This window comes from Gallinula chloropus (assembly GCF_964237585.1).
Source record: "Gallinula chloropus genome assembly, chromosome: 2".
Classification (NCBI taxonomy): domain Eukaryota; kingdom Metazoa; phylum Chordata; class Aves; order Gruiformes; family Rallidae; genus Gallinula; species Gallinula chloropus.
The window spans coordinates 147,573,341-147,645,429 of NC_140086.1; the positions used below are offsets into that span (position 1 = coordinate 147,573,341).

The following is a 72,089-nucleotide window of genomic DNA, read 5'->3' on the forward strand; positions in this document are numbered from 1 at the left end:
GGGGGTGATGAGGCACAGGACTCAACGTGCCTGGCTCTGCGCTTGGCAGAGCCGAGATGCGTGGCAGCCTTGGCCCCTCCTGCGTGAACCTCGCTCCTGAGACGCTGTAGCCTTTTGCGGTCTATGAAAATGTTTCCAATATATAATATTAATATTCCACTGTTAAAATATGGAGCAGCTCAAACTTCTCCCACACAATTACAGTTCTGGCCATTAGTACAGCAAGCTATTAAAACCAAGTTAAAGAAGGAAGGTGGCTGCATTTACCATGCTGCTTTATTTCTCAGAAGCTTGGCATTTAGAAGTAAACTAATCACTTCAATTTGACAGTGAGCAAAGCAGTATTTTCTGTGTTGTCTGAAAACCTTGAGAAGGATTTGGATACATTTAAAGGCTTATTAGAACAGTGACAGGGTTTGGCTGTACCCAGCACGGATGCTGGAGAGCTGTGCTGAATTGATAGTGATGTGCATTAAATCTAACACTGATATAATGAGGGGCAGGAAACTTCAAAGGTGAAAAGGTGAATGGCAAAGGACCTAAGGCTGCATTATAATGGCCTTTAAAAAAAAAACAAAACCAAACCCTGGAGACTTCAGTCACTGTAAACTGAAGATTCAATTGCTTTGCAGACTTACCAGTGATTAAAGTTCTCATGTCTGTTCTCCACAGCAAAGCACTACTATAGCATTACAACAAAGAAAAGACTATTGCAAACTAATGCTGCACAGAGAACAGAGCAACAACTCATAGTGACAAACTTTGTACCTGCAACTGTCCCCTCAGGAAGAAATTAAGACTTCCAGAGCGAGAAGATCTATCATTTTCTTCTCGTTCACAAGGTCTCCTTAATTATATTGCAGTTTCATCAGAACAATTTAACAAGAAGTCTGCTCGATCATGATTTTTATCTGGAAGAAGTTATGCACACTCAGATAGTCTGCATACGTCAGAGATTTCTGGTTGATTTTTTCCAAGGATTCATCACACTGTGTTTACAGTTCACTCTTTTCCTTTTTAATTTTTGTCAGCCTGGTGGTTTTCAAAATCATATTTTAGGTAGTCCAAAAAGATTTCAACTAAGAACAATGCCCTAAATTTTCTTTTAAGTGAGAATGAATCCAAACAACTTAATGAGCTAGAAAGCTTTAAACCTGAGAATGCTTCCCCATGCCTCACAGCAGCCCTATCTCCTAGAACAAAACCTTATTCAATGCTGAGTAAACAATAATGCACTTCCCCCCTCTTAAATCTAACTTGTGGATTTATCATCTTTCCTTGGACACAACTGCAAAAAGGGAATTATTTTTCACAGCTGACAGTGGGAATGTGGAGCCCAGGAGGCAGAGAGCCCCGGAGACCTGACAGTCTGCTTGAACTGTGCCTGAAAAAAGCGATTCATCTGAACATTGCAGAGGAAGGGGAGGAAAAAAGGGATGAGACTAATTGGTTCTGACTATAAAAGTCAGATCTCAGTTTTCTCTAGAGATGTGCCTTGCAGGAAACCCTATTAGTGAAGCTGGATCCTTTTTAAAAGGGCTAATTCAAAAGCACTATGATAATTTAAGAATATGACACTGCTAGGAGATTTACATATAATATTTGATAGTAAAAACTATGAAATGTTTGTCATTAAATGGCATCGAATTAATAATTTGGGACAAAGTGTGAGCAATAGCCAAAGGGAGTGGTCTGGCATACAATGAAGCTTCAGAACAGGTAATTTCTTGAGCCCGGATTCAAACCCAAGATCCTATTATGCACCACATGAAGACAGGAGACAAAGGCTCCGGGAGCAAAGGATGCCTGCCACGAAGATAGAGGAACCACTTACTATCAAGTGGCAGACCAAATGAGCTTGGTGTCAAAATGCCCCGTGTGCTGCACGCGATGCTGCATGTTACGAGACGTGAGCTCTTGGCTGCCATGAGGAGCTTTTGTTGAGCCGTGTCCCCAGGACGGCTGGCTGGGGCTGAGGGAGGGAAACACCACCAGATTTACCCCACGTTCCTCTGCCCCAAGCACAAAGCTTTCAGATGCATCCTCTAAGGGCTTCAGGCATCTAATTTTTTTCGATCTCTCACCTTACATAAGCACTTCATTTATCAGAAAGAAAGGGGGAAAATCCATTCTGCGTTGAAATAGACTGCCACCTGCATCGCTTCCTAATGTAAGCAAATCCCAGCGGAAAGGTTTAGCACCAGACGTTTCTGCTGGACCAATAAATCACTCTCAGAAATACCGTTTAAACCCTACATGTGCTGTTAACCGGCAAGAGTAGCACACATTTTAAAAGAAATTCCAACAATTCAACAATTAATCCAATTTCCTGGAAGAACTCGGGTGGCCTCTGTGTATTTCAGGATTCACAGGAGCCACAGATATATTCACAATACAGTAACGACACTGTTACTGAATTTAATAACAGAGAAATGACTGCTATACAGTGTGACACCAGCACACGAGTTAAAAATGTCCCACAGACTAAATCCTTTCGGACTGTGGTGCGTGATCACGTGTGCATACGTGAATAAAGACACTGGCAATGCTGCTCTTGCACGACACGAGTCTCTTAACCTGTGCCGACATCGCGGTCGTCTCCTGGCGTGCCGCTATCCCAGCTGACTCACAAGGTAAAAATAAAACGGTGCTTTGAGTTTAACAGGATGCCACCGGCTTGGGAAGCACGGCTGGGCTCTAAAAAGTGGATTAGGAGAACAGCACATAAAACAGCATGAAAAAACCCGAATTCTTCCCCGGAAAACTTCCTCTCTAATTCATCACAAGAGAGAATGAAAATAAGTGAGTTTTCAAACACTCTCTACCACGTCTCTGTTTTACAGTTCGCTGCAATTGCTTTTAATTAAGTCTAAAGATTTAAATGGCCCAAATTCTAGAGCTGGTCCCCTTTAAAACGTGTCTTGCAAACTTTGATTAGCTCCAGAGAAAGGACGGGAGAGGACTTTAAATGGCATGAAGGTGGATTTATTGGCAAGAGTGTCAGATTTGCACTTAGCAAGGAATTGGCAGATAGCAGAAAATGGCTGGACAGGATTCAAACTCCAAGGACTTGGAGCTGAAAGAGGATTTATTTGAACAGCAAAGTATGGCAATGTATTTACTTCAGTTAAAATTAATATAAGCTTTTAACTAAAAACACGAAGAAATTAAAACTTCCAGTGGAAATCAGTTCCATTGCTTCAAAGGTCTGGTCACTGGGATATTTATTGCTTTCCCCCCTCACTGGGTCATTTATTGCTTCAAGCTATAGGAAGGCATATCGATCTTCATCAGGTCTATGTTCAAAAGTCAGATTAAACCTGAAGCTGCACAGAATTACTTAGCATACAGGAAATAAAATGCTTAATTTTTGTCCTAAATCAACTGTAGGAAAAAAGTAGTATATTCATTGCGTACGAGAGGCAGAGAGCCTGGTGTCCTGGAACAAGCAGATCAGCCACAGGAGCACAAGCTGCTTTGCTGGGGTAGACAAGAGGCTTGACCACACTCTACAACAGCAGGGACGACAGGATTTTTGTGCAAAGAGCAGTTCTTCCAGCTGAATGGTAACTTTAGTTGGTTTGGGGGTGGTGGGGGGGTGGTGGTGGTGGGGAGGGGGTGTGGTTCTTGCCCCAAGTTTTGTGCTTCCTTTACAAATGTCAGAAAATTGCTTATGAGAGTGCTTAAAGTATCAGCCGCCGCGCTGAGGCCGTGTTCATGCTCGCAACTCCACTGCTGGAGATGGACCAGCGGCAGGAATGGTTTCCAAAAAGCCAAGTATGGCTGGTGCCAAGCCCCTCCTCGGGCGGGAGGCTGGCCTGGCCGACCCCTGGGCTCCCCCACAACCAAGGTTTTTTGTCAAACGTTCTGCAAAACGGTGTCCACAACTGCTCAACCCCAGGCTTCTGGCTAGTGGCAGAGGGGCCAGACTCAAACCCGACTGTGTTGAATCAGACATTTATTAATTGGGATCGGCCAGATCAGCTCACTGGGTGGCCAGGGAAAAAGAAAAGGCAAAAGCAAAAGGAAAATGGGGAAAAAGTAAAATCTCAGTCACAGTGCCTCTGAATTCAGCTTTACACCATCAGAGCTGCATGAGATGCTTCTAGAGAACTTCCCTGATTCTAGTCTATGATTCTAACTTGGTGATGGGACATCATAGTTTTTTCCAACAGCACACAAAGATCCCAAATTGTATTTAGCAGGTTATTTTTCTTGTAGCACCCGCTCACTTCCTTTTGTACTACTTACCAGCATAGTATCTACAAGAAGTTGAGCGAGCCATTTTCCTGTTCTGCAAAGTCCTGATGCAGCGGTTGATCTCACTTTCATGGACTAAAGCTAAAAGCAGCTTTCCTCAGAAAGCGTGAACAAGCACACGTCAGGTCTGGTGGCAGCTGGTCTCAGCAGCCAGCATGTGGCTCACCTAACTACAGGTGTGCAACCGAGTCATGAAAAGAAGAGAACTTCACACAGTCAGCTATGCCACTTGGAAGAGCTCGTGCCCAAGAAGGCCAGGATGCTGACGTACCTCAAGTGGGTACATCAAGTGTAGAATAGACTCTGGAACCATGAGTTGCAGGGGCTGGAGGGGATGAGCTCAAACCAGGGATGCAGGACACTTCCATCTATGCAGAACCCTGAAGGCTAGTCATGCTGAAGCTTGACCTTATATTCAATACGTTGTGCCAACATTCATCATCACTAGTTCCTTCACATACTCTTTTTCCTCCACTGAACTATGCTAGAAGTCCCCTAGACAGTGTTTGAGTATCTACATACCCAGGGCCATGGTCTGGACTGGCAAAACAGTGGAAATATTTCACAAAACTCCAGTCAAAGAGACAGTATGGGCCCTTTTTAGTTATCACTTCCCCTCGCCAATCTAAATGATTCTGGATAAGAACAAACTGTTCGTACCAACCAGCACAAGACCCATCATCTATAATTTTCATCTACAGCCGTGTAATTGTGCAGAGAAATCCACACATGAAGGACAGTTTGCTTACATTATCTCTTTCCAATATAATTTTCTTTTCACCGATTTTAATCTGCTATTCTAGATTACATTGAAAGTTTCTGCAAACAACCTCACAGTAACATTTCTGGATCTGCCAGCAGCAGCTATTGCCATTCATCCCATCATTCCTAAAGCTTGCACAGAAGAGTCAATAAAATATGGAGAAATGAAAGGGAGAAAGCTTCCTTTGTACTCAGCAGCACCAGACCTATCATATTTTAGAACACCACCAGTACATCAATGCAATTGTCACACAAAGCACACACAGAGAAGTATGCTATTGTCATTTTTTAGGATTTCTTGAGGGTTTGTCAATAACGTATTAGAAGTTTCCTCAAGTCTGAAAACCAAGTTATTTTTACCCTGCAATTTGCAGTTTCTATGTTGGAGCTGCACGACGGTCAGCCACACAAAGTCCTACATCAGAGTCCAAACACTACACGTTGCCCCACATTGCACATGTGTACATAAGGGCACCAAGGCTGTTTTGCCTCCAAGCGTGTCTCTGCCTGTGCAGAGAAAAGAAGTAAACACATCTTTCCCTGAAACCTGCTTGCAGGCTCAGGTCTTCTTCTGTATTCCAAACCAGGAAAAATGACGTCAATTTAATAAAAAGTGGAGAAAATCCTACAATGTGACAGATCAGCTGTAAAAGCACACACTGAAATGAGGACAACCTTTAAGCCATCAGAATTTTCTTCATGAAACCAGATTTTTTTTCTGTGTCATACTCAGCACACAGAGATTTTAATTTTCCAGGGCTCTAAGGGAATTTGACAAGTAAACCTACTATGGTTAATAGCATTTTAATCTTTATGCATAATGATCACAAACCTACATTGTACAGGTTTGATAATAGTAACTGACAGCTGAATTTGAAGTATACATTTCTTTCCAAAATAGATGCGCATGTAGGTGGATGTGTTGTAGAAATATAATACACTACACGGCTGAGCCGAGATAAGCTGGCGATTCTCAAACGTCAGCATCATCTGCACAGTTAGGGTTGAAAACTGCTCTGCTAAATACCTGTTCATCCTTCTTATGACACTTTCTCTAAAAAGCTCAGTGAATAGTAGATAAAATAAATATCTAATGAGGTATGACAGAAACTCCGATGGAGCTAAACAGCAGAGATCTGAATTCTAATAAATAAATGAAGTAAAAAATTTACTGCCAGCAACTATGTCAAGTTAGCCATAGGAAACTACAGGTCTGCAGCTGGAGAATGGCAATATTCTGCAAGCCAGAGAGAGATGGAACTCCTCCAGCTTTGATTATTTATGGTGTGATGATGAAGGAACAACTTTCCATGTGAGGAACAGCTTTATAGTTGAACAGCAAAGCTGAAACAGAGATTTAATGAAAAATCAGAGGAGAACAAAACTACAGCTACAAAACCAGTAACATTCATTTTAACAATTTAAAAACATAATTTATGTGCAAAACCAGATGTTAACTTGTCCGGCTTCAAGGTAAACAGCATAATAACCCTTCTGCTGACAGCAAACACACACCATGTAATGTTGCTGCAAATAAGGCTCACTTCGTATCTCCAAATGCTAGCAAAATGAACACAAATGCAAAACAAACACATTTTAAACAAAGGACACATCTGTATTTAATGCAAAGCAATTTTCAAAAAACCCCAACCTTTCATAATCTACCATATTCCTAACGGCCTGAAACATAAGAATGCTTTCAGGCTCAGAGAAAAAAAGGATTCTAATTTTAAACATTTACGAGGACACTGAGAACTCGCTGAGAACCACGCTTTAAAAAGTGTTTTCGGGCTTTAAAATGCTGAAAGCTGAGACCCCTTTACCCATTTGGCCTGGACTAGGGAAAGAAGCACAAAAATGTGATGAAAAGACTGTACATGACAATTTCCATTTGAAAAGAAATGCAACCCACTCTGGTGTCCCAAACCTCCTCCCTCCCATGGTCATTACAACTCCCCCCCACCCTGCCAGTGTTACACGAATGAAAGGGAGTGACTCTTCTTGCCTGATGGCCACTACCAAGCAACTCACCTGTATCACTGATGCACCATCATTCTCAACAAATAGTTTCTCAAAATATTTCTGCAGGACAACACTGCCAGCATTGGGGCTGTTCCTGAAGAGGAGGGACTCTGGGTCAGAGCCACAGCCGTTTCAGTTCATTTTAAACGCTACCAAGGAATGGGTGATACGGCAGCAAAGGTGATTTAATGTCCATTCTAAGTTATGAACATGATCAAACATTTTTAATGTGGTTTTGGTTTTTTTTTTCTTTTCTTCCTAAATCCTGCCACCCCCCAACTTTTAAAATGCTTGCTTTATGGTGCCCTTTGATATATTATAACCATGTGAAGGAGGGATTGTTCTCACATTTCTTTTTCAGAGAAAACACCGAGGTATTTGATTTTGAAAGTTAAAGGATTAAGATTGGGGCGGGGGGACACACACACACTTCTAAACGCAAACACACCCAACTAAGCTAAATATAGTCTTAGTTTGATATGAAACACTGACTTTAAAATCAGCTATTCCTTTCCAAATGTGCCATACATTCCCCTCCACCTACCCAGTGAAAATAAATATGAAGATATTGTAGGCATGAAAAGATGGGTGTGCCATACCCAAGAGTAAGACCAAGTAGTATTTTTATAGTAGTTCAGCACAAAAATAATATATGAAAGCAGAGCAGCAACCACAAATATGTATTTATACCAACAGATAGTGGGAAGTTAGTTTTGAAAATCCACAGGGATTCTTCTGCCTTACAAGGCACCTGTACAGTTCTGTGAGCATTTTCCTTTTGTCCTTTGATTTTTCTTGGCTCCAGTCTTACAGTTCAACTGCAGGGCAAAGCATCATACAACAAGAAATTACGTTCAAAACTATTAGCTCATCAAAACTGCCTTTACTGTTTTAAAACAGAACAAATACATAAGATATTGCAGCATCTTCTGGAATCCCACTCAGAAAACACAACATTTTTAGATCTCTTCCCATGTTATTATCACCACAATTTTTGTAAAGCAGTGAGAAGTCACCCAGGACATTTTAGGAATGACTCCTTCATCACTGCAATCCCTCGATTACCGTTTGACCACAGGAGAGATGGATACAGTAGTACTGTAGAGGCAGCATTGGTGCACTTTTCATTTTGCTCTCTGACGTGCTCTGACTTCTGTTGAACAGTGATATAGTGACTTCTTACATTGTGTCCATTATTGCTCCCAAAATAATTCAGAGGTACATAAGGCTTTAAGTAACAGCAGCTTAAACATCAATTTCAAACTAGATTAAATGGTTCAATGACCTTTTCATCAAAACTGAGCTCCAGAACTCCCATCTCCTTACAGCCTGAACTGACCTGCAGCTTTGGAGATGTGCTGAAATGGCCACTTAGTGTGCAGGCTCTGTGGCAGGGGCACAGCACCCACTATTCCTGCACTGCAGGCTGCTACAGCTTTGCATCCTGGCAAGGCAACTATTGCTGGCTTCTGGCACTGGCAGGTTATGGTGTTGCATGCAATTTCTCTAATACAGTAAATCTGGCAGCATGAGTGAAAAAACCTCATTACTTGTACTATAGACTTAGGAGTGAAGGAACAATTTCCCTTTAAAGCCACAGAATGGGTCAACTGCAGAGGTACAAAAGCTATATACCAAGAGTGTTAAAGGCAGAGTGCTAATGGTGTTGTCAGCAGTAGTGCTGCTGTCACAGGAGGTACAAGGAATACGTTAAAAGTTCACTGTGAATCATGCAGTTGATTGCAGAATGTCAAACTTCCCAGGAGTAACCATCTCAGATTACTATTTATAAAACAAACTTGGGTTTGTTTGGGGTTTTTGTCATAAAGCAATCAAGCTTGGAGGGTTCCATCTTGAGGGTGGCAACTAACTCATCTTCACCCAAAGAACTACAGCCCCCAAAAAACCATGTTGGTTTTTTTGCTTTTAAAAAATACAAAGAACCTTGCTGTTACCAGGGCAGAATACAACACCTAAAAGACCCGTCAATAACAAACCTGCAAGCAATGAACAAGGTCGAAGACAATGAAATCAAGAAAACAAGAATTAAAACCTTTTAAATTATAGATTATAAAGCTCATGAATGCTGGCTGCATGGATGCATGTTCCAATCATCCAGAGAACTGCAAGGTATTATATATATGTATTTATTTACCATAAAATCTGGAATCACAGTTGAGATTAAAATTAGACTCGGTCTCATTTATCATTTAATTCAGGATTGAGATTACTGCATATAAACTGATTTATTTTTGTGTGTATAGTATAATTTGAGAATCTTTTTCCTTGACATTAACCATTAGTACTGAGTTTTAGTTCCTGCTAAGTTCCTTATATATGAATTTTAAATACAGTGCTTCTAAATCAGCTTGCATGTACCCATCTGGACAGGTACTGGATGAATACATATTCTATTTAACAAAATAAAGATTAGCATAGCTTAAAAACTCCCAAACCAACAAATGCAGCAAACCTCTGAAGTGATACATCTCTTGAGTCAGTTTAGCAACATAGCAAAGATCCACAAACAATTTGGTAATGTAGTTGATGATTTTCATAGCAGTGTAAGATTGAGTTTCAACATTCAACATTGTTAGAAAGTTCAATAATTCCTTGGGTGGACAACAAACTGAAAATTGTCAATAAAGTGGAAGGGTCTTCGCAGTTGTGATGACTCTGCCAATGACTACAAAGATCCTCCTTTCTTCCAAACACCTGTTTGCATAAAATGCAGTTATAGCCTGCTTTAGACCAAACTTCAGCTTTTTTGCTTGGTGTACCAAAACCTACGTTTTGCATCTCCTTGGCTGCTTCACCACTTCCTGATTGAGTCAGTTCACTTTTAGGCAACAGGTCAACATTACTTTGATGGTGAAAGTGGACTTGTCTCTTCAGTTTTGGAAAAGTACAAAACTCCTCCTCAAGGGCACTGCATCTCGCTAAATGTCTTCTCTCACTGCGCTGCTTCCACAGGTAGGTCGCGTGCTTGATCAGTTCCCCCTTGGCTCCTCTATTTCCTTGCAGAACTCCTTCCTTTACTCTTCCCTGGATCTCTTCTCCATGGGAGTATAATAAATGAAACTTCATTTCACCAAAAGACTGTGCAATAAACTGGCATCGACCACATTTGATCTGTAATTTCACTTCTCCTGGGTTATGGAATAGGTCCTCAAAATTGCACTTATTTCCCCTGTTAAAAAAAAGGAAACACAAAATATTTCAGTATTAGCCATGCACAGAACAGAGATGGCAGTTTCTGTCTTTATAAGTTCCAAGAAGAGATGACATTCATGAAACATTCTTTTAATTAAAAACAGGGACTGTTGCTACACTATCTAATTTATTTGGAACAGGAACAAAAAAAGAGAAATAAAATAATAGTAAGGCTGATTAAGAAACAACTCAAACCAAATGTTATTCACCACTGCTGAGTTTAAGAATTGCTTCCAAAATTAGCCTTGGTAGAAATAATCATTTAACAACACTAATCTTTTAATAAAAGGTTAATAATGGTTCTTTAAGTTCCAGATTTAGTGATGTCAATCCAAACACTTCTAGCTCTGTGCTAGAATAGTGGAAATGAGTACTAGGTGCAGCATGCTACTAGGAGAAACTAACTTGTTTACACTGAGTAATCTAAGATCAATTTAAGGGAAAGCCACACATCCCACCTCCCAGTCCAATGTGGAAACTATGAAACTATGAAACTTCAAAGTTTGTAACATAGTTTTAAAAAGTTTTAAATACCTAATTTACAATTGGACAGCCCCTCTCAGTGATTTAGGACAGCTCTGAAGTGTAAAGGAAACATACACACAGAGCTAACAAGTCCCTGGTTTAAGTTAAACCAATCAAAAGAAGACCTCCACAGAAACCTTCTCATTATGTCTATGAAAAGGATCATGTATTACTGTGCAGTTATACATATAAGACATATCACCCAATAAAACAGAGAAATTGAGATTCATTGTACAAAGGCTTGTAAAAGAAAAGCTCCAGTGTTTCTTGGGTTCAATCATTATCTTCAAACTTTTGAACTGATGCCCCAGAGAATGGAGCTATGCAAAGTAACATGGGCAAAACTGAACTGTCATGTCATAGTGAGGTGTTAGGCTAAAGCCTTCAGCTTATTAAGGCATATTTTAGTGAAAGTAAATGCACAGTGGAAGAAACAAAAAAGCCAACATTGTATAACTGTGTCAGGAAATTTATTTCACCTCAGAATCCTAGTGCAGAGATAAAGGAATGTTCTATCCATCTTAATCTGGGAAACACTTAACTTTCCTACTTGTGTAAGTGATCGCATGAGCAGAAGTAACCAACACACACGATGGATTAGCTCACAGGACTCCAGAGAAGGAAACAGGATAATGATATTTAATAGGGTAAACAAACTACAAGCTAATACTGAAATGCAAATTGCTTTGCACTTTAATTAAAGTTAGTCCACTTATGTTCTGGGGAAAACCCCAAATGGGTAGAAAAGAGACGACAGTGCAGATTAACAGAAAATGCATTAGCCATGAGAAATCAACTGATCAAAACATCTCTGCTGGCAGTATATTGGGTGTTAGCAGAATATATGCAAAATTACTTTGGATATTCAAGTGTCAGTAATAATTTATATTTAATAAATCAGCTAAAATATAACAGATAGTCTAGTAGACTGACTAGATTCCGGAATAAAATATTTAAATCTCACTTCGGGAGAAAAAATGAGGAAAAAGCAGCAATTTTTCACAATAGTGATGCTTATGAACTTCCACTGACAACCTGAAATCCCATTTTCATTAGCATCCAATTAGTGAAAACACTCACCTCTCCGTTGCTTCTTCCGCTTCTTTTATATTCGTGTCTCTCTTCTTTAAAGCATCCTGCAGCTGTTGCTCACTAGTCGAGGGCTCTGTGCTGATAACAACCCTGTGCACCTCTCTTAGGTGACCAAAATACACTTTTGCATGGCCAAAAACTTTAGCACAGAATTCACAGCACACAAGCTTTTTGGGTTTGCCTTCGTTGTGATGAAGTTTCATATGCGTGCTCAGGCTGCCAGAGTGAATATAGGCCTTCCGGCAAACTCGACAGCTGTAAGGTCGTCTGTTTGTATGTGTGTTCATATGGTCCTGGAGATGGTGTTTGAACTGGAAGATATGGTTACAAACGTGACATTTATGCAACGGCTTAGGTACAGCTGAACACGCATTTCTACTTGAATCGCTCGATTTAGCTGATGCAGCATCACTGTGCTTGTAACTTAGATATTTATTGGTAAGTGAGCTATTTACAAAAATACCTTGGTCTAAATGGTCAGGAGATGGTGTGTCTATGACTGCTGCAGAGGTCAGTGGTGCAAAAGCCTGCACAACTACCACTGGCTTGGGTCTAATACTACGGTATTTTTTCACTGTCTCTGCTTTTTTGTTTTCAGGTGGCTGAAGATCAGCTTTCACCCTCTCTCTTCCTTCTCTAAACTTATTAATGATGCATTTCCTTCGCTTGGTCTGAAAAGCCAATAAATCATCTGAGGCTCTTCTTTTCCTGCCTCTTCTTTTAGAGGCTGCACTGTTCAATTTTTTAAGGCTCTCAACATCCACTTTTTCCCGAATGGTTTGTTTGGGAACTTGTGTGAACGATACAGCTGATCGCTTGTCAGATGCTTTAGTAGGAACATGGAAAGTTTTCACCAGAGCTGGTATCTTTTCACATTCAGATCTTAGTGAAGGACCAGATACATCCATAACGTTAGTATCCTCATTAGATCTACAGAGCATTGAATTTTTCATCCTCGAGTAAGGCAAAATAGGAAGTTTCCCTTTTGGCACTGGTGTCATCTGTATTGTACTGCCAAAAACTGCTGGTGACAGGACAGCAACAGAATTTGCAGTATTTGTGGATTTTTCCTTTAGTTTCTCAGAAATTATGAATGACTCTTTTACGGTTTCAGATGCTGTCTTCACAGAGCATAGACTTGGTTTCATGGGATTAATTGTACTTTCCGGCTTAGATGAAGAGTCTTTAACTACAGATGGTCCAGAAACATTACTGCTAGCCATTTCACTTTTGCTCACTACAGGAGATCCAGATTTCACACAACTGCCTTTATTTACTAATGTGGCAACTTTAATTTCAGCTGAGTCACGGTCTGTTAGCATCACTTGCTCAGTTGAATCAGAACTAGAATGAGTTTCAGGACAGTCTTCAGTGAAAGCAGTCATGGGGGAAGTCTTTGATGAGATTGATGCTTTGGTAGGAATCTTGCCATGTGAACCCAAACCAGAGATTTGTGCCATTTTTTTGTCACTCCAAAATTTATTTCTTACAGATTGGTACCTAGGAATAGGCAGCTTTAGGTTTTCAGAAGGGGCCACGTTCGACTGCTGGACTTGCTGTGTTAGGGCAGGGGCAACATACGGCAAGGCCAATAGAGAAAAAGTCCCCTCGTGACCAGCTACCTGCATGACAGCATAGTTCTGAGTTGGTACCACCAGTGGTTTAGAACCTGCAGCTGCCATTGGTGTATTTTGCTCAGGCAAAGATGACTGAAGACAAGAAACCACTCCAGATGTTAAAATTTTTGGTACCATTTTTGGAGCGATGGTCCTGAACTGACTTTTCTTCTGAAAACTCCGTATGATATCCGAAGGGGATTTGTGTTTGTCTGTAATAATAACATAGCAAAGTTGTAATATAACATATAGTATTTCTGTATATACATATATATATACATATATGTATATACATATATATATAGTATTACTGCATCAAAAATAAAACTGCTTACAAAAGACTCTATTACACACAAACTTATTAAAAATATTCAGGCATTCCAATGTTCTAGAATAAGTTTAGAATTGCAAAAGTTTCATGTACAAAAATATCCTCTGAAGCAATGTGCTTGAATACAGATATGCAAAACTCCCCTCCTAATCTAATCTTAAATGGATGTTTTACTCTAGGTTAGAAACTACATTTCAGAACAAATACTCATAAGCCTCCTCTGCCCTGGAAAAGCTGTGCTAGCATGCTGGCAATATTCAGCTGGAAGAACTAACAGGGACAGGATTTAAACTCCATGATGCAGAAATTTTTGAGCACCTGCTCGAATCATCTCTCTCAAGCAGAGATATGCTTTCTTTCAGAGTTTCTGTAACATTTAAAATTTGTGGGTTTTAGCAGATGCAGACCAAAGCTTACTTGATAAAGCCTTAAAAAAATACTGCTATAGACTATGCAAATTATGTGTAATAAAATCAAAGAGGACTTGAGAGAGTATACACCGTTGTTAAATACCCAATCACACACATTGCTTATGTGCTTTTAACGCACAACAGAACTACTGTAGTAATTCAAACGGTCTCTTGAAAGATGCAATTTATCAAGGTTATATAACAGTTCCTTCCTGTTTCTACCTGTGTTAGTAAATGTCACAAACATTTTCAGTACAGAAGAATGTGAAGATAATTAAGTAAAACAAATAAAAGGAAGAAGGGAAAATGTGTGAGAGAGAATCTGCATTGAGCAGCAGAGACATACGCTGACCTTTCAGACATTTATGTAAATAAAAATCTGCTATATAGTTAATTGAAATGCTACCATTTTGTATCACAGCTGTATTAGCCACTCTCCAATTCAACTACTGATGATTCCAGTGCTCAAAGACTGGGGTAAATAGAAAAAAAAAGTTTTTGTAAGTTACACAGGTACCACATTTCATGATCAGAATGCCTGGACAGATACATATGCGTACTCATGGCATGCACGTGTGCCGTAACTGTACTGCCTTCGGGACATGCTAGATTCACTCAGAAATCCCATACTGACTGAACAGTTCAGAGACAGTAGGTCTGACGCTTCTGAAAACTCTCTGACCTACAGCAGGTTCACAGAGTATCTAAGCAATAAAAAGATCAAAGTTTTATGTCCTGCAATCTACAGCATCAAAACCCAAGTCTGTTATGCACCTTCTTGATCCCCTAGTTAAGTGAAACAACTGGGCATCACTGTAATTTTTGTTCTGCTCAATATATGTACAGATGTCCAGAATTCCTACATGTTCTGTGCAGAGTGAACTACCATACATATGGAAATCATGTCTGAAAACAAGAGATCCCTATACGTAGGGATAAATGAGGCCCACAAAGTTTATGCAATCTGGAAAAAGCAGAAACATGTTAACTTTAAACTTCAGTTGCCCTACAGTCCTTTTTATTCTACAAAAGCTAGGAACATGTACTATTTCTCACTAAGAACTTCTATTTTTGCCAATCTAAACTAGTAAAGATATAGAACCATTTAACTTTTCAACTGCTAATATTGCTAATGATAGTCAGGTTATTTTTTGTTTCCTGTTGCTAGTTTTGAAGAAACACTTCTGAAAGTACAATAAAGTGATGTAAAATACTGTAATCATTAACCAAACTAGCCCTGAACTTCAATGCTAGTGACAGGTCAAACTGTACTGCTTAAACATGAGATGACAGAGCAAGTCTATTTTTCTTATAGAGGTCAGAATCTGCTCTTACTCTGCAGATTATGCTTGCCATAAGCTGATATTCCAAATCAGCAGTTACTCAGTTTGAATATTGTGTCAACATGAAGCAGTTTCCATCCCCTCTTTGCATTTGGCTTGCACCTCTCCCTTTTTATTTCAAAGTTGCACTCAGTTTGCATAAACTCTTTAGAAAAGCCAGCACTTCAGCAGACTGCTACTTGTGCTACTTTACACTCCAAGTTATAAGGCACCCACCTCCAAGCAATGGTAAAAATTATGTGAGTTCAGGAAAAGATGGCAGCTTTGCTGTCAACATGCCACCTCTAAAAGAGTGCAGAAATGGCAGCCAAAGCATCACATACTTAGGAAGAAGTATTTGTAGAAATAGTGCATTACACTAGCTTTAAAAATAAGCACATACTTCTCAAATACGTTGACTTGCCTACTGCAAGTTTAGGCAGTAAAATCACTTTTATTTAAATAAAGTCTCTCTCTATATTTCCTCAGTACAAAATGCTGTTTGAAACAACGTCCACTCGGATCAACGTTCTTCTTACGTACTTAATACAACCCTAAGCATTGGTATAACTGAGAAATGATTTTTTATACAAACGCTCTTTTTCCAACTAGTGTAATTTTATCATCAAAACATCTTCTGAGTGCCCCATGTTTGGTATCAGCCTTCAGTACTTTTTTTTGGTCAAGTTTACATTAGACAGTTTAGTGCAGAAATATTCACTGCAGTGCCTCTGGTATGCAAAAGATACTCCACTCCGTAGCTCCCTCTCGTCCAACACAGCTGCTGCAGTTAAGCAGCTTAGCTGGTGTCTAAATATAGAGATGGGCTAGATGCAGACAAGCTGCCTGATGATCTTTCAGACTCAGTTAAGGTTTTGCTTGTGCACTGGAAAGATTATTTAGCATCTAGGATGAGGAAAAAGCAGCAACCAGTTGATTCACAGACAGGAGGTGCTACTGACCCCACCCACAGTGTCCAGTATCGTCAGTGACCAAAACTGTTTTTTCTATTTATACTTGGTGACATTTTCAACCATTTCCTCCTCACACAATGACCACTACAGTAATTCATGTCTTTGCCGCCCTGCCATGGAAGGACTTGAGTATCAGGCTGCCACTGTGCCAATTTGAAACTTAATACACATCTTTCAGGGACATTCCACTTCTATTCCACACCACCTTCCAAATTATTTCTGTCTGTGATTCAGAAGAGTCATTTTGACTTGTCAGTTGTGACTTGAGGAAAAGCCTTTCCCATGCAAACCCATGAAGTCTTGCATATAGAAGGACTTTTCACTTAAGGAAGGCTCTGCAATGGCACTTTTGAGGATGGCCCTTGGTTTTACACAGTATCTTTCTACAAGCCAGTCTACAAGCTCTTCATTGGAAGGCAATGATTATTATACTTCCTCCAAAATTTTAATTACAAATAAAGGAAATTAATAAAACAGTAGATTTAATATCTGAAGTTCAATTTTGACTGCTGTGTTTTCTACCTTTCAAATAAGGATGGAGCTGTGACAACAGGTAGACACTTTTAAGTAATAAAACACAATGGTAAATCAAATGTAATTCAATCCATTTACTTTAAAAGTCTCTGCTAAAAGATTAATGGTTATCATGCTAGTACCTGCAAGTATCAAATCACTCAGAAACTTGCAGGATGCCATACGCTCTTATCCTTTCTAAATAATCTTAAAATTCTATACGACTGGACAGCAATAGACCAATAAAAATAATTTAAAAAATCAACCCTCCCCCCAAAGCAAAGAAAAATGCATCAAATTCTCTGATACATCCATACTGAGAAGAGTCCTCTGGAAGAATGAGTCATCTGCTGTTCATTCATGGTTCCCTTTCCTTCCTAAGTCCCCCAAGTCTGGTCAACTCCATTCTGCTCTGCCTTCTTTTTGTACCTCTTTCAGTTTGTTCTCTATGCAAAGTATGTAACATTGGTAAACACAGACATTGCAGGAAGCATCAGAAGAATTTCATTTTCCCAACTAATCTGGTCTAATCTGACCATTAAAATAAACCATCAAAATGCTAGAAACCACTGTGTGCTAGTGTTATTTTTTTTAAATAATTATTGTAAGGCCACCTCAATTGTATAAGTATGTATTTAATTTCTGTATGACTGGAAAAGTGACAGAAAATAACACAAAAAAGGATCATTTTTGAAGGGAAAGGCAGAATACAGATTAAAAAGATTAATGAAGTATTTTATTAAATGCATGTTTATGTTGCTGAGTCTTTTCCTGCATTTGAAAAGAAAAATACCTATTCTATGGGAAAGAAATGCACAACTTTCTAAAAGACAATACTAGATTTTCTTCTGTCAATGACAGTTAACCATTCATTTTGCCAAATCTCTATATACACTAAATACCTGTGGATATTTTCTTTCCAGCACAAGTTTCTTGTTTTTGCTGACCCAGCATACTTTGTTGGACACAATGTTTCTCTGCAGGATTAGCATGCAAAAAAACACCACCTGCAAAAGTGCTTCAGTCAGTTATAAATAGATCCTAGGACAGAAAAAAAAAAAAAAACAAAACAACAAAAAACCCCACCCCAAACCAAACAACAAAAAACGATCAGCCCCCAAACCAACAAAACCCAGAAAAAGACAATATAAAACAATAACTTCCATTTAATGCATTAAGAAAGCTACTGCTTCTTGCCCTTTGCCATTTTTCTCTCCTCAAAAGATGTTTTAAAATCTAATACATTACAAGCCAAATGCAAGGTGATAGCTAAATAATTGAATAAAGCTGGTTAATGTGGTAAACAGACGGGATGCTTTAGCTTCAGTGTCATGCAAGACAGTCAACACCACCAAAATGAAAAGCTCTGAAAAATGAAGGTTCAGTAGCTTTAGTCAGGCTTTTATATCCAGGGGCTAAATTCTGTGCTGGAGTAATCTTTCTGTAATCCCATGTAAATCAGTGGAACCTGCAGATATTTTAGAAAATAGAATTTGGCCACCTATGTTCAAAACACGTTTTGCCACACACCTTTATGAAGTAAGGTGGGTAATGGTGCCTAAAACCCGAAAAGCCCAACTCCACACATTGTAACAGTTACGCTGCAATTGTTCCTATCTTGCCTAATGACAACTATTTGGGCAGAATGTTCTGTTCTGGGTATTTGCCTCAGATAATTTTCTTCAATTAATTGCAACAGAAAATGCCAGCCACCCCCAGGGACACCTGCATTAAAAAAAAAAAAAAAAGAATAAAAGAATAATCTAGATACCCATCTGCATGTTAGACCAAGACCTTGCTGTCTGACACAGAAACATCTCCTTTGTCTGTGAAAAGCTGCCAAAATTTGGCAACTTGTAAGCTCTTGGCATGTGTTTAATAGATACTTCAGGGAGCTAATTTTCCCAATGATTACATTCCATTGAACTTGCTCCTGCTTCAGGTTGGGCTACATTTTCCCTAAAACTTTAGCTTTAGGTCCAAACACTTGAGTAGGAACAAGGGAATGGCCTCTTCTTATCTCTTAACAGCTGGGCTGAGTGTGGGAGAGAAACTAGAGTATGTATGGGGAAGGCAGGAAAAGGAGAGAAGAACTAAAAATGAGAGTTGGAAAGTGTCTAAGCCCAAGAGTCAGGGTGGGATATGGGAATTAAATGCAGAGTTAAGATGGGTAATGAGCCCATCACTAGTGCATGTGATTTGAAAGGAGAAGCATTTAAGACACAAGGATAACCTTGCATCTTGCATTTCTTACCTTATAAGTACTTGCTTTTTTTAAGAGCAATATAATTATGTCTACATAGGAGTCCTTATGTGCAATTTAAAAGAGATTAGAAAAATTAATTAAAAATATAACTAAGTGTTCTAATGTAAGATTGGAAAATCACAGTACAGCATCCACACTAATACACAGAATGTACAAACAGACTCAGAAAATGTATTCTGGTATACCATGGTGAGAAGAGGATCAAAATTGCTTGTTAAAATTCTAAAAGGGAAAAATTAGACCTCTTTAATGCTGTGTATAATTAATGCTGATTTGAGCATCAATGTGATTTGCTACTTGTACACAAAGCACTTCACCATTCAGAAAGGTCTTATTTGCTTTAAAATCTGTGCAAGTTTATTGTTTTACAGTATTAGGATGACAGTGTATTTCAAGAAATCCTGTGAGCAGTGGGATACTTCCTGGATTCCTTAAAGTCTCTAAAAGACTCTTCTTAACAGAGGAGAGCATTACAACAGCAAAACTACACAGCAAAGTTGGATTTTTTTATGTTAACTGGACTCATTAAAAGCAGAGGTTCCACATTAAAATGTCTATTGACATTTTTTCATTCTGGGAATAAGCTAAAACTATTTTTTGGCCTAAACAATAATTTCAGAGAGATAGTCATAAAGTAATCTGTGATTACATGCATACATACATAGGTCCTATTTAGGGAAGTTCTTCAGTTCAGTCTAGTTCAGTACTTGTTTTTCCCCCAAAAACATCCTTGTTGCACAATCAACCATATATTGATATATGCCAAAGCCTACACAGATCCTACTTCTCAAAAATTATCTAACATAATGTATCTAAAAATCCCACAGAAAGGATAGAGAAAAAACATTAATAATCTCTGTCCAGTAACTCCACTTTCTGTTTTCAAAATCACTTCCCTCTGTTGTTTGAAAGTAGACATTTGGTTTCTTATCATGCTGTCATCTATCTGACCTTTGACACAGTCCCCCACAACATCCTTCTCTCTAAACTGGAGAGTGAAAGATTTAATAGATGGACTATCTGGTGCATAAGGAATTGTCTGGATGGCAGTATCCAGAGAGTGGTGGTCAATGGCTCGATATCTGGATGAAGACTGAAGATGAGTGGTGTCTCTCAGGGGCCTGTACTGTGACCAGTACTGCTTAGTATCTTCATCAATGACACAGTGGGAGTGAGGGCACCCTCGGCAAATTTGCTGACCTCAAGCTGAGTAGTGCAGTTGACATGCCTGAGGGACAGTGTGCCATTCAGAGGGAACTGGACAAGCTCCAGAAGTGGGCCCATATGAACAGCATAAGGTTCAACAAGGCCAAGTACAAGATCCTACACATGGGTTGGGGCAACCCCTGGCATCAAAACAGGCTGGAGGATGAAAGGATTGAGAGCGGCCTTGAAGAAAAGGACTTGGGGGTAAGTGGTAGATGAAAAGCTGGAGATGACCCAGCAATATATGCCTGTGGCCCAGGAAGACAACCACATCCTGGGTGGCATCAAAAGGAGTGTAACCAGCAGGTCAAGGGGTGTGATTCTGCCCCTCTCCTCCACTCTGGTGGGACCCCACCTGGAGTACTGGGTCCAGCTCGGGTCCACAGTACAGGAAAGAGATGGAGCTGCTGGAGCAGGTCCACAAGAGGGCCACAAAACCACCACTCCTATGAGGAAATGCTGAGAGAGTTGGGGTTGTTCAGCCTGGAGAAGAGAAGGCTCTGAGGAAACTGTATTGCAGCCTTTCAATGCTTAAAAGGGGCTCATAAGAAAGATGGGGACAAATGTTTCAGCATGGCCTGTTGTGACAGTCAAAGGGCAATGATTTTCATCTAGAAGAGGGTAGAATCAAGCTAGACGTAAGGAAGAAAATTACGATGAGGATGGTGAAACACTGGAGCAGGTTGGCCAGAAAGCTGGTAGATGCTCCATACCCGGAAACATTTACGGTCAGGTCAGAACGGGCCCTGGGCAACCTGATCTAGTTGAAGATCTCCCTGTTCATTGCATGGGGGTTGGACTAGATGACCTTTAAAGGTCCACTGTAACCCAAACCATTCTATTTAAGGTTTATTTTTGTATTTTAGGCTTCTTCCTGCCAATACAATCTTGCCAGTATCTTTGATCCAGTATCTCAGTGCTCAAGAGAAGAGTATAACATAAAAATTAAATTACTCATACAAAGCCAGATCTGCTCATCAAAAGTTAACACATCAAGGAATCATTGCATCTAGATATATTATCAGCATTACAACAACAATAATATAAGACACTATTTTGGATTTCTCATAGATTTCTCATCATAGATTTCAAACTCTGCAGCAGTACTGAACATTTACCTCTTCATTTTGTATGAAATCCTATTTCTGTAAGGACTAACAAATGGCAACAGATTTGAGGTAACCTTTTTTGAGTTGTAATATCAAATGTATTAGCCACATGTAAATAAATCAATATTCAAAAGCAGCATCTAACATAATATGTGGGCAATGCAAGGCTTAACACAACCTCCTATAAAAAAAAAAGCTGTATCTCTGCTACTGTAGAAAGGAAGAAAGTCTTGGAAGCCTTTCCTAAAAGTCAGAACATATATACATAAAAGATTTTTAAACACTTTTGCAATGAATTTAAAATATACTTATTAGCAGATCCACATGTTCTCTTAACACCTCTCATGTAGTGTTTGTGAACTTGAAAAGCTTTCCACTTTTTTGAAGGCAGAGTCTTTCAAGTTATAAGCTACTCATTTCATATTAAGGTTAACGTAATTAATAGGTTTTAAGCAGATCAAAATATTTTCCTATCAAGAAATGGAAACTCACATAAAGAGAGCTAGACATAAAGCATCTGTAATTATTAATAACTTTTCCCACCTTTATAGCTGAAGAAATCACAGACATTTTTCTCATTATGGCAATAAGAGAACTTGGGAATAAGGTTTATGCAGATAAATCTATGGGCTCAAGATGGTGCCTAGCCTCTGCAACCACACAAATTGCTGTTAAAGATGAAAACACTGGATCTTTCATGTTTAAGCATGGGATTTCTGTCTGAGATACTGTTAGATACATCCTCAAAGACAGTGTGTTTCAGCTTCTACGTGCCTCCACTAGTTTCAGCAACCAACCATTTCCCTTCAAGTGGGCAATTATTTAAAAGCCCTGTTGCTCCAACAGTACTCAACTGCGTAGAAAGGAAATTTTGGTATCACTGCAAAGCCAGAGGTTTCTCTCGGCCTGTTTTGCTCAGTCATTCTATTCTGCAGAGGATGCCATGCCCAGGTATTTGCAAAGCAAGGCTTCAGTGACGCAGCCACTTGGGGGAACTAATTGTTCAGAAAATAGCTGAAGAGAGGTGATGTAAACACTGGTCATAAACTCCTATTCATAATCCTTCACATTGGGAATTAGGTACTTGAGAAGGTGGGGACAATCAGAAGATTCAAAAGACTGTAATTGGATTTAGAAAAATTATTTTCTGGGAGAACTGCCAGTTGAAATTTCTTTTAGTGAGCTTCAAGAAAGATATGGACCTAAACAGTAATTCAATCACTGTAAAGTCAATGTCAGTGAAAAGTCCTTCTTAAAAGGTCTATCAAGACCACATCAACCTAGACAAAATCTCGATACGCCTAACATAACTGGTAATTAATAGACTTACTTTTTCCTTAAGTGTGGGAAACAATAATGACCAGGTGTGCTACAGAAATGAAGGCAGAATTCTTCAGGAACTATGCAGCACAAAAAGGTCAAGTGGAACCATTTTATGAATAAATCATGAAACACTTTCTGAGCAGAATTTTGCTCCCCCTTCAAATAAGCTGAGAATCAAATCTACCTCCATCTTACTGGTAGTTCAACTTTCCTGCCTTCTCTCCATGGGACAGAAAACACAAATGTCTGATTGTAGTATGGGAATTATGTCTCTTACTCCCCAAACTTATTTTTTGCAAATACCAATCTGCCAAAAGAGAGCACAACAGAAGAGCAATATTGTTTTGCATATTATAGAGTATCGCTATTTTCATGAAGACCAGAGCACCTCTTTCTGAATAGATCCTGCATGCAAGAGAAAGCAATTAATTAATTCACCAGTTTGGGTCAGAGAAAATACTGTTTACTTGAGGCACTAAAATCATCTTTATGGTTACTTCTGAGCTACAAACCTCAGTAAATGCTCCTTCATTAAAGATGAACAGAGGATCAGAAGACTGTCAGACCTGACCTAGTCTATTTTGTGTCTTCCAGCATGAACTATAGGATTTATCATTCCCCAAAGAAAGGGCCAGAACACAGAACACACTGTTAAACAGAGATGGTTGTTGAAGCTTTTTTTTTTGTGGGATTTTGTAAATAGCTTGTTTCTTCTGAAAATTACCAAAGTAATCTAACTTTTGAGTGGGGAATCTCTATCCAGGGTTTTTGTTCGATCTAGACAGCCCCCCCTTTCTTTCTTCATGACCCAAATTTCTTCAGAAAAAGCCTACACAGCTCTGAGATTTATGCAAAACATTGGCAGCTGTCGTCAACTCCACTAAGGAGTGAGGCAAAGATTTGAGGATCTCCACAGTACTTCAAATAGACACGTATATTTTTTTTCAAAGACAGACACAGCACTGTGAAGTACAGGGGGCAACTAAAACATTTTGGAAAGACTATGGCCCTGGGCAGGAAGACATCAGTTTTCAGAACACACAAAATTATCCCTTGCTGCTGAACCTGAACACAGCTAGGCCTTTCTGGCAGTAGGATGTAGCAGAAAATAATTTAAATTACAGTATCTGAATGCTTTTACCCGCCCTGTGCGTAATTACAATTATTGGCAATGCTCGCTGCCATTGCTAAGCTTGCCCATGCTAGCCACGGTGGTGTTTAAAGGCAGGAAGGGTTCTCAAAAGCAGGTACTGGATGTTCTGTGAGGGAGCTGACAGCACACACAGCTGGTGAGTGATAACGTATCAGCTAAGACTTGCGATGGGGGCCCGCGTACCAGGGGATTAAACCAGGAATGCGGCCGACAGGAACGCCGGCCGAAGATGCGGTTGCACTTGCCGCGTGCAGCAGCATCACCAGGTCCCGCATTAAATTCACGCCGATCCGCGCGCTCCGGCAGACAAAGGAGCCCCGCGGCGCAGAGTCCAGCAGGGGGAGTCGGGCGCCCGTCACCGCCGCCTCCGGCCGCCCCCGGAGCGGGGCAAGCCTGGCTGCGGCGGGCAGGCCGCGCCGGGGCACTTGCTGTGCCTGCTCTGAAGCGCCAGCTCAGCTCAGCTCTGCGACTCGCCACCCCGCAGTCCTTTTCAAACAACAGAAAGGCAAACTACCTGCCCAGTGATTTCGCAACGCTAGACAGGACTTCTCCTGAAAATCCCCGCAGCCGTGAAATCCTGTGGCCCACACAACGTCTGACCAGCTTCATCAGTTATGTTATTATTTCAAAATATTCCACCTTTGTAAACTTTACTATCAGTTCAATGCTTTGTATAAACTTGAGAACATCTTGAGGCAAAGCGGCTGAGCCTTCCCGTTAAAATTGCTTGTATTAAGCTCTTTATTACCTTCCGTAACTGCAGTACACATTCTGTGCGAGAGATTTAAAAATAATAATTAAGAACCCATTACTGACTTTGTGTTAATCTAGTTAATGTCACAAATAACACATCCATGCCACTAAGAATATTAGTATTTACAACAGATGTCCTCCTTTTGGTAGGCGTCTGAAACCGAAGCGCTGTTCCACCAACATATTTTCCCGTCCCAAGCAATACCCTGAAATCTTCTGTCAAACTTCCTTGCTTTCATCATTGCTCAGCTCATCACACAAACCATCTGCATAAATAAAGATGTAAGCATCTGCTGTATGGCAAACGGTCTCAGGGGCAGATGTTTTTATCCTTGCATTCATGTCACTGGCTTGGATACATTATTTGAACAGATGTACACAATCTGAAAGTGTCGTGTCCCACAGTGAAATGTCTCCAACTGCTTTCTATCAAAGTACATAAATGCTATTTGCACCTGCATTTATGTTAATGATATAAAGGCAGCAGGGGTTCCAGCAAAGTGAGAGCTGATGCTAAGAAACACATTTACATGGCTAATTGAAGTTTGAGATCTCCCAGCACCAAATGACCATACTAACATGAGTACAAAATGTACTAAACTCTACACTGACTTTTTAAAAAGCTATGTTTTTTTAAAGAAAAGTAAAATAGAAACACCGAAGGAGCAAAAATATGATTTCAGCTTGTGATATACCTTTCCAATGTGTATTTTAAAAAAAGACAAAAAAGGCTTACATAAATCCCTAGGTGAACCAGGACAGCCTTAGAATTTGCACAATAATTGTATAAGATACCCTTTTTCCATGTTGAGACATTTAACAAAAATGTTTAATAAATCTGACAGTGCCACTCAACCAAAAGTATTTCAGTTTTCTAAGGCACACTTGTGGTTTATGTCATTATGGAGCACTACAGAAAAAGCACAGCACATGCTCAGCAGCAAATACTAACACGAGTGTGAATGAGAGAGCTTGATGATGATAATTTCAGAATTCCCAGGAAAAAAATAAAACCTTTGAAGTTAAATATTCATTATTATTATTATTTAGAAAAATGCATCTATTTCAACATGGAGTCGCAAAGCTCATTATATAAATGATAATCACCCTTCTTACAAAATATTTTAAATTGACAAAAATACAGATGCCCTGAAGGGGCACATATCAAATTACAGAACTTCTGCTGTTACATGACAAATGGTAGCAGTGAAGGTTTATGGTGTCACTCAAAGAACTTGCACTAACCATTACTTTATACTCAACTGAAAAATAACAAGCACTTTCAAAGTACAGAAAGACTGACAAGAATGCTACTCTGAATGTAGCTGATGGATAGGTTCTACTTCCAATACCATTTATTTTCAAACCTTTTATTATTAAGAAATGTACCAATGTTATAGTTGTACATAAATCATTATAAATTGCTAACAGCCTCAACATTTTCAAAGTGCCATAACAGATTTACGAAACAAGAGTGATCCTTTATACAAGGACAAAAAAGCATGACAGTGAAAGAATAAATACACACGCACACTGAGACTAGCATATTTGTTGAATATCATGGTTTCACACTGACAGTCAGGATCTGGTTATGATTTCTAACATGAGCCCTCACATTACAAAATGGTTCTTAACAATTCACTCAGGTACTAGCTTATAACAGGATACTGACTGGAGTGGATTTGTGTTTAGGAAATATAAAGTCTCAAAATAAATAATAATAAAGAAAATCTCCAGGCAAATGATTCATCAGTTTCAAGTTTGCAGACAACCTTAAAATCTGTATTCCCCTCCTGTTACTCAGAAATGGCTTTAACATACAGATAGCACATTAAATTTGACTACAACAGTGGTCAGATTTCTTTTATTTAAAAGAAAATTCTAATACTTAAAAGCCTTAATTCAGTTTAAGTATTTCAGTCATAAGCATGTAGACATAGAGCACACTGCAGGGCAGATAGCTTTACATAACAGTAAGTACTGTCTCCCTTGAACGAACAGTCCCATTAGACACAGAACTCATCAGCTAAGATCAATTTGTATGACATCCTCTTGGAATAGCTTCCTCAGAATTATTACAGTATCATAAAAATACTCAGTCTTGACAAAACAGGTAAAGCATAAACTTACATGACAGTAAAAGCTCAAGGCTTCAAGTTAAGTAATATATAGTGCTTTTCTTAATTAACATAAGTACTAACAATGGAAACGTAACTGACAACCTGCAATGGTTCTGAAAGGTCCATTAGAGCTTATGTCACATCCATCAAACACATTTAAGAAGTATCATTAAAAATTACATTCAAGTTAAAAATCATATTTAAACATCAGCATTGTGACACAGATCAAAAGGGAAAGGAAATTAAAGTTACGGCTGCACATTTAGAGGCTTGGGAATACACAGCTGCAGCACAAACACCAGGGAAAAATTCAATACACTAACACTACAGAAAACTACATCAGCAAAAGATGACTTCTGGAAAGATGAAACATAGAAGAAATACAGTTAACCACAAAAAATGTTAGTAAGGATAGGAATGCTGGAGAAAATGCACTTAAAATCTAAAAATCTAAGTTTGTATTTAGAAAATACTTTTTTGTTTGTTTTTTTGCTAGTCTTGTAGTGTAACTTGCAAACCCAATTTTATGGGGGTCAAATGTGACAATGAATTTCAGATATATGAGGATAAAAAAAGTAATAAACCCTGAACATTTAATTCTACTGAGTCAAACAAGAAAAGATTTATTAATGACGATACTTCTTCCTTATTCTAAATCACAAGCATCTAAATTCTAAAAAATGAAAAAAGAATATAGAAAGCATACTGTACCTGTAGAAAATGTTAAAGGATTCTGCATTATGCCCTTTGATAGTTCGGACAACGTTTCTGGAAAGAAAAAATACAATTACTTAGAAGTTCTGCTAATTTTTCATAAAGTAAAAAAAAAAAAAAAAAAGGATGCAGCAATAGTTTTCCAGAATTACATTTCAGAATGGGTCCTGATACATCCACACATCGTGCAAACCATCACCACAGTTTTAAGCTAAGTGTTTCTCTGGATCACACACACAACCCCATATGCACTCTCCATACTTTAATACTATGTACAACATAGACTCCTTGTAATTGAAAGCACTCATTAAAGCCAGAGAAGACAGTGTCATAATGCATTCTGAGGAATCACAGACAATGTAGCAACCATTTTCCTTCAAACATCTGACTGCATGGATCCCATATAACTGACTGACAAGTGGAATCTTCCCTGGGTGCTACAATGAAGACACCAGCTTGCATCTGTGGAGGAAACATTACCCTCCCGCCTTTCCCAAATTTTACATTGGTACTTACTGCAAACTTTGATGCATAATGTTTGACATAAAATAGCATTACATCAAGTAATGTTAAGAGTTGGCTATTTCTTTCCAGTGCAGTTAGTGCCTTCCTTAAGTTTTTGGTCAAGTGTAATTCAACAGTCAGGTAAGAAAGGCATAGTGTAATATAATGACAATATAAAACTTCCTTATTACCCATCTAGATTATCATCAAATGATCAAGCTTTTGGGATGGCTGCATAACAGTTAGGTGCAGATAAACATCGTTAATGTGCTAGAAATCACACAGGGTATAAAACTCTTGCTATCCTGGTTCAGTTGGAGGCTTTGGGAAGATAAGTTCATTGACTGACACAGATGGAACTCCAACAACTTGGGGGGTTTACTTGGATCTAGGCTTTCATACCAGTGCGTATCTAACATTTCCCATGAGCTGAGCCAGCTGTACAGATGTGGAGTTTCCTTATTTTCTTGGCCAACTTAACAGCTGGTAGAATCTTACATAAAGAACATTACAGAGGTGCGCTCAAGAGCCCCCTTCTGAGTACATGAAGTACCAAGACTGGTTTTGGATAAATACAAAAATAGTTAGGAAAAATTCTAACACAACAGCCAACCACAGTATGTCTTCACTATGTTTATTTACTATCTTTCCAATGACTCTCAAAAAGCAATGGAGGGGTTACAGGAAGAAGATGGTTCTGTGGGTAGGATTAAAGTATAAAAACCACAAAACTCATTCCAAAAAGTTCAATACAAAAGCATGAAAGAAAACAGAGTGTGGCTGCTGTGAGGAAATCTCTCACATTGCAAAGAGGTGAGGCTCTTTGGTACCTGTACCTCCTATGCTGAGCCATATATAATAACATATATGTCAACCAGCATCTCCTGACATGGCTTAGCCGATGCACACGGGCAGATCCCAGGCTGCCTCAAAGAGCCTCTGTCCGTGGTACTTAAGCAGTCAACCCCTGATCTGGCAGACCCAGCATATGAACGTATGTCAACTCATCTAAATGTAATTTTACATCATGGAAACACACAGACAACTCTCTCTCAACCTCCCAGAATGGAAGAGACCACAACAGCGTAATTTTGGAATGGCAAAACACCTCTAGGGACCAGCGTGGATTTTCATCCTGTCACCCACCGTGTAAGATACCCTTCCTTAAGACTGTGTTGCTCAACAAGATCTTTTTACAGAAACAAAATCAGAAGTTTTCTTCCACTTAAGCATTTTCAACACTTGAAAACATATTGAAATAGTTACAGCAATACATATTATTGTAAAAAAGATTATGTTGAAATGAAGGTTCTCGAAGTTACTATTCTGAAGTCACATATTTATATGTTTTCATGCTCCCTACCATCTGTAAGGAGCATTAAATCATTTAAAAGGATGCCCAACTTAGAATTATAGCAAACAAACCAGACTTCAGGATACAGATCAATAATTCTTAGAATGCTGTGTGGGAACACAATCTCCATCATCTTCCAATGATTCACAAACCCTAACAGTATGACAGAAAAACGGACCATAAAAATCTAAAAGTTTTGTACAGATATCTCTGACTTGAATTCAACACCAACTGCAGTAAGATAATTGTCTTGATCTAGAAACTCCAGTGCTTATTTGGCAGACTAGTACAGTAAGCAGCTACTGCCAATGAAATAAATGTAATTTCTCAAACTAACTTTTCATTCTTCAGCAATTCATTCTTTAAAAAAATGTTGTTTTAACAAAAAAACCTTTCATTGCCCTTAATTTTTGCAGATATTTAATCAAGTAACCTTCTTTTTTGGAAACACTGAACAGCTCAAGATTTTGAAGTCAGAGCAAACTACTTCTTATCATCCCTCCAATTTTTTCCTATCCATCATTATATTTATGGCTATATTAAAGCAGGTTTTCTTTGAATATAAAAACAGTTCACAAAGCAAAGCACACAGCTTTGTGTGACGTCCCTGTTCACATGTTATGTTATTTTCAAATTTATCAACAGTGACACTGTCTGATCACTGGTAGTGCCAGTCTTGGAACCAGCCCCACCACAACTTCACCACAGGAGTGATGATTCAGGTTCCTTTCTCACTGGCAGTTCCTGACAACTTTCAGCCAATTTGTAGCATGTTTAAGAGAGGGTTAATATGTAAATACATTTGATGCATGTCCTAAATATAAACTGCAGTCTTATCAAAAGCTTCTGAAATTATGAATCAATGCATAAGACAAGTTAAAAGATGTAATATCTATACAGCTACCTATATTCATGCCCCAGCAGAATTGCTTGCAGTTGATTTTTTCTTCCTTTGACTATAAATCTTGTTTGACATGGCTACTTCCCATCAAAAAAAAAAGAAGTTAATGCTCAAAAAAGAGCCTTAGAAATAAAATTTTCAACTAAATTTAGTTGGACACCACTAATAATTCAGTTGGTTTCTTTGAATACTAAGGGAAACATTCTTACAGTTGTCCTTGTTTGTATCTGAATCCACTACTGGTTCTTTTCAAATACAGGAGATGATATTATTTCTATCTGGCTTTATCATCAATTTTTCTCCACCTGAGAGCCTAACCCAGTGATAAAAGTTTTAAAATTCTCTATAATCTTAAAATCTGTTTTGCTCAGTTTGCCACTGGACAATAAGAAAAATCATTCACGTTGCAGTACTCAAGAAATCCAAATAGTTCTCTTGAAATCTGCTGCTGACTGGTCAGATGAAATGAAATCCATCACAAGAATTTCAAGTGAAGTAGAGCTGAAGAGAATTAAAAAATAAAATTTATCTTAATGCCACAAAATAAGCACCATCATGCCTATAGTGCCCCGAACGTTACCACAGAAAAAAAGGCTAAATGAATTTTCAACCAGAGGAAGCAAAAATATCAAACAGACTGGAAGAAACTACACTGTAAATTGATCTTTAATAATCAAAGGAAGCAGAGTATATACATGTAATAATGTAAAAGCAATTTTCACAGAAAGACGCCCACAGGTCCTTTGTATGAAATTATTGTCCTGATAGGCAGACTGGATCTGAGTATCAGGTGAACCCAATTAACCTAATTTGATGCTTGTCCATACCAAGACATTTATTTTGATGTTACACGAAATCTTTCAGGATACTACACAGGAAAGGATAAATAGCCTGTAAAGGTTACGACATTAATTTTACTGTCATTCTCATGCTTTAAGCAGGCATCAAAACTAAAAATCTCCTCCGCTGGGAAGGAAGAACTATCTGAAAGTAATTATAGTACTCATTATCATAACAGTATTAAACTAAACCACTATGACCCTAACTGGATTTATTTTTGGTACCTTTTGCTAAAAGAACAAAGCTTCTCAGTGACAACTGCACCTTCTAATGCTGTGTACGTTATTAGTTCAGGTACTGGAAGAAAGCATTAAATCAAATCTTATCATTTCATATTAAGCTTAATTATGAATTTTAATTTAAAACTAGGCATGTAAGCACGGTTAAATATTATTATGTAATTTCATTTCAGAAGGAAAACATTCAGCTAGAAAGAAAAATACTCAGTACAGTTTAGAAAAGACATTATCCTAACAGACGCCCATAAAACACCAATTTATCTTTCAAAAGCAATTCTGTTCACTTCATTTTTCACACCTGTTCTTTCACACACTGTGTCATCTTGTAAATGACAGTGCCATGCAACCATCCTTCCCCAAAATCCGGAAACCTTTCAACAGAAACCAAGTTCCTTCAAAAGCACGACTGAATCATATTAGCATGACTTCCAGGAAAGACAGCAACATCCGTTGGTATTTAAAGGCCAAGGTAGACTTGAAATAAGTGATTAAAATATTAAAGCTATGCAAAAATGCTGAGAAAGATAAAACTGACAGACATGAAGACTGACTAGTGTAAACATGCAAAAGCATTTGTTCAAGCCAGTGTATTTGCCAAAAGCCTGCAGTGCTTGGCTACTTTATAAAATCAAGAACAAGGCATTAGGCCAATTTGTATTAAAATATATATAAAAAAACCCAAACCTTCCCAAACCCCAAACTCCCAATAACCAAGCAATAGCTGTTTTGCATTTCTGAAAAGCTGCAAAAATATTCTGCATTTCACTATCCAAATCTTCAGTCACAGGAGCCTGATTTATTCTTAGTCAAAGTTTTTTATTTAAAATTGTATGTTCACACTAGTATTTTATCCTACATCAGTAGATCCCAATCCTCCTAATTTATATTGAAAAAGATACACACATGGCCACAAAAAACCAGATTTCTTAGGAAAGAAATGACACACTGCTTATGCTTCGATACTTAGGTAATTAATCAGTGAGAAATGTGTGTCCATGGCAGAACTCTTTTTGGCTGAGCCCATCAGGTAATTTCAGCAGACAGCCAAAAAGAAACAGAAGCCTTATTGGAAGTGGTCACTTTTCCCAGCACAAACCCAGCAGAACCAAAAGCCTTGGCTATTTTTAAATTTTTGGTCATCCTATGAGATGGCCCAGTCTAAGCACATTTCCTGAACTTCAGGCCTTACACTGAATGCCACGGTGCTAATCCTGGACAAGATTTCGTCCCTTCACACTCTGTTGGGTGATGTATAGAATGGTTGGCTGGCATGCCTACGCTATGCCCATCTGTCAGAGTGGAACTGTGCCTACATGACAGGTTCTAGGCTACTTTTAATAACATGGTGCTGATAATAAAAGCTTGGTTATGAAACAACATAGGGTGTTTGGCTTAAAATAACTAGCAAATGAAAAGTGATTGTTTTTCTTGAGGAGGTAAATCTTTTGAAACCAGCCTCTAAGGGGTTTTAATTGTATGAAGAGAGATCAGTACATCCACTGCACGAAACAAGGATGTTGCACACATTTTCTACTATTGCAGACAGTCCAGCGTAAAGTCTCTGTAATTTATCACTATTACTCTCTCTAATAAAGCAAATTCAAGGACCTGAGAAAAAAAAAATTGTAAAAGCTGACACTGTCAAGAGGATGTCTGAGAGAAGAGAAGGCTAAAGAAGGAGCAATAGTGATTCTCCATTTTTTTAAAGTATGAATACTAAATAAATTCTAAGTTATTACAACTGTAAATAACCCAAACTACTTTTCATTTGAGAAAAGAACTCTATTCTGAAAAACTAAAAAAGAACAAAGATTATTATGCCTCGTAGTAGACAATTCATGGAATGCCAAAAAATAACATATTTTTTCCCAAAAAATTTCCAATTTCAAATGACAAAGTGTCATTTTAAATTTTGCTTTAGTAAACACCTTCTTGGTAGTACTGCTTTGAATGCCACGAACTGAAGTCCTGTAAAGTTCCACATCTGTTTTACACATCCTTGCCATTATTCTGCATTGCAAGGTCAAAGTTTCTGATTTTAGAATACAGTTACTGTTATGAAAGTAACTCTGAAACAAGGAATCAGTATAAATTGCTACATTTTGTTACTGATTCTGAGGGCAGCTGGAAACAATAGTTCTGGAAAATACAAACTATTCATTTCCTTTTTGTAAGATTCTGCATGAATTCTATGCTGTCAATAGTCCTTACAGTTTAATTTCAAATTACTTTTAGTATTTTGCAAAAATCAAGAAACAGAAGCACTCTTTCTTGGCCATCACTATTGTAGAACTTACTTTAAAATTCGAACTGTGCAATTCCTTCGACTCCCGTTCCTCTCCACGCACACAGAGATCATTCTAGGCAAAACTGAGCCCTAGCTTATTGCTTGGGTCCAAACTGCTAAGGAGTTTTGCCACAATTCTCAACAATGTAGTTTCACAAGACAGAAACTATGTATCTCACAACTCTGTTAGCAGTATGTATTGTCATTCATAGCAGAGTCATAGTGCACCAGTTTGGTTTTAAGATTTAGCTGAAGAAGTACTCAGAAACACATTCCTGTATTTCAAACTATGCTGAAAGACTGAAGAGAATTTGAATAGAGAGTGAAGATAAGTTACAATGAACTGCCATATCTACTGTGTATTAAATTGCTCTTACACTACAGATCAACAGGTTGTTCTAAAGTGTAGAATGAGGTTAATGCACAACAAAGGTACCAACCAAAATCATTAAAGATGGTGAAAGGCTGAAAAAACATTACTTGTGTATTACTTGCTTTTTTCCATCTACTTCAACTTTGAAATTTGAGGAATAAGCTATTACTGGTAACATAACAACAGTTTTCCAGTGAAAATGAAGTTTTAGGACTCTGTTAATTATCAATTTAGACTACAGAAATAATCAGCCAGGACTGCAATGCTGAAAGGAGAGCAAGTGTTCTGTTTTCTTAATTTGGTGTTCCTAACATATTTTAGAGATATTTGATACCTCAGAACTTACACAGAGTCAAAATGTATTAGAATGTCTCAGATAACACAGCCCTTAAAATTCCATTAGTAATTTAAGGATTAAGTTGAGAATATGATACATTCACCTGCACAATCTTACTGACTTGAGTTTGAAATGTGGCACTAAAGTGTTCATGGAATCACAGCTGACCCTTAAATTATATAAAGCCTAAATAAGAAACAATCAATCCCTAATCACTACTTCTATTTTGACTATGGCATTTTGGGTTCTTTGGACACTAACCCACATCCCTCAGGGGATGGAAATAAGATAAAACTTACTGTGTTATTCAGGAAGGATTTTATACAGGGTTTTTATTATTTGAATAAATCTGGGCATGTTGTTAATGCTCTAATTAGAAGAAAGGTAACCAACAGCTAACAAAAAGCAAAAAAACTACACCAAACTGCCAATTCTGACTCAAATCATGGAATTATTTCTGACTTTATAGTTGCAAACTTGAGTGTAGTACTAATTTTTGCCATGGTACTGAATAAGTAAAGTGAGCATCACCTATAGTTGTTCCTGTAAGAATTTCCATTACAGAGTTTCTTAAACAGTCAACTAGACAGCTTTCAGTCAGAAAGCTACATTCTGATATTTGTAATCTCTGTGCAACAATACCCTCTCTACAAAAAATAAACTGCCTTTTAAAAAGCCACTTCAATGTCCCTTCAAGCTGAAGCAAAACAAGCTCTGAACTGGAAAAAAAGTAAAAATAATTTTAAAAATTATAAATATAAATAAAAGGAGCTTACTATTACATGGTGTAAAAGACAAAGTGAGAAGATAAACCTATGACTGCCTGATCAAAAAATAAATAGGCTGAGATGGTATGTACTTCCAAGAGATGGTATGTACTTCCAACATGTTGAAATTCCAATCTACTACAATTAGTGGCTTTTAAGAGAAAGTCCCCAATCTCACCTGTAACACACCCATTTCTAAGGCAGAGTTAAAGAAATAAAAAAGAGGATTTTAGTGCCAAAGGGAAGAAGAAAAAAAAAAAAAATCAAACCAAAAGAAACACTGACCACTGCTTGAGACCAAAGCATACTTGGTTCTAAGGTCTAATTTCTCTCAACCAAAAAAAAAAAAGCTTTTAATAAGAATTATACACTGAAATACTTAGTTTGTTATGTTGAAGGAAAAGGCCTAATTTCTTCAGCTGAACTCATATATAACCTCCAAATTCTAGAAAAAAATGATTCACTTAAGAATGTGTAACTGTTGTGAGGCACAGCTGGTCCTTGCAGATTGCCCAGTACTGAAAAATATATATACCAGACAACTAATCAGATGGTTTACTTAGAACTGTTTTGACTAGTTTTGTGCTACACTGATTCTACCCCCAAACTCTGGCTCTACCATCGCTAATAGACTGTGTTTCAGGGCTAAGGACCTTTTTTCTGGATAGCTGAGTGCCCAGCAAACTTTAAAAACAAATATACTTTCAAAAACAGTGACATAAATACAGTAGTTGGGTTTTCTTAACAATTCTGAACATTAAAATTCCAACTGTGAATTATATCCTATGTTTCCCAAACATGATCCTCCTCCCCCCTTGCTGCTGCTGTGCCCAAACTATTTAATACAGACCCTGGCAGAGAAGTTCAGCTGTTTGCCCACCTTCTTTGCTCAAACCACCATATCCCTCTCATTTTCTGGGAAAGGTCTGTCACTGCTTCAATGGTTTCTCCTGCATAGAATGGCCCAGTTCCTTGGTTGGGAGCTCCTGGAGGTCTGACGTAACTGGCTAAAGTGACTGATAGATGTAGTTTAAGAACAATCAGAACAGAACAGAGTATGTTTTCCAGTCAATCTGGTGTACACACATTTCTTAAAGCAATTGTAAAATTTAAATAGACAAAAATATTCCAAGTTGTATCTAGATTTGGTGACACTGCTTGATTGATTAGCATCCAGAAGCAACATAAAACAGGAGCTGTTGTTCAGACTGCCAAGCCATGCATTCACTATCCTGTATATAGGACAATGTTTGCAAGACTACATGTATATCCATATTCCATGACTAACTTAAATTATACTTTTCTCTGCAGGATTTATTTCTGTCCCATCAGCACAATGTTACTGATTAAACATACTTTCCTATAACCAAACCTTCACACAGATAAACATACAAACCAGAATAAATCAAAGTCTAATCTGTCCCACTTCACTACCTTCACTCACTTATTCTGTGTTGCCTTCATGTGCAAACAGTCCTTGCCAATATAGTTTTCATTTTTGTATCCACCACATTGTTTGAAAAAAAACGTTAAAGGCACACAACTTCAAAGACTATCAGACTTACTTAATGAAGTGTCCTCAAAACATGTTCATGGAGAAAAAATGTGAAATAAACATGTCAAAGTTATTCCTGGACACTGTCCAGCAACCAGCTGTGGCGTGCAGACTATGCTAACCCTGGGAACATTCTTCTTTCTCTATGGGCCTCCAGCTTTGCCTTCTGTTCCTCAGGATATTTGTATTCCTAATTCATTCAGTTAAATCTCAAACTAAGCAAGACCAAACTGAATTAGTACTTCAAGAGAAAAACAGTTAAGCATGACCAAGCTTTTAAAGCAACTAGGCTTTTGTGGTTTGACACACAATACCTCTTCATTAATTTCCCATAAAAATCATGCTGCAGGACACCTATACTGCTCAATTCATGTCATGTCTTTCAATTTTAACATTGAAGTTCTGCTAACTTACAGTTATTAAATAGACAAGCATCTATTTTATTTTATTTTTTTAATAGTGGCACTAGAAACACCGAACCACAGAATGGTTTAGGTTGGAAAGAACCTTAAAGCTCATCTAGCCCCAACCTCCTGCCATAGGCAGGGACACCCTCCACTAGACCAGGTTGTCCAAAGCCCCATCCAGCCTGGCCTTGAACACTGCCAGGGAGGGGGCAGCCACAGCTGCCCTGGACAGCCTGTGCCAGGGCCTCACCACCCTCACAGGGAAGAATTTCTTCCTTATATCTTGTCTGAAGATTACCTTCAGCCTAATGTCATTACTCGTTGTCCTACCACTACATGTTCTCATTCCACAAGTATACTGGCAACAAAAGAAAGGCACAGGAAAAGTGAGAGAGGGCATGGAAAAGCCTGAGGTACTAACATAATGCTACCAACAGTAGATGAAGATGTGATTCAGTAAAAGGACACTTAAGATAAGGAGGAAGAGTCCTGAGAAAGCTGGTCAGTGGCACTGCAAGGATGCACTCTTTCATCTGTTAAAAGTCATGGCATCAAGTAAGATTCCCAAAGACTGGAAAATGGCACACAGCACACCCATCTTCAAGATAGGCAAGAAAGATGATCTGGGGAACTACAGGTCAGTGAGGCTAATCTCAATCTACAGAATGGCTATGAAGCAAAGTCAATCAGAAGGCATTTTCAGCCACATCAATGACAGAGAAGGACAGGGAGGAAGCTAGGAACAGCCAGCACAGATTTACTAAGGGTAAATGATACCAAACTAACCTAATTACTTTCTGTGATGACTAGTCCTATAGATAAAATGAGGGCAGCAGGTGTTGTTCATCTTGACTTTATGATGGTCTTTGACATGGTCTCCCACAGTACCCTCACAGTCAAGTTGCTGAGGTATATATTGTAAAGGGGATGTTAAGGTGCATGGAAAAACACCTGGATAGGCAGCCTTAAGGTCAATGGTGATCAGTGGTAAAGGTCCAACTGACAACCAGTTACCAGTGGTATGCCTCTGGAATCAAACCTCGGGGCAGGTCGTTATGAATGACTCGGGTGACACAGCAGAGTGCACTCTAGAACGTGTGCAACTGGCATGAAATCGGGAGCCGGACAGCGGGGCCTCTCTTCAGAAGGGCCTAGACAGGCTGGAAGAAAGAGCTATGAGGACTCCGTGAAATTCAACAAGGGCAAAGGCAAATGCAAGGACCTTCCTAGTAACCCATGCAGCAGTACAAGCTGGGGGCTGACTTGCCCATTCTGATTAGCATTAATTATGTAATTCTTCTTTAAATCTTCACTGACAGCACACTAGTATCTGCCTTTTCAAGGTGTTCATATTATACTCTCTAAATGTGGGCACATTAGTTCTCCTTCCCCTTCAGCTTTCTAGAATTTCTCCACTGTTCCATGATTTGTTAAAACTCAAAATTAGTAATTCATACAGCTTCTAAGCTTTTTTAAAGGATCTGTAGGTGTCAGTGCAGCAGATTTAAAAATATTTAACATTAATAGTTGCTGGTACAGTGATAATATGTTCTTTCCATCACTAATGATGGAGGAGGTGAGATGTAAAAGCATAATCCAGCCTCTTTCTGAATACAGAACATAATATTTATTGAATATTTATGCTTTTTTCTCCACAGCAGAAATTTATCATCCTTGCCCGTTACTGGAATTGTATCATTACTAAGCTTTTTGTATCCTTCAAGAACACCCTCTATATTTAAAGAACTCTATTATACTCTACTGCCCACAGATTTTTTATTAATATCTTTATCTCCTTAACCAACTGTCTCCAAGCCATGTAGTGCATGCCATCATCAGCTCCCCATTCTTCTGTATTACTAACTTCACTCCCCTTCTTACCTTGTTTTAACCAAACAAATCATGTTTCCTAAGAGAAGAACTGCTCTGTGAGTACCTAAATGAGCAAGCAATTGTGAAGTTAGATTCATATACTTAAGTAATGCATGCTTTTAAAGTTTGCTCTTGTTTTGAAGCTAAAGTGCATGCAGAACCTGTTCTTGGCTCCTAAGATGCAAAGTTAGGTCACAGTTCCTAACATATCTGCACTACTTATTCTACATGAGTCAGATACAAAACCTGTACAGAATTAACCATAGTAATGTAGCTTTTATTTGTCAGAAAACCATCATATATATCTATATATGTATGAACAAGTATTTGAGAAGCTTCAGAAATTGATCAGTGGCCACTTGATCAATCAACACAAACTCCCCTTACACACGACAGACTCTATTCTCCTAAATTTCCTTTACTCGATACAGAATGAGTTTTAAGGAACGACTCATGTTTATAGAATCTAAATCACATTTATAAAAATCCTCCAGTATATTTTGTCAGTTAAAACACTGGCCCTGTACCACGCCCTACTTGTCTTCTGAATTATGAGGACCCTTGAATCAGGCAACAGAATGTTTAATATACAAGAAAACAGAAAAGTCTGTAATGTTTTGTTGTGACATTTCACAGAGGTTCTCCAGTAAATGCTCATTAAAAATCTTTTAACATACAAGTTATTTGGGTCATTTTCATTACAAAATTGTGAATTGTAGGGGGTTTTATCAATTCGCTTTACCTCAAAAAATTAGCATGAAATAGCAGAAATATACAAGTCTGGACAGAGAACATGATATCCCAAAAAGATTTGGGTAAGAGTTTTAATATGGAAAGAACATTAGTAAATGCATTTCTGTAAAAATGAAAATCACTGCTTCCCTTACAGCAAAGCAGAAACCCCTGCATATTATTTCTATCACATTATCTCTGTAAATTCCATTTGACTTTCACCAATAGTAGAATAACTTATGAAATGTATTGTAAACTTGGTATTTTTGAAAACATGCACCGGGCACATGCCAACAACCTGCATCATCTTCTGCATCAAAAATTCATTCATCCAGCCCAACTACTTTCTTTAGAGCACTGAAATGGAAGAGGGGAGATAAAAAATAATGGTGATAACTGCCAAAGACATTTCCCACTTTTCTCCTATGTTTCTGATCAGTGTGAATTCACTTACTGCATGCAGGCCTCATGATCCATAGCATGTAAATGTCAATGATCACGCTACAAGTCTGAACTGAATTAACCTTAAAAAGAAACATGTAATGGCAGTGACAGAGTTTCATTCAAGCCCACAGTCCTTTGATTAACCTAAAAAATTATGTATTTCCATTGATAACCTTTAGCTTTACAGATAAATAGGTAACTACTTTTCCCCACTATTTCAGACCACAAAAAAGCATAATTTTTACGAATTTGCAAAATACTATGCCCTGCAATAGCTATAAGAACTTCTGTATTTAAAGATGATGAAAATCCAGACTGGAAAACAAATTCATTTTATACAGACAGAAGAATGAGCTTTAAGTTTCTGAGATGCAAATTTCTTTTTAAAGGATTTTTAAAAGAAGCCTCCAATAAGAGAGATTTAGATAATATATACATTTAGCAGATCACATAGAAAGCACAAAACTACTTTGGGTATCAGACCAGACCGCAGGAAGAGAACCTCTTTTGACACAGAAGAAACACATATATAATAAAGATGCAGCATATGCCTGTTTCCTAACCCCTTTCAAATTATAAAGTGTCTTTTAAAAAGTTCTCTATTTTGATGAATAATCCTATAAAACCATACACATGAAAAGACTTAAAAATATAGACAGAACCACAAAAAATTCTGCAAAGTACTTATCACGCATGTTAAAAATGTCTCGATGCTTCATTTGCTCCACGCACTGAAAAAACCCCAGCATGTCCTATCGCTGCACTTAATCCACTTTTCTTCATCTGCTAAACAGTAGTCTCTAAATGTGGTAAACTGGGTAGTAGAACTTAATGTTAGCTAAGCCCATCAGGCATCTTTTGTTCCTGTATTTACCTACGGGGGACAGAAATTGTCTTCTTTTACCAGTCAGTACAAGAAGTAAGTTATTTCCATCGCTGAACTTGCAGGCATTCTGTAAATGGTCAGAAATAACAGCCACCTGGGATCCTGCTTGTTACACTACTGTAAACATTAACAAATTGCAGAGAGCAAGAGTGTTTACAGGCTTTTTCCCTTCAAAAATCACTGCCTATTTTATTTAGGAAAAATCAAGTGAATCTGCATAAACTGGATACATGGATCAGGTGAATCTGCATAAACTGGATACATGTTTTGTCAACTCTGGAAAGAGGTATTTCAATAATGTAGGAATAGTCCAGAAACAAAAACCAGAACTGTTAAATATTAGGTATAACTGGGAGAATTAGCACCCCATTTCCCCAATCTTTTTGTTTCCCATTCCAGAACAAACAATGCCACCTGAAATTCATTAACAAATATGAATTCATGCACTGGTTTCAATTATTTCAGATAAACAACAAATTATTTTTTTCTCAATGGGTATGATTCAGAAACAAAAAGAGATTGTGCAGATGACCTGTTCCAACAGTCCATCAACTAGCTTACTGCAGTGGTAGAGATTCTCAACTAATCTGAAATTACTAATTTCAGTGACAACTCTTTAATTCACAGTTGCTTTTTTCAGCTATTTAAGACAAATAAATCATGCCCATTTCACTTTTTAAACAAAAGATGGCAGTTTTACCCATGATGTCTGCTACTTCCCTTCACAAGCAGTGCTCAAACCAAGATGTTCTGAGGAGGCAGTGTAACAGAAGGCATTCTTTTTTATCAAGTAGCAAATCTGAAGTCTAACAAACTCCCCTATTCCTCTTTCCTTCCTCATACACATCTTTTACAAACTAAAAAATTTGTTTCCACTAACATTTCTATAACATTTTCAAGCTTTTATGCCAAGCAATTTTAGGCAACTGCAGGCAGGAGAGTATTTAACTCTTCTAACATTTGGATCATAAAAACCTTATTTCCTACCAAGAACAGGAAACTGTAGTTGTACTGCCTAATTTTTCAACATTCTATCCTACTATATGTTGCCAGTATTTTATAATAAGGCTTAAACATTATCAGAGGGAAAATATGGTCATGATTTAACACAGTCTTCCAAAACAAGAGAGGGAAGCTAAAGCAAGAACTGGTGAGGAATGTGGAAGTCAATGGCAGCCTGAGCTGTAAGAGACGGTGAATCTTAAGATCCTGAGAAAAACAATTGAGGTTGACAGCAAAACTGCAGTTCTGGAGTTGAGGAAACCTTTCAAGTTTATTCAGAAAGTTAGTTGGTGCAACCCCTGTGAAAGGGTCAACCTGAAACATAAGGGTGCCCTGGAGAATTGGTTGATATTCAAGGTCAGCCTCTTCGAAGTACAAGAATGGTCCAGCATTTTGACATTCAGGTGTGGAAGAAGCACATACAAATGGACAGTGTAGTCCTAACTGAGCTCCAAGACAAAAGAAGCACAGGCAAGGTAAAAGAGGAAGTAGCTAACAGGAGGATGGCAGAAACATTGCCTGGAGGTCAGTAGTCAGAATTAGCAAACCAAAGATAGTTTGGAACTGCAAGCAGCAGGGCATGTGAAAGGCCAAAAAGGCTTCCTTATATATACCAGAGCCACCTGAGGGATCTGCATACTCCCACCTATTCTGCACTTACAAGGTTGTGCTCATGTTTGGGTTCCTCAGAGCCATACTCAATTCAGCTGTAGGAAGAGATAGGTAAGGTGGGAATCTTACTGCTGTCTGTACCTAAAACAGGGCAGGTGTATGAGGGAAACTGTCCTTTGGGCTGCACAAGAGGACAGTATGCTACAGACCAGCTGCCTTGTGGGAAGGAGAGATATTAGGAAAAAAAAATCCCACAAACACAAAAAACCAACAAAGTGAATGTGGTCAAACACTGGAAAAGGCTGTGTAGTATCCATCCCATGATCGAGACTCAGCTAGGCAAGACCCTGGACAACCTCACCTAACCAGGCAGGAAGCCCTGTTCTGAGCTGGGCATTTGAGTGGATTCAGACAGTCCTTTCCAAAATACTTTTTTTCTATTAATCCATTATGTTTATCCACAAGAGAACATTACTTTTGGCACATAATGTCTCTACTTCCTAATTCTGCTTACCAATATATGGGTCTTAAATAATGAACATTCAAAATAAATGATTATTCAAATTAACTTTTATATTACTGATTTCTAAAACCTCTTACTGCACTACCACAGTATCCTCACATCTTCTCCCTCTCCATCATTGCTATCTCTCTCCATGTTTCACCTTTCTTTCTCCCTAAAGCATCAATACAGAATGCTAGGAATGAAAATATGTAAATAATTTAAAGAATAAACAACAGGAAAAGTATATGCTTCAAGTCAGTAACCATTACTAAATATACAGGAAGCAGACAGATGGAATTAAAACGCAGTACATAGTCAGTGTACAAAAGACTGCCATAATGTGAAGATCTTATGCATGCTTAATACTTACCTAAGAATGAAGACTGTAACCAAGTCTTATAAAAACATCAGTGTTCATATGTTTACATATAAATATATATTTATGCAATGTGTGTGTGTAAATACAAAGATGAAATGTAGACCACCAAAAAAAGCTGATGCACAATACAAATCTATATTAAAGTCAATGCTGTGGAACTCTCAGGTAGTTAGCCCACCAAATCCAGTATCAAGAAAAAAGATCCTGAGAGCTGCACAAAGAGCATGTGTTCTGAGATTGTCCCATTAGTGGATACACAGCATCTTTTGAACCAGGACAAATCCAAGAAAACTCAGAGACTCATTCATTTTGCACACCAGTGGTACAAATAACTATGAGAGTGCTAATCAACATTTTAGCACTACTTAATGCTTGTTATATATAGCTGAAGTCACTCAAGAAAGCCTGGGACATAATTGCCCGGAAAAATCTAGTCAAAAAGTGCTCTGTGACTAAACTTCAGTTTGTGAATGTTGAAGTGAGAAACCACTGCATTTAAAACAAAGTGTCTGCAGATCTAGGAAATGTGCTATTACACCTGATGTGTGTTAAATTTGTTTACCTGTTACTTTTTATAGCCAGTTTTAAACTGAGGCACTTAATCTTAACCTCAGATAAATGAAATGAATTAATTACTATCAAATCCTAGACATATTTATGCATTTTGTCATAACAGTAATTTACATGTCTTCAAGGAGAGAACTGGTAGAATTCTCAATATGAAAATACAGTTGACTACATTGTCTGAAAGCTTAAAAATTCACCTAATTCAAATTACTCCTTAATTCAGTAGTAACTTGTTAAAATCAAATAGCTTCTTTCCCTGCACTAAATATTTAAAATTAGGTCCTGTTCTTCCCTGCATCACAGCTACACACATCACCCTGCATCCAGTGCATTAGAAGCACCCAAAATCCAAACATTGGAAGTTAAGCCCTGAGAAGATCCATACACATGCACACAAACAAGATCAGCAGCACCAAATTATGTATTCTAACATCCCTGCTACATGAAAGTAGGAGGTAATTTGTGTAGGACTCTGAAACCACATATTTTTCATAACAGAAAATTCATTACCAGTCAGGGTATTTTCCACTGCAAAGGTGAAATTTATATTGGAGAGTCGGGTCAGTTAAATTCTAAGCACTTCACAAAGTAAATTCAAACCAGGTTACCTTTAATTACAATATAACGTGCAATTCCTCACTGTCTTCATCTGAGCAGAAGAAAAATTAAACAGGAAAAGAGAAAGGAAAGATGACCTATACAACCTATTAGACAGAACACAGGCTTCAGTGCAGTTGTACTCACTTTCAACTAATTCTAAATATTCATCAGTGTTACAATACAAAGTCAAAAGCGAGCTGTTTAGAAAAAAGCTGTAACCAAAGCACTGCCCCGCTGCACTTCGTTGCACAGGAAGCCTAGAATGCTTGCATGTGCTTTACACACTCAGCTGATGTGTTCAGGTGAGCTTTCTTCAACTGAGGTTTCCTACAGAAGCTCAGGTACCTGGAAATCACCTGCAGGCCATGATAAAATGACAAAGAAATAATCTAATTTCAAAATATCAGCAGTATCTTCTTCCACCTGTTCAGTTACACACTCATGGTTGCTTTATGTTGCTTTTTTTTTTCTTCACATGACTACTGTACAAATACTTTATTCCAGGGCTGGTTTTCTGTGTGTTGAATAATATACCAGTAAGAACCTCCGGGTTCAAAAACAAAAATAAGCATACCTGACAGCCACGTTCCCAATTACATGACAGAGTATGCAATTAAGAACTGAGCAGCATACTGACAGCATTCCAATTATCACTAAGTCATCAAATTCAAGAGGACTTCCTGAGAAAAATTAGAAAGACATTTTCATTGACATATATTATTTCTATCTTTCACTAGTACAGCAGCAGAGTTAACAACATGCACATCAACTGCTCTAATGTCTATTTATATAGCAAAGCATGGGCACTGGTATGCATGAGAATTACACTAAGGGCTCAAACTGCTACAGTTTATTGCCTACATTATGTTTTCTTCCAAGTACAACCTCACTGAGCTCACACACAGTTACGCATACACAAGACTTCAGTCAGTTACTGGGAAGACTTCTGAGTATCTGAGTTGCAAGCACAGTACCACAGCTAAACAAAACAGAATTACTGGCAGCCTGAGAGTTTCACAAAGCAGCGAATTAAATGCACAAGATACAACAACTAGGATTATGACCTCCCCCAAAAAGTTATCCGTGGCAGGATAATAAACTAATGAGATCACTCTTGAATGAAGTATCAAGATTTGGGCTACTGGAATCAATGGTGCACAGAACCTCCATCTCCTTTCTCCAACATTGTCAGTAACAAGAAACACCACCCACTGATGCCAATGCATCAGCACATAACAACTCCTCACACCCTAAAAAAACACCTGCCATCACCATCTTGCATTGTTCTTGGCACTGTGAGAGAACAGCACAAAGGTCAGGGAAAGCAAACTTCACTTCCATTCTTACAGGTGGCTCCTCCAGATTAGAGCTGAAGAGCAGCTGAGCAGTGGCACGTAGGGCCTTTCAGAGCCTTTGCAGAACAGAACACTTCAGTTCCCACACCTCTGAAGCCAACACTTTTCAGAAGTAGGCAGCCACTTCTATTTAAAACCAAACCAATACATTGTGTTTACTGCTTATACACCACAAACTTAAAATCAGAAGAAATACAGGATAATTAAACTATGTGGGAAAGACAGATTTGAGTAATGTCCTCTCATTTTCTTATAAGAAGCAGCTACTGCAAAGAACTCAAAATCATGAAGGCTCAACTAAGTAATTCTACATTCAAGCAAGTTTAAAATGATTTGCCAATTACATGGTCAAAAGTAAGAAGCTACAGTTAAAATGTGTCTTTTTTATATCATAACCTATTTTCCAAATGTATTAAGAAAAAAAAAATCTTTGATGTGAACTTGCAGTTATTGAACGAGGATTCAGCAAATTCTAAACCCACACACTTGATTTGTCATCCATTTGGCTGCTAAATCTGACTCTTTCAGAGTGATGTGTTACCTTATTATTATTTTTTAAAAGATTTCTCTTGGGATTGCACAGCAAAGGAAGGAGTATGTAGCCTATCTTACACAGGAAGGAGAGATTTTTATCCTTAAAAACAGGAGGTTCGCCCACATGATCACCTGGGACAAACTTGGCCAGTGCAAGCAGGCTAGAAGGTTATAGGAGCCTGGGAATGTTTAACATCAAGAAAGTAATTACAGCCCAGCAAGATCAGAAGGAATTACACAGGAAATGTGAACAGTAACCCTTTCATGCCAAAAAAATCATGAAAAAGTGAGCTCTCGGCTGCCAAACTATGAGGCTGTACAAACCAACTGCAAAATGCAGGAATGGAAAAAACACTATATATTACTAGGCTATAAATTCCCAACGATGTGATAAAGCTATACTTCCAAGAAAAGAACAAAACCTCTGATCTTTCTTCTTGCCATGTATATGCAGTATAATTAAAGCCCAGAAGAAACTTGAAAGCAATTTCAAACACCACGTAAGAAGGGTCAGTTGTCTCTTCTGAACTTTTTCTTTTAATTTTATGCTGACCAAACAGTCTCCTCCCTAGAAGGTGGTCAAACATCTTGTTCTTATTTAGTCATGGGAAACTTCCTTCCAAAATAAATAGTACATTATCCAAGCCAGAATGCAAACTCTCTCAGTTATCTATTCCATAAAAATGAATCTCCCATATTCCGAAATAAACCCCACAGCTCAACAGAATGGGCTCAAGCTACCCGATGTATTTGTTGGTGAAGCAGTTTCTGTCCTCTAGGGACATGAGGGAATTTGAGTAATCTGACTGCAGCTCAATCTAGCTACAAAGCCTTCAAGTGCCATTTTGGAAAGCAAGCAGTAGTCACACACACATGCTCTTCGCACAGACCTGGGAACCATTTTAATGAAGCAAGAGATTTTTCTAAGGTCCCCACTAAGGAAAGCTGTATTCCTTTTTATCTACCCCAGCTAATGCTGCCAAGTATTAGCACATAACCCTGATCAGACAAGAGATGAGCAATAAAGCAACCAGACACTAGTGTTTTTTAAATTTGCTGATTAAAATGATGATGAAAAATATTTTCACTACAGTAAACAAAAATCGTAACCTCCCTTAAAATGAGTATTGGTGTAGATCTGATCTATACAGAAATGAGATAGAAAGATACTTTCATGATTAAAAAATTTAATACATTACCTTATTTAAAGAACATGCTTCTTTAGCTGTTCTTAACATTACAAATCAGAAAAGCATTATTACACATTACATTTGCAGTGCAACTCCATAACAGCACTTCAGCTTCTCTTCTTTCACCTTATCACTCAGCTGCTCCTCTCTACCTTACCTTACTATCGAAATCTTCCTTTTCTCATCTGTTCTGCTGGATTCTATTTTGTTTCCTTTTCCTTGTGTTTACATCCAAGACAGGCCTTCGCTATCACAAATGCTTCATGCACAACCAGCTCCTGCATGACTTAAGTCCACTGATCTACATGCTCAATGGAACCAGTAAATAAATTAAATTGATGGAAAAAAACCCCCCAAAAATAAAACACAGAAGCACATGAGAATTTTGTGCATAGGCATGCAAACAGGACAGATAAAGTGCAGTAAAGAAGCAACAATCAAGAAGGCCAAAAAGTCATTGCTAACATTACAGCCTGCAGAAGTAACTGTAACTCTCATTCTTCAGGAGATAAAACAGAAATATGAAACAATTATATTTTCTATTATTTTACTGAGATGGAGGCTAAAAAGAGACAAGCACTGTGACCTCATTCTGGAGACAAAGGGAAAGTTCCGTTTTCTCCCACACTAAACTTAATCCCACTTCTAAGGGTTGGTGATTTGCAAAAACAAACTGAACTAACTCTCTCAGTCAATACACGTTCTTGTGAGATTAAAGTCACTTCTCCTACATTTGTCTGTCTCCACAGCAGACTAAATATTCAGCAGTACAATAGCCATGTAAGATGTCATCCAATAAACCACAATATCAGATGAGCCACTACATTTTTGATGGCAATAAACCTGATGCAAATCTATCCACAGTGCATAACACTGTCTGGGGATTGGTCAGAAAAATATTTCCGTAAGGTTGCAAGATATTCTCCTTCGAAGGCCTCACACATGTAAAGTAAAAATCCTTCCAGTGATGCTGCTATCGCTTCATCAGCGAGCCATGACAGTTCCAATGTGCATAAACCCACAGCTTTTATTTCAGCAGTTCAGCAAGCTGAACGGACCACTCTGAATCTGTTGGAAGCCACCAGCCAACTGCAAGGACTCTTACCAGGCAAATGAACTGATGGCAACACCTATGCACATTTCTGAAGATTATCCATTAACTTTTAATAATGAATAAACATTTTGAAAATGGTCTTTCTAGTGTTTCATGTAGAGAATGTTACAAAGTGACAATTCAAGTAAACTGTTTTCATTATTCAACAGCACACACTTTAAAACCTAAGTCTACTTTGACCAAAAAAAGGCTTATATTGCCCAAGATGATTATTTCAACCCCCACAGAAATCTCCCAGGGTTAAATAAGAGCTAGGATACTTAGTTATGAGATACCTCCCTGATAAGACAGGGCAATTCCAACAGTATGTAGGTAGAGCCCACTATTCAAATAATCATTTGGGTTTTTACTTACTGCTTTCTAGGGGAAAAGTGCTTTGCAAATTATTAGATATCACCATCAAGACATTACTTTGTTTCCACGGCTTGCATTTTTGATGGTCCAATGGAAGTCCATTACTCTGAAACTTCTGTAGCCAAGTTTATAGTTCTTGATTTTTTGGTTGGTTGTTTTTTTCCAAAATGGACACCATCCTGAAACAGGTAAAGCCCTATGCAGAACAAACCAATTCTACAGTCTGGGGTTTCCACCAACTTACCAATATTCTTAGCCCAAGGAATATTTCTGCTTCTCAAAAGTTGATCAGCTAAGTCTTTCAGAGACACCTGCATTTCTTTAAGTGCAGTTTGATCTTGAAATCAAAAAAGAAAAATAAAGAGTTTGCTCTACTTTAATCTTGAACATGAAAACAAGATTTTGTGTCACAAAACTGAAAAAAATACCTTCAAAAAGGTTTCAAAACTTTTACAGTAAATTAGAGAAATTACACCTTAATGATACCTCAAACCAGCTTTCCTTGTAACACACAGCTATCTTCACAGCGTGCTAGTACATAAACATAGGTATAATACTTGCAAGAAATCATGCAGATCTTGATCTAGCCTAAGTGGAATCCAGAGTTTCATGCTTCTTCTAAAGTGAACTCTTACCGTGCAGAGGAAACAACAAAAAAAAATACTTACGACAAATGATCCAGAATAAAGTCTTAAAATACAGAATACATAATTTATCAATTTTTCTAACACTTTTTATGTGGTCACAAAGTCTTTCAGACAGGGCCGTAAACAAAGGAATTTGACAGTCAGGTGAAAGATACCTGGAAGAAATTAGATACAGATGAGACATAAATGATGCTAATAAAACACCAAACTGCTACAGTTTCAGAATCTCACCTCAAGCAAAAGAACATGCCCTAAACTGATCAGAAGTGCAAAATCCTGCACTGGATTGCACTTACTCTAGGAATAAGCCTCACAGCAGCCGTTGATCAAACCTGGCTTCCTTTACACTTAAGAACTCAAAAAAGCATCACTCAATCCCCTCACAGCTCTGACCACCATTGTTTCCAGGCTTGTCACTTTCAAGCCACTGAAATTACCTCCCTAATCAAGAAACTCAACATGCTACAGCTAGTGGGTGAGCCAGTGTGTCCGCTTCGCTTTTAGCAGCACATCTACACTGTTCATCAACAAAAGCTATGGGAAGATCGGTTCTCAAACTGAATAGCATCCTCCTACCATGACTTCGCGAGACCCAAGGAGAACAAAGCACATACATTTCAGATGTTACACAAGATGCTTCTAGAAACTCACCCCACTATACTAACTGCTTTTTTCTAAAAAGTCAGATTTTTTTTTTATCATATTCTGTTAAAGTGCACTGTAAAATACTTCTATTTCAAACCCCACCTCCCCAGAAAACCTAAGAGCTACTACAATCATCACTAGAATATGAAAACCCAAAGCAGGAGGCAACATGATTTTCTAAAACACAAACATGAGATAAAGGAGCATCATATCAAGGAAAATCAGATTCAGTACTGTCCTCCCCTCCAGATTATTGCATAAGTAACATTTTTTCATCACAGAAAAAAAAAAGGAGAAAAATTCCTCAGGCTCTACAAAGTAATAAATACATTATTATACATATTAGACAACAGAGAACTAGCACAAATTTCCAATACAGCAAACTGCAATCAAAATTACTGCAAATTACATAGCATTTACGTTTTTATAATCTACAAAATATACTGTGGCAATATATAATCTCTAAGCACAGGTAGATGATGCATGGAAAAAAAACACATGTGAGAAAGACCAAGTAGTGAACATTCTAAGTTACAAATCACACAAGGTGTTTTCAGAAATGGACCCTTAATCAAGGCAAAGAAAAATACTTCCAGCCTTCAGAAACAAAAAAGCAGCCACTAACTTTTGAAGCATTCTGCTCATTACAAAAGTGAAAAGAAACAAACCAAAGCAACAAACTTCTCCAGGATCCCACATACATCTGGCACCCACCTGCTTATGCAAAGACAGGCAACATGAAGTGGTGGCTTTTAAATACGCAATTCCGAAATACAGTCAATCCCCAAATAGTAAATTTTTCTCTTTAGATGTTCCCACCCTAAATGATATTTAGAAGTCACCCATTTTTTGAGGCTTCTCATCCCTGACAGGGTACCCCTCAGTTACACAAGTATTTCTACCTTGACAGGAGAATTCCATTTTTAAGACTCATACAGAGAAAATATTTCAGTATAAATCGTGACTATACTAAACCAGGAACATGTCCCACAAGTCACTAAGTGACCATCTTTCAGGAGAGTTCTCCATAACTAAGGTATCAATTGTAATTTCACAGGCATATTTTACAAATAAACCCTGTTTCCACAATTTGAGCTGTGGGAAAGAACGCCTGTGTCAATGCACCAACTGCAGCACAGCAAGTTTTGAGCCGAATGCCAACTCTGAATGTTATAATATGGATTCTAGCAGGGAAAAAATAGGAGGAAGATTTCCCCCTCAACCCCCAAATTCCCCCAAGCCTTCTGAATCTTTTTATTCCTGTCATGGTATCTCCCTGACATCTGCTCTTTGCTGCTCTAGAGCCAAATAAAACAAATTTAAGTCAATCTGTTGCTAAATACACCAGAAGTAAAAACTGCAGCCTCCATTAAACAGAGCGAAAAGCACATTTCAGTGGGAACAAGCTGAAGCCCATTCTGTAGTCTTCTCCTTCTGAACACCACTTTTGATGCTTTTATCAGAGTTTTGTATTTGAGTTTGATAGAGACTGAAAGCAAACAGTTTCTAGGACTTGGGCCATGCCAAGAGAAAAGACTGGCAGAGCAACAAACATGCTCCTTTAATTAAGACACTCCCACTTCTATTTTTTATGACTTTTTACATACTTGCTGGAAGTTGGCCGGATAACACACACGGCCAGCATTAGCTCATCTCACCCTCCCTAAATATTCCATCGCTCTAGGTACAGAACAAACTTGTGTACTGACCTGGATTAAATTACTGCAGCAATACCTACTTCATGCATGAGCCCAGGCAGCAGAAAAATCAAAGCTGAGCAGAACGGTGTCTCGTGAGCCACACGTCAAAAAAACAACTGCCCTACTTAATTTCTCTCCAAGTTGATCAGGACCCAGATGTTACTCCCCAAAACTTCTTCCTCAATGTCACCACTTGCAAGATAAACAAAGTAAATCAGTGGCTACTAGCCAGAGAACTAGACATAGTATCCAGTGGGCATTTCACGCCTAAAAAACACCTAACACAGGGATAGAGAGCGAACAGGTTAGTGGCATGCCACCACCATTTCTCCTCTAAACAAATTAGAAACAAACTTAATTCCTTCTCTGACACCACCAATACATAGTTTTAAGATGAGCTTTAGGAAAAAAAAATATCACAACGGTAAAAATAATCTTATAAATGACAAAAAGTGGAGGGGTTATATTATTTTGGGAAAAACGCAACCTAAATCTGTGCACACTAAATTATTCAATTTCTATTACAATTTTTCTAGATTAAAATTATCCTTAGACCTCAGAGATCACTGTCTTACCAATTTCTTAAGGAATACATCCTTTCACATGTTTCCTTTCTCAGTTCACCACCTCAGTTTCACAGAACGTCCCCTTATTCTTATTACATGAACAAACAGAACAAAAGCTTTTGAATTACTTTTCTCAAACCATTCATCATCCTGTGTACTTGTGCTATACTTCATCATATTCATTGCCTTTCAGAAGCTAAACAATCTGGGTTTGTTTTTCAATTTCTCTTCATACAAGCAAATTTCCATTCTCGTAGATCACTCTTTTAGCCTTTTCTCTGAATCCTTTTCCTTTTTAAAGGAGGCACCCAGCACCACATACACTGTGATGGCATGCTCTGTGACAGTTAAGGTACTAATTGTTAGCATAGCATTTTATTCCCTATGCTATTCTCCATCAGACTTTGGACTGCAAGTGCAGCCACAGATATCAGAAGTCAAGAGAGCTCTCAGAAACAATCCCCCTACTTTGTGTATGTGGCACTATGAACATGTGAACATTTAACATTTTGGGCTAGGTAGTCTTTACATTTTTGACTTTCAGCATAATTTCTTCCTCATCTCACTCACCGTAGTCCACAAATCTTTATTACATGCCCATCAGGATATCACAGAATTGTAGGGGTTGGAAAGGACTTCTTCCCAGAAATAAAATTGCTGGTTTACAGAAGAACATAAACACAAACTAAGGGAACTGCCCTAAACTGCTGATACATGGTCTTTTCACTGTTAGACTTCAATGAGGCACCAATCACTCTTCAGTATAAGAACAAGTCTGTAATACAGCAGACCTGCCCTATGAAAAATCAAGAAAATATATATATGTGTATATGTAATACATGTATATGGACATTCAACATCCCACTTACCCTACAAGAGCTATGGAAAATACATAACATCCCTGAATTAACTTACTAAAATATGACATATAATATATTGATCCTTAAAGGTTACATATCCAGACAAAACTAAACAAAACTTTCCAAGACAAAGGTGCATTTCAAGATCTGAAATCACATCTGCCTATCCTTATTATTATCTGGAAGTGAAAAAACCCAAGAGAATCAGAAGTCTAACACTTTTTTTTTCCTCTCAGTCACGAACAGTATTGTAAACTTCTTAATATTGCCATTTAGGGAAAAACATAATAGTGTGATTGAACAAACTCTCAATTTTTTAAACGCCCTGCTAAAAGAGCAAACTATTTGTGAAAATAACAAAAAACAGCTGAAGGCATTTGGGTGGTCTCAGTTGCAGTCTGTAATACAGAACAGTCCCTTCTTTCTACATCCAGTACCAATTTCTTTTCCTTCTTCAGTAAAGCCTCAAAACACACTGATGACAAAAGCAATAAAACCCACTGAACATCATTAGTTTAGGACATTTTACTAGTGGACTGATAACTTTTAAGTGTTTGATTCATCATACCACAGGACTATGCCGGCTTTTAAAGACTGATCCTTTTTGAGTTGCTAATGATATTTGGGGGGTTCATATATTTTACCTTTACAACAGCACGTATTAGTGGTGACTTATGTTGGACTGAATGCTGATACTTAAACTTCACTGTCTTGCTTCCTAAAACCATGGATCTATATTATTTCTTCACCACCTTTTCTGTTTTGATTGTGCTGAGCAAGACAAAGATCTGTCATAAGCTCATGTCTTGGTGTGTGTAGCTCTAACTTCACTGAAACAGCAGCCTGATAGACATCTTGAGATTACAGGCACTTACAGAAAATGAGCAGACTGTAACCTCACTTAGGGAGGCTAACCAGTCAAGGACAGCCAAAAAAACCCACCAAAATTAAGTTTTGTATCATTGCTATTTGAAACCAATGACACATAGAAGACTTAAGTGTGCTCCAAACTACATAAATCACTAACAGGAACATCCCTATTTTTATGGTGCATCCAAAAGAACCACAAACATACATATTAGAAGTGTGAAGTGGCATGGAAGCATGGGTACAACAGAAATTACATTGGTCTAAGCTGTAATTTGTCACCATGCATCGTTTTGTGAATGTTGTTCCTAGGGATTCTTCTTAGAGAAAAGTCCCTGGCAGTGGTCCCTTACAACAGATGAATAATGCAGCAAAAAGTAAGACGAACACACCTTTACAAGCTTGTTTGGTTCAGTTTCTGCTTTTGGTCAAGGTAAAACCAGTAAATACTTCCTACAGACATTTCAACCTTCAGTTACTGATAACACAGGGCTTCAGGCAGAGGACTCAATATGGAAATGGTGCTCTGACTGATCTGCAGCCAAGATCAAACAAACAGCAAAAATTTTCCATGAAGCTAGAACTTAGAAGTCACTTTATACCCTAAACCAATTTCATTGATAGGTCCTAGTAAGTCAGCCAGGAGTGGGATCCTTCCCTCACAACACCTGTGAACTAGCGGCTTTTCCATCTCTTTTGCACCTGCTTTGCCTGGCAAATACCTAAGCAAGTCACAAGAATACACCTACTTCCCCACCTTCACAGTAACTTGCTGTAAGAGGCATTTCAGCAGGGCTGGGATAGTCCAGCTGAGAAACCACAAAGTGCTAAGCCACAGAATGAAACCAGAGGATGCAAACACAGAAATTAATATTCTATAGCAGCCTCTAAAAGTAAATGTCCCATTTAAAAAAATACATATGTTCCTTATGCAGTACTGCATAATTTTACTCTTTACATGATCCCACGAAGAAAACAACTCATCATTCTGAGGAAAAAACCCAACCGTCACGCATTACAACTCTGAAAGGTGTATCAAACTACTTATTATACTCTTTCCTCTCCATTTGTGCAACAGTCAGAAGTATACTGACAGCTCAAAACGAGGCCTGTTCTGGTCTCAGGACGCCAGCTAGCCTCCCTTCAGAAACACTTTCAGCGTGCCCTTCAAAAAGATGCAAGAAAGAACCAATGATACAAAGAATAGCTCACCATTTAGGTGAAGAAATAGTTCTTCCCTAAAACAGTAAACAAATGAAGTGACAAATGGAAGATAGACTCTCTTCAACTTCTGCACTTTCACATCCTTATTCAATACACAGCATAGTTCTTCCCCTGCTATGTTTATGGTGTTTTGATTACTTTTTTGATAGTAGTTAGGAAGAATTATCAGATTAAGATGCAGTGCTCCACCAACTATGGTAACATTTCCTACAACATTTAATTATGCTGCAAATACCCATGGAATCAGTCCTTTAAAACCAGTAATTCTTGAATACTACTTACAGTAGGTTTAATCAGCTTATTAAGGACAAACCAAAACCCGCAAATAGAGTGCTATAATAAGTCAAAGACACACTTAATTAAAAAACACGACACGAAGAACAGGATGGTTTCTACCCAGCCGTGTTGTGTGTTTCACAAAGGGTGACAAGACCAATAGTAGTACAGCAAAAACAGTACAAAGATGACAGCAATCTCCACATGCCTTTTTAAGCCGCTGGTAAGAACTTGTTTGTTATCTCAGCAAGAGGAAGCATGGAATAAAAAAATCATCATAACTAAAAAAAATAATAAATCATTAAAGACCCACACGATCTATATTATTTGTAATCGTTACATTGTGAAGTTTTCATTTCTTTCAACTTTGATACCAAAAACTTGCATATACACTTCACAAGAAAGTGCTCAGTTATTATTGAAGCACCCTTGTTCTCTTATTTGCCAATGTTAGTCTCATGAAAATACATGCTCATGTTTTAAATTCTGCTAAAAAAACCTTTTAAAATAAAAACATGTTCTGGATCTCCATAAGAGAATTGTAATAATAAACATGAAGCATTAAGTCTAAGCAAATAAGGACAAAATCTGAACTTGATTGCAGATGAGGATGAGCATCAAAACATCTTTTGTGGCTGCTGAACCACTAATATATTTTATGGAAATTCTGAAAAAAAATAGTTACATTGGAGTATGCTCCCACTGCAGTACACCCTCAATGATTTTAAAGAATTTAAAGAAACCCCAAACAGCAACTCAAACATAGAAACAAAAACTGTCTACCTAAGAAGGAAAGTACATAGATCAAATATTTTTCTTCTTTAATCACATTTAACCAGGAAACTGAAGATTCAAAAAAAACTTTGTAGTATTTCCTCAGTCTAGTTTTAGAAAATAAAAAGCATATAAACCCCAGAGAAAGGATACAATGAAAAATTCATATTAAAGGATGCAAAATTAAAATGCATCAGCTACCTAAAGCTGTCTGCATCTACTCATGTAACTCGTGCTTGCCATGAGACAGCTTACCACAATCGCAAGCAGGTAAGCTACCTACAACTACCACTAGAAAGAACCCTAGCTTACCACGTCATTTCTTTGTGCTCAGTCAGACATAGAAACAAATATGAAAATATTCTTCAAGGATATTAACCATATTCTTCCAACATACCTACCTTATACATCCTGCTCCTGCTATGGCCAATAAAGTTTTTCATCCATCTTAATTCCTGTTTCAAGGAAAACAAAAACCATGAACTCCCAATATCTTAGGAAATGTATTTAGCAAAGGACAGAAAATCATACTAAATAACAAGAGGCATACCTTTTAGAAAGTGGTACATAAACAAGAATTCTACTAAAACATGCTTGCTCTCAACAGATCAAACACAACAGCATCTCCTCTGAGGCTTGCCATACAATGCTTCAGATTAGAAACTGTAATAACAACTATTTGAATAAATATTGCCAAAATAGCTACACAAGTTTGCACATTGGTGATCTGACCACATATTTTTTAAACTCAGTAACTTTCTATAATTGTAACTGCAGTAATATTTAAGCCAACTTCAGGTCAGAGTTGTACTTTCACCATTTGACCATTTCACTTTGACCTGACAACAACTGATTAGGTGCACACAAATACATGGAAATATCGCCAATTTCATATAGACATTTAAAACATTAAACTACTTCCATAAATGGCATATTACCTCCACATAAAAGTCCTCGAAACACCCCACCACAGATGCAGAACACTCCATCTAATACAGCCTAATCATTGAACCTGTTCATGGAAAAACATACATGTATAGCAATCACTACATGTATCTAGTTTTGTGTGAGAAAGTCAGAAATACCTCACCATACGTTGCCATTATCAATGCTGGTTCTAATATTCTCATAAATGAGATATAGAGGATACATAGAGAACTAGCATTTCCTTAATGAATGCTTTAAAAAACATTTTAATCACAAAATTTCAGTTCCACCAAAATCTATTACTTTAACAGCCTAAAAGTTTGAACCACATGTGAGTCATACCATACTGATGGTTTTCTTCTGATCCTCCAGCTATCATTACCTAATAATGTATTTTAATTAAATACTATGAACATTTTATCAGATCATCATGAAAAAATATTTCAAACATTCACCATAATTGTCATAAGCTTTTTTCCTTCCTTCCTTTTCCTTTCTGATTTTTGACAAACCTTAAGTTTGAAAACGTCCAATTCTTCAAGCTACTGAGGCAGAAAGAAATAGGCACTCATCCCTAAAATATGTATTTAGCTTTTGACAAAAATAACTCTAAAAAAAAGTATTAAACTAGTGCTAAAAATAACTAGCTATGATAAGGTTAAACAAACAAGAAAAGAAAAAAAAAAAGCAGTTCAGTATTTTGGTTGCTGAATGATCCTGTGAAAAAATTAAGAACTGCACACAAAAACTACTGTGACCCTAGGGAGCTGTACATTTACCTTATGTTATCCTCCTCCTTTTTATTATGGAATAGTAATATGAAAGACCATTTTTAATAGCATATTACAGATTAAAATAAATCAGTACAAGCAAATTTAAGACTGTAATTTTTAAACTGAGCCAGCTAAACTACACAGCATTTGGGGGCTAGCCTGTTGACTCGGTCTTCAACATACGTACTAATCAGCTTCAGTGAGATACAGTTAACATGGAGAAAAAGAGAGGAAGTATGATACACTAGGCAGTATGAACTGAAGAGTCCTAGTAAAAAAGAATTGACGTGATACATTGTAATTCGGGCCATCTTTAAAGCATGACTTTTGGACAAAATAAATTTAAGCAAGGCAGTATCTCACATTGTTTCAAACCCCACACACTGCAGACACGACTGCAGTCCTTTCAGAAGTCTCTTACACTGCTTTTAAACACTTCCTTCCTTGTTTTTGCCCATGCCAGCTACATCGGATCACTCAGAATTTGGGACACATCTTTATTTGACTATTGCCAATATAAAAAGTTCTAACAGACTGATAATCCAGCAGGCCTCAGCACAAGTTATGCACACACGCTACACCCATTGACAGCATTCATTTCTGCAGCCACAGAACCCTTTGGCTCTCAGGTTCTTTCCAAAACTTAAGGCGCCCAAGACGGCCACACACAGTATTGGTACTTTTTTACGGTTTACAAAACACCACCCAGATCTAAAGGTCAAGTGCTCCGTGCGCAGCTCTGGATCGTGCTGGCAGGGGGATTTCACAGGGGCCCAAACGCTGCCGGGCCTCAGCGTCACAAAACCTACCGGCATCACTCATATATGAAACACCTTATGGCCACGTGTACTAAAAAAAAGTGTAAACGAACTGCAGAAACAACTTCGGTGACACGTAGAAACAAGCAACACGTAGCCTTTGTGCAACCTTTATTATAACATCGCACCCGATAGCCACGGAGCCAGCCTCCGGCGCCTGTGCTCGCAGGGGACAGACACCACCCAAATCAGGAGGCTGCGCTCACCCAGCGCCCGCGGCCGCCCCCCGGGCCCAGCGCTGCAGACGCCCCGCAGGCCGCGCCCCGCCGCTGTCGGGCTCCGGCGGTGGGAGGCGAGCGGGTTCCACACACGCCCCAGCGGCCCCGCTGCTGGGGGCGAGCTCTCCCCGCGCCGGCCGAACTGCGGACTCGGGACCCTCCTTCCCGCGGCTGGGTGAGCCAAGGGCCTCAGAGGCGCGGAGGCCCAGTGACAGGGCCCGGCGACCGACCCTTCGAGCTCGCAGGGGCCGGGCCGGGGAAGGCGCCCACCTTCCGCTCGGCGATGCCGCCGAGAGCCGCTGCCCCGCCATCTCCTACTTCCCGGCCGCCAACGGGGCGGCCGCCCCGGCCTGACGCCGCCGCCCAGCCCCTCGGCCCGGCAAGGGGGCAGGAAGCGAGTGCAACCGCGCCCAGCCCTGCCTACCCACCCACCCGGAGCCGCGGCCCCCGCTGCCACGGGGGGAAGGGAACTTACAAACGCGACCCTCTGCGTGCATGCGTCACGCCGCCGCGACGTCACGGCGAGGGCGTAGTATGGCGTCACAGCCGGCGGGAAGGCCGTGTACGAGTGAGTGGCCTGCCCCGCTAGCGGCCGGTCGCCCGCGGCGCAGGCGCACTGCCACCGCCAGGCGAGGGGAGTTGGCGGGAAGGACGGCGTAGCTGCTGAGGGGAGAGCGAGGGCCGCGGGCCTCGTCCCACTGCCCCTGCCACACAGGTTACAGGCTGGCTCCCTGGCCACCGCTGTGCTTGAAGCCAGGCCCTGCCTTCCCAACCAGGCATTGGTGTGGGGGTGCCAGGCACCCAGCCAGCCCCAAACTGACTGTCAGCATGTGGGTTTGGGGCAGTGGGATTGGGGATCTTGGAGAGGCAGGTTGGGGAAAGGAGGCACTGGGAAGCACAGGAGTTGTTTGGGGAAATGAGCGTGAGGGATCTGCAAGCACCAGGTCAGAGGACCACAGCCGGCTGAATGTGAGCCAGTGGTGTGCCCAGGTGGCTGAGAAGGCCAACAGCATCCTGGCTTGTATCAGAAGTGTGGCCAGCAGGACCAGGACAGTGATTGCCCCGCTGTACTCGGCACTGGTGAGGCGACACCAAGACTGTTCAGTTTTGGGCACCTTTCTATGGGCCCCTCGCTACAAGGACCGCATTGAGGTGCTGCACTGTGTGCAAAGCAGTGTCTGGGCTGGAGGAACTGGAACTGTTTAATCTGGAGACAAAGAGGCTGAGGGGAGACCTTACTGCTCACTACACCTACCTGAAAGGAGGTTGCAGTGAGGTGGGTGTCAGTTTCTTCTCCCAAGTCACCAGTGAGACAAACAGCCTCAAGTTGCACCAGGGGAGGTTTTAAATGGCAATTATGAGGCAAATCATCTTGAATTACATCACACAGAACATACAGGATAACCAGATGATCAGGTCCAGTCAGCATGGGTTTATGAAAGGCAGGTCCTGCTTGACTAACCTGATTTCCTGCTATGACAAGGTGACCCATTTAGTGGATGAGGGGAAGGCAGTGAATGTTGTTTACTGTCCCACAGCATTGTCCTGAAGAAACTGGCAGCCCATTGCATGGACAGGCATACTCCTCACTGGGTAAAAACTTGTCTGGATGGCCAGACCCAAAGAGTTGTGGGGAGTGGAGTTAATTCCATTTAGCAGCTGGTCACAAGTGGTGTTTCCCAGGGCTCAGTACTGGGGACAGTTCTGTTTAGTATCTTAATCAATGATCTGGACAAGGGGACTAAGTTTACAGATAACACCAAGTTGTGCAGGAGTTGATCTGCTGGAGGTTAGGAAGGCTCTAGATAGGGATCTGGACAGGCTGGATAAATAGGCCAAGGACAGTGGTATGAGATTCAACAAGCCTCAGTGCCGAGTCCCGCCCATGGGTCACACCAACCCCATGAAGCATTACAGGCTTGGGGAAGAGTGGCTGGAAGGCTGCCCGGTGGAAAAGGACCTGGGGGTGTTGGTTGACAACCGGCTGAACATGAGCCAGCAGTGTATCCAGGTTGGTGTTGGTCTCTTTTTTCTTAAGTAACAAGTGGAAAGGGCCTCAAGTTAGGCCGAGGGAGCTTTAGATTGGATAGTAGGAAAATTATTCACTGAAAGGGTCATCAGGCACTGGAACAGGCTGCCCAGGGAAGCTGTAGAGTCACCCAGCCTGAAGGTATTTAAAAGATGCGTAGATGTGATGCTTGGGGATATGGGTTAGTGGCGGCCTTGGCAGATTTAGGTTAATGGTTGGATTTTATGGTCTTAAATGTCTTTTTCAAGTTAAATTATTCTATGAAAGAGGGAAAATAAAAGTGTGACAGAAATAGGATAATACGGGATTTAAGGGAAGGCTGTAGACGAGAAGCAAGTTGGACAGGAAGAAGGTGAGAAGGTGCAGAAGGGAGAAGGGAAGTGTAGAATATGTAGGCGGGAAAAGTGAAGGGAAACATCACAATGAAAAAAAAAACGGAGTTGTTTATTTTCTTCCTTCTAACCATCTGTTTTTCATCAAAGCTGATCCTTGTGGGGAAGAAAAGGACTTCTGCCTGCAGGACTTCAAAGATTAATGGGCATTGAGGCCACCTCCTTTTATAGTGTCATCCTGTGATGACTGTCTCCACCTTCCCAGCTTCCTCTGTTGCATGTGCTCTGCCAGGACACTCCTGCACTCAGCAAGGCCCATCTGTTGTGCTGCAGCCCTTTGCTGAAAAAAGGGGATTACAGGGAACCCCCAGCCACTGCTGGAACAAAGAATCTGTGAAGTAGCATTGGCACAGCTCCTGGAAAGTGGAAGCAAGGGAAAGGTGGAAAATGGGGTTAGGCTAAGCGTTTAATTGTGATGTTTATTTCTACCGTGCTTCGAATCATCATGCTGCTGTGATATGAAGTCCAGAAGCACCAGAAAGGGCAAAAATAGGGGCCAATATGGGAGAAGACACAGGGAATATGGAATGCCTTCCAAATACCCACATTTCCCCACAAGGACCTAAGGCTGAAATTTGAACTGTGGAGGTTTGCAGAGCATGCTAACATTTAGAAATAAGTTTTATTGCAGTTTTCTGAAAATCCGTTTCTGCTGCTCACTGCAAAGTGGCAGCTAAGGAGGCAGATATCCTGACTCATTGTCTCTGAGAATGTTTTTTCCAGTGTAGCTAAACAATAAAAGAAATTAAAAGTTTTTGCTCCTTTTTTTAACTCAAGATTTCACAAAAATATATGTGGATTAGAATTAGTTATTTTGAACATAAACACAATTTTATGAATGCAGTCATTTCATCTTGGCACGTGAAATGTGAGGTGATAAAACAGGCAGGCTGGCTCAAAGTCATTTCCAACCCAAGCTACATTTATGATGGGATGCTGTCCACCAGTCATGTGTTCCCCTTCAGGGCTCTGTATCCGAAATAACTGTTCCGGTGGCTCAGAGTGCTTCATCTGGAAGTCAGTAACAATTTCAGCAGGAACTGAAGTTTAAAAATAAACATACTTATTCTTCACGTTTTTCTGCCTACTGCAGCTGAAGTGGATTGCAGTTACAGAATCTATAAAACACAATGAATTTGAAAGTGAGTCCTTCAAGTGGTCTTAAATAATAATTCCTTTTGAAGTTACACAAGTCCTTACTGTTGCTTAAGCAAAACCGTTGCTATATTCAGTATGTGCACCGCCTTTCTGAACCACAAACGAGGCATAATTAGCATACGATGGTTCTTGATATATTACATGCCACTTGGAGAGACACAAAATATTCATTCTGATGTGCAAATGTGTTCGTGCCTTTACCAGCTATTAGTTTTCATTTTAAAATATAAAATACTATGGTGGATTTATCTGTTGCTGGTAAAAAAAGAAAAGTGATCTGATGACATTATAAGCTTCCATTATAAATGGTTTTCTGTATTCACAGAAAAAAATCTCTTATTTCTAACAGGGACTAAATAAATTTTCCTCAAAGCTCACTTCACAATAAGTTACAGAAACTTTGTAGCAGTGGTAATGAATGTCAATCTGGACTATCAAATTCTAAAACAATACAGGGAAAAAATAATTCGTTGTACCTTGTTGAAGGTAGTATTTTGTGTGGAGTAACACCTCAACATCCTAGGTTATGAGATTCTGAAGTACTGTTTCTTTAATGTTTTACAGAAAAGTGTATCAGTGATGTAAATTCTATTTTACAGGCTTTTATGAATGAGTTTTTCTTAAAATCAAGCTAATAGAATGAATTTATGCTTAGAATTGAAAGTAAACAGTAACCAATAAACAGTCAATACAATAGAAAAAATGAAAGTTGTGATACCTGATGAAGATACTACTCTTGTTTTAGGACCTGCAGTGGACAAAGAGATACTGTATTAAAGATTGCATTGTTAATGATTTAGAATAAATGTTATGTACAGAACATTCTTCCTCCATTATCTGTAAATTATAGAAGTGATAGTGGACTATCACATAAAGTGAACTGAAGAGCATAGCTACATGATTAAGAATTTTATCTACAGTATGAACACGCACTACTTAGACCAGTATGAGTAATTTAAAGTAATAAACTGGGTTAGAAATTTGTAGTATTAAAATCCACATTCATTATTTTTTTCATATTTAGCCACGTAGCATATCTACAGAACTAAATCAATAGAGAGGTTTGCACGGTAATGCTTTTGCCATAGGTACCAGTGCAAATGCCAATACATCGTAATATGGGGTGAAGCACTGTCTTCTGCAGTGCTTTGCACTGAAGCCTTTATGGGGAGAGCAGCTTCAACAGCAGCTCTAATCCTTCTCTCCCTCCCATAACCTGAGAAGTTTTAGAACATTAATTGCTGTTCTCTCTTATACTTTAGTGTATGTGGAGGAATTTTGTATCATGTTTAGAGAAGATCTACCTACATGGGGTAGGTGTTACTGAATAGTACTGGTTTGGTTTAGACCAAGTAGAGAAAGGTTTAGGTTAGTTTGGTTTAGATGGTTACATTTGGAGGGCTACAGGAGCCTTTGAGAATACTGTGGTTTTATAAAGATGATTAAGGTATTTAAATTCACTGCACTAGAGTTCAGACTCAAACGGTTTGGGGAACTTTAACTACACCAAACACAAGCTTTGCAAAATGTCTAAGTACCAGACTTCTGCTTCCCACAGATTAGGCCTCCTGCTGGCTATTTGTACCCGTTAAATAAATGAGACAGTTAGGCTTTAATGCCTGCACCTCAGTTCCCCTAGCTTTGAATCAGCACTGGTAATTCTGACTTAAATATTGTGAAGATACATTAATAAATATGAGGAAAACTCTTTGAAGTTGAAAAATATAATGAGGTTTAAGTATATTCCTTTTTGTCATCATTAACCTGTCAAACCTTTAAATGCTGAAACACTGCTCTTGGAAAAAAAAAAAAAAAAGAGAAGTGCCAATTAAGATAATAAAGAATCCAGATCAACTCAGCAGAACAAGCAAGTGAAATAAATATGGGGAAAAATCCAAGGAACAGAGAAGATCTAAAAAGATACAGCTCAGAAAAATATTAAGAAAATCTGGAACAAATGCTGCCAGCAATTGAAAGAGCAGTTAGTAGGTTATTAAGAAACACCTTTGCATAAAATGTAGAGTGAATGGGTATTAAGACAGCGTGTCAGAGAATTTTGGGTAGCGATTTATCTCCCAAAGTTTCAAATGGACTAATGATGGCCTCTAAGTTCCTGATTCTTCTCTTCTGACTGTAAGAGTAGCCTATGGCAATCGCCTCAAATAGATGAATCCCACCTCTTCAGAGATCAGGTACCTCCTGGGATGGCCAGGTGGAGGTTTTCAGATAACAGTTTTGATCTTACAACCGACTGAACAAGAAGACTGAGACTTCGCAGAGGCCTCTAAGTGAGGTGAGTGATAGACTTCAACCTGCTGAAGTGGGAGAAAATAGATTTGCAGGTGTAGGTAGAAGGAGGAAGGATCAAAACTACAGACAGCAAGCAGAATAGTCTTGCACACAAGAGCATATCCCATTCCAATTCCTGCAAAGGGTCCAAGATGCTTAATTTTTGCATTCCACCTTACAGTAACAGATACTTGCAGACTGAAAGTCAACCCCATATAGCTTCATTTGCACAGGAGAATCCATCACCACTACTGGTCAGGCCAGGAGCCAAAGCAACAGCAGTCTGCATGGTGGATCACCCGCCTAGACATGAAGAGAGAGCAGGGTAATTGCTCACTTAATGAATCTTGTGTTGTTTTGAAAAAGAAAGGTGGGCACACATGAGGAAACTGTATCATCATTCGTGTGTGCACAAAAGCCAAAATCATGCTGGTTGGCATTTCCTGACTTCTCAGGATATGATTTCTCAACCTCTTAATACTCTTTCAACATAGCTTTTGTGTTGTGAGATGTGGAAGGCCAGAATTTATATTCATTATTATTGCTTCATAGAAGAGAGTAGGAACATATTTTAAGTATTTATTATCCTTCTTTTGAGGTGACACTTTCAAAAGCTTCTAAGAAATCATAAAGTATGAAAAATCTCTCTTTGAACTGATTTTGTACCAGCTTAGGATGACTGATTTTTCAAAGACAGCAATAGATTTCAGCAACATGAAAGGCTTGACTGGTGATGCCAAATAAAAATTACTTTAAAAAAAAGAACAAGCTCCTTGTTCTAAAGTTTTCATTTAATGCCCAACAAGTTGATCTCTGTCCTTCAAGGTAATAAAATACTGTGACAAGCCAAGAACACGTAGTTCTTGTCTCCTTTTTTGTTTTTCTTAATGAGATGCCAAGGAAACCCGCATGTCTGAGAGGAAACCTGCAGGCTTGCAAGGAGGAAGAAGTAAACTCACTTCTTGCAGCATCACAAAATATATCTTACTAGTGCTGTGGACTAAAAAGCCTCTACAAAGAACTGCAGCAATTGGAAGGGAAAAAAAAAACAGAACTTCTCAAAAATTGAAAGATAAGAGATACGAGTACATAAATAAAAATACTCTTTAAATGGGAGAATAGAAAAAAACAAAATACTTAAAAATATGGGGAAAAAATCTTTCATGAACAGAATAACAGGGAGAGAAAGAGAAACTGAAAAGAAACAGAAGATTAAATGGGAAGGACAGAAATTAATGATTCAGAAGTAGTAAAGAGGCTGTTTTGTATTCATTTGGAAAGAAATTTCCATAAAGGTTGGGCAACTTAGAAGTAACAAAAGGTTTATAAAAATAGCTGTTCCTAAAAAGCAGTCAAGGAAGCATTTGAAAAATGTGCAGAGTTGTAAGTCCGTCAGCCAGCCCAGCTGCTGTGCTTCCTAGGGGATAAGAGGTATTCGCTAGGAAACTTCCTGTAGCACTGGGCAGTGAAGCCTGAAAAGGGACAAATACTACCGGGCTCTGCCCAGGGAAGGTGTGTGGTGTAGCTGCAGCCCAGGGTGTAACACTTCACCTCTGCATGTCTTTTTTCTAGAACTGCTGTATAGAGGATGCTGTGCTTCAGGGACTGATGGACTACATCACTTTCGCTTATAATTTTGAGTTAATTCATGAAGACGTTATGCTGACCATGAAGAGATGCTTCATAAAAATACACCTTTGAATGACAGCTATGGCTCGCAGAGACCAGTGACTAGAGCAGGAATCCCACACAGCCTGCCTTCTTTTTAAGACCTGATGATCTGTGGCAAGGATATACTAGTTGCTTTATAGATGGTTTATTACATGTTGTCATAAAAATCTTCATTTGTGTGTGTTTTTGCTATGTCTGTGCAGTAATACAAGGATACATATCTCTGATTCAGTTTTGTATGCAGAGGACTTGCTCGTTGGGTCTTCGCTTCTTGCAGGTGATTGTTGCAGGACAGAGTTTGCAGAGGTGCATGAAGAGTACAAAGGTGACATACGTGCAGCACTGTTTAGCAGAGCTGACAGTGAGAGAATCGCTCTTGAATCACAAGAGAAAATTATGATTTTAATGAAAATTGCAACCACTTGTGTTGCTTCTGAACTTTTTATATCAACCTATAGATCTCTCTAAAATGTATGGGAATGGGATGTGTGGGAGGCTGGACTGTGAAAATTTTTCTTCTTTTTAACCTCAAGAAATTTAAGAGAGTTTTTTTTTAAACGTCTTAAAACAGTTCTCACTTAGTACCTCCCTTCTTTCATTTAAAAGAAATAATTGAAAGACTTTCTCAGTACAATACCCAGTGAGCAAGAGAAACGGATTCTCCTTTTCCGGTTAAGCTCTGAGGTGAGGAAGCCTTAATGTTATTGCAAGGTTCCTCAGTGCACTCCAGCCAGTCTGTTCTGCCCAGAATGTTAAATAAGATGGAGGCTCCTCTTACAGGCAGACCGGATAGGAAAAGGATTCTGGTGTGGAAAAGCTGTGTGTCACTGAGCGATTGGCAGGTGCCTCTGGAACGTGGGTTTTTTTCCTTGGCTGCTCTATATAATATATATTTAAAGTTGTGTTTGTTGTTGTTTTCTTTTACCATTACTGGCAGTCTGTAATTTCTACATCCCTTGTCTTCAGAGTACTTCACTGCACAAGAGAATTATAAATACATCTAAATTTATTTGGTCAACTTCTGTGTTTGTACAGTTCCCACTGAAGTGAGGTCACTGAACTAGAGAACTGACTCTCCAACTGGTTCTCAAACCCCTGTAGCATCACAATGTCATTCTTGGCATGTAAAGCATGACCTCTTGTCCCACAGTGGCCAGTCATATTACCAAGAGTTTTTATCACAGTCCCTTACTCCACATTTAATTAGTATTTTTTTTTTTTCACAGCAGTGCATCTACATGGCAGTTTTATTTTTCATTTCCATGAATAACTCTGTGGCCTACAGACAGAAGTGAGAAATCAAAGGTCCTCTTAAATGCTTGTATTTCTGGAAAAACATAACATGGAATAAAACCCTGAAAATTATATTTGGATTTTATGTGCTTCTATTCCCCAACTGAATTAAAAAATCATGGGAACCAGCTTTGGTCACTGTGAAGTATCATGTGCTGAAACCTCATCACATCGACACATCACCAGCTAAGTTTGGAGTAAACTTCTGGATGCAATCAAGTGACCCATGGCCTTGGCAAAGATCTAACTTGGAGTCTCATGGGGAAATAATTTCTGGCTCTTAATTTAAGACAAGGCCAAAGGAATTGAGCCCTGAAAGTCCTACGGTTAAATCCCAGAAATCCCGTTTTGATTTGAATAGTGAGCTGCTCTGTTGCTCGCAGGTATCTGTGAAATACTTTGTGAGGCACAGATCTCCTGCTATTTTACCCTTAATGTGGAAAAATCAATGGCCCTTTTTAAACGACAGACTTCAGATAAAACATGCGGTACCTCAGTGGTTGTGAAAAGGCTCCCTTTTTCCAAGACTTTGATAAGAAGAGGAAGTTAAACAGAATTTTAACCTTTTCTGTGAGTACTTTTGAAGTGGCTGAGGACCTGATTTTCATTTGCATCAAGGCTTCTGTATTAAGCTTAAAGAACCTTAAATGGGCATAAGCTGTAATTAGGCCCTAGTTCCCGTCTCTCTTAGCTTAAGGTATGTAATGATTCTGAATCTTTAATGTCTATAGATGCAGCTCCAGGGGAGAACTTCTGATGTCCAGAGATTCAGCTCTAGGGAATAGTGACAGCCTGGCAACAGCCCAGAAATATGATTAAACAAAAGTCTGTCCTCTGAAACCCCCAGAAAATCAGGATGTTTAAAAACATTCAAAATTTATTCTTTATACTTGCTCTTTTTGGAATTACTGTCATACATATATCTGAAGCAAACAGTTATAGTTTTTAATCAATTATATTGAAGTCAAATACTTTTCATAGCTTATTATTTGAGTATTTTACATAATTGACACATTTCCTTTTCTTTTATTTCTCTTATGTGTTATTTGTATGTGAATACTTTAAAAAGGTATTTGTGAATGAGGCCTACTGAGAAAAAGCTTGGGCTGTACTTTAAATGAGCAAAGCCAGTTACATGTTTTGCCTTATTAATACAGTGAGTGCCTAATTTCAGAAGGGGTGTGTGTGAAAATAGTCGAATGCTCACATAGTACGTTGTGATCCTCAAAAGGAAAAGCTACACAAACACAACACCTGATTTTAAACAGTACTCTCTTATAAGGCAAGAAAATAAGTTGTTCTGATGGTCTCAAAATTCCTGAACCTTGGTTTCCTATGTATTGTCCACCTCAGTCTCACTCAGGACCATCATGATGCTCCCAGTTTTGCGAAAGGCACCAGTTCTACCTTAGGATGCTCTGAGCTTGCTGACTCATCAGCCAGCCGCTGATGCCAAAAGTATGTCACAATTTATGTCCAGTAATCCCCCACAATTTTAGCTCACTTTTCTCCCCTATTTGGAGTTCTTCCAGACTCTACCTGTTTCACATGCACACGGAGTTTCTAGGTGGATTCTGATGTTACTACCAAGACAGGCAGAAAAGGGAAAAATAAACCCCCAAACCTAGATGAAAAGCAGTGCTGCAAATACCTCATTTCCTTAGGCTGCCGGGTTAAGAAAAGGAGCTTATAAGGCCTGTCACAGTCCAGCTCTTGGCCATGAGCAGTCTCACAGTGAGAGGAAGGAAAAGACCGGTAATCCCGAGCTGTGATTCTTCAGTGCAAATCCTGTGCCAAGACATCTGCGTCCTGAATAGAAAGAGATGGAACCATTTTGGTAATTTGTCTCCTGGGTTAAGGGCAAAATATGTCACAAGAAGGATGCAGGATATCCTAGGGAATTCCTACTAATTATAGTCCAGATAGTAATGAGAACACAAATGAAGGGAGATTTAATGTACTGACTGAGTTACTTAGCAGATGTAAGAGACCCTAAAGGAGATGCCTGGTCTCAGGAACCTCATGGTATCTCTGGTAGAGAGGCCAGCAAAGGAGTAAGACACATCCTGGTCATTATACAGTAGATGCACCCAAGGTGTGAGAAGGATCCATTCAGTTTGAAAGCTACTGGAATTGTTTCCATGCTGAGGATTTGTGGGACCTGAGGCTGCTTCCCCCCACATCAGGTTCCAGAGCTGCATGGCCAGTTGGGAAATGAGTGAGGAAGATGCTTTTGTTTGGTACAAGCAATCTAGCTAGAATTTCCACCCAGGGGAATAAAGCTAAAGGAAGATATTAGCCTAATAAAGACAAGTATGCATATATAATGTATATAAATATTTATAACAATATTAGATACTGTAATAAACCAACATAACAATATAGCCTATAATACCCTATTAATACATACAATTATAATACAATGATGTATAGAAAAGCATTAACTTTAGCTAAATTTGTAGAAACATAAGGAGTGTAAGAAGCAAGAATAAAATACTGAGTAGATCTAAAAGCTGATGCATTTTAGTCATAAGGTGACTAGAAGCAACCTTCTTACAGTTAGGATGCAAGGAAAAGCAGCATTAGTTAAGAACTGCAATCAACACTTAAATCAGTCTTACGATGAGCATTCAATGGGCTGCTGGTTCATTTGGCATACTCTACGTCTTCTGTTGATTATACTTTCACATGAGCTCAGATGTTTACCTGGTTTCAAAGTGCAAGTGGAAAAATTCTTGGTAGAACAATCCGTAGAGGGCTAGTACATGTGAAAAAATGAGCTCTGGGTTAAGCAGCCTCAGGACCACAGGTAATGGAAGGTAGGAGAGTATTCCAAAGAAGCACTGAAATACGATTTTCTTGTAATACTCTTCCCTGTGTATTGTCTAGGAGACAGAAGACTGGAATAGATGAAACTTTGATCAGAGAAGTGTTTTATTAGGCCATTTGTTTGTACTCAAGTTTCCAAGATTTAAACTTGGGTGTTTCATAAGTCGGTAAATCTCCCTTTAATGATGACAATAACCCATACCATGGCGTGTATTTCCTTTAAAAAAGCAGCAACTATCTTTTAATCCATGAGCATGCATATTACATCATTTAAGTGGCATGAAACTGAGAGTCAGAGCATTGCATCTAGTGATGCAATGTAATGGGTAAAAGTTACATATCTGAAAGACAGGCCGAGTGTGAGGGAGTCAACCTTTGTACTACAACTGGAAGGAACAAGGAGAAAGTATTAGTTTTGCTCTTGCCAGGTTTTTCTCAAATGTCACACAGAAAAGTTTTTTAGTGTCACTAATTAATTGATATTGTCACTCAGTACAGGATTTTCAAGCCTTTAAGACATGTGTAGTCCTAGATAGATTAAATGTCTGTTTGATATTTTTATGAATTATCTGCTTTAGAATTGAAAATGTAGTCTATGTTGAAGTAAAAGAAAAAAACCCTAGAAACAGGAGGTAAAAGCTGGAGTGTAGTAACTGTCACTGATGATTCTAGATCTGATGCTTTCATGCATAGTGTACTAAGCCAAATGAAGATACGCAATGAAAAATGTCACTGAATT

General features: G+C 38.8%; 1 protein-coding gene across 1 annotated transcript; it reads right to left on the reverse strand.

The window, feature by feature from the left end:
• Positions 1–9,621: 9,621 nt before the first annotated feature.
• On the reverse strand, positions 9,622–27,709 carry ZNF438 (zinc finger protein 438; the record flags this gene model as incomplete). Its single annotated transcript, XM_084280326.1, has 4 exons — positions 9,622–10,234; positions 11,863–13,702; positions 17,943–18,047; positions 27,682–27,709. The coding sequence occupies 4 exons, from the start codon at positions 27,707–27,709 to the stop codon at positions 9,622–9,624; spliced, it is 2,586 nt and encodes an 861-aa protein (XP_084136452.1).
• Positions 27,710–72,089: the final 44,380 nt, after the last annotated feature.